Source organism: Rhinopithecus roxellana, chromosome 7 (assembly GCF_007565055.1).
Source record: "Rhinopithecus roxellana isolate Shanxi Qingling chromosome 7, ASM756505v1, whole genome shotgun sequence".
NCBI lineage: Eukaryota > Metazoa > Chordata > Mammalia > Primates > Cercopithecidae > Rhinopithecus > Rhinopithecus roxellana.
The window spans coordinates 43,903,238-43,975,326 of record NC_044555.1 but is presented as its reverse complement, the minus strand read 5'-3'; the positions used below and the strand labels follow the sequence as shown (position 1 = coordinate 43,975,326).

The following is a 72,089-nucleotide window of genomic DNA, read 5'->3' as shown; positions in this document are numbered from 1 at the left end:
TATCACAGCCTATATATATGTATGAAGCAAACATTGATGGAATTGAAGGGAGAACCAGACAAGTGTACAATAATACTGAAATCTTGAAACTTTATTTTTAATAATGGATAGTGTAAACCAAAAAATGAAATTCTAAGCCTATCAACCAACAGAAAGGACCCTTTTCTCAGCCAAGGTGATCCCCAAAAAGCCTGAAAAGCTAGTTCAGGCCATGATGGGAAGGGAGGATCAGACGCATCTTATTATACCCTCCTCCTTTTAGAGTTTAGACACAACTAACGAGAATTAACATTAAAACTGAGATCTTAAGACTGATAAAATAGACGCTTTGTTGCAATAAAACACCAAATTCCAACCTAACTCTGCTATAACATCACATGACAAATAGCAGGCCCTGAGGGACATCAAAGTATTTTGCCCTAAAATGTATTTCCTTGACATATTTTGAAATGGCCCTGAAAAGTTACCTCTTACATAGAAAATTTATATTCTGTAGAGAATCTCCATCTCTTACTAGGTCTTTTCATGAGAGTCTGACACACTTAAAGGTCTCATAAGAGACATTCACAACTATTCACGCTGAAGCCTGCTATCTCTAGGGTTCATCTACATGATAAGAACCTTGGCTTCCACAACACCCCCTTACCTTAACCCAATTTGATCTCAACTCTTCAGACAAAGCTTAATTCTTACAACCAATTGCCAATCAGAAAATCTTTTAATATACCTATCATCTGGGAGCCACCATTTTGAGGTGTCCTGCTTTCTGGGCTGATCAATGAATAAGTTACATATATTGCCTGTAATTTCCGTCTCCCTAAAATGTATAAAATCCAGCTGTAAAATCAAGCACAAGTTTTCAGAACCTCCTGAGGCTGTGTCAAGAGCCAACAGAAAAACTCCTTCATAAGAACGAAAAATATACTCTAAATTTGTTGAGACCTGTCTCAGATACTTTTTGGCTTACAAATTAGTGACCAACAGACAGGACTCCATGTGAAGGTGGCCTTAACCTGTCACACATTCCCTGATTGATGGTTTGTATAGCTTATATATACATACGAATCACACATTGCTTAGGCTTTGGCTGTTTTGATTATTCAAACCAATATGAAAATTTGCTGACATCTGGAAGCTTACCCCTCCCAGAGGATCACCAATCTCCCCAAATTTGGGTAGTAACTAATGTTTATTTTACTGTACAAGTCTTTTTCTGGAGTTTACTCACTTCCAAAAGGAAGACTTGTTTTTCCAGCTTTTAAGATGGTAGAGAGCAGTTTTCAGCCTGGGCCCCATTCCTAAGTAAGTACCTGAGCTGGAGTTTTGTATTAAAAATTCTCCTTAATAACTAAAAGTTATGATTTACAATAAGCTGATCTTAATTTCTCCTTATCATTAGAGTGCTCATTTATAGTATAAACAGTATAATCATTTGTTTTGCTTAACTGTTTCGTGTTTATTAATTTGTTTCTGATTTCAATATTTGTATTTTCTTGTCATTGCTGTTTTCTTTTTCACATTGGGTTTGACCAGCTCTATCCTATTTGGTTAAATTCAAAGGAGAATTCCAAATTATGAATAACAAGATCTGTGAATTGGTTAAACTTCAGCAGCTGCAAAATGAAAAATAAAAATTTAAAAAGGCCAGCAAAAAGTTAAGTATTTTTGACTTCTTCAGGTGTTTCATCTACATAAAAAGTCACCTTTTGCTAGCCAAGACTGAACTGCCTCTAGTTTTTCTTCTAGAAAGAGCAATGGTAACTGTCTCCTGCTGTAGTTCACTAGCTAAGACTTTACCCTTTTTACAATGACAGCCTGTGTATGGCTCCCAAATCAAATTCTGTCTGGTTTGGTATTTGTACTACCTTTAAAATATCATCTATTTGTCCCAGCTGAAATATAATAGTAAAAGGAACCCTGGGAGAGGGCGGAGCATGGAGTCAGAATAGAAGGCTCCACCAATTGTCTGACCCACAAGGACACCAGTTTAACAAATATCTACACACACACACACACACACACACACACTCCTTCATAAGAACCAAAAATCAGTTGAGCACATATAGTACCTGGTTTTAACATCATATCACTGAAAGAGGCGCTGAGGAGCTAGGAAAAAGAATCTTGAGTCACAGATGCCATGCCTCCTCCATACCTGGCAGCAGTGGCATGGTGTGTAAACATTTCTATAGGCTGGAGAGAGAATCCAGAATTTGTGAGGCATTGAACTCAGTAATTCTCTATTATAACAGAAAACAAAACTGAACCAAACTCAGCTGACACCCAGTCATGGAGGGAGCATTTAAACCAGCTCTAGGCAGAGGTGAATTGCCCATCCCAGTGGTCAGAATTTGAGTTCCTGCAAGCTTTGCCATTATGGGGTACAGTTCTCTGGGGCCCCAAATAAACTTAAAAGGCAGTTTAGGCCACAAGGGCTGTGAACACTAGATGAGTACTAGTGCTGAATTGGGCACAGAGCCAGGAGACTTGGGATACACATGACTTACTATAACACCAGCTGGGGCAATAAAGGAGTGCTGGTATCACCCCTCCCTAACCCTAGGCTGTAGAACTGGGGTTACATGGCTACAAAAGAGACCCTTTCCCTCTGCTTGAGGAGATAGAAGAGTGGGAAGAACTTTGTCTTGCATCTTGGACACCTGCTCAGCCACAGTAGAAACGGGTACCAATCAGAGTCATAGGGCCACCTTTCCAAGCCCCAGCTCCTGGACAATATTTCTCGGCATACCCCGGGTAAGAAGGATACTTGCTGCTTTGAAGGGAAGGACCCAGTCTCGGCAGGATTCACCACTTGCTGACTGAAGAGCTCTTGAGCCCTGAATAATCAGAAGCAATACCCAGGTATTACAGTGAGACCCTTGGTGAGCCTTGGGACTTACTCGTTTTTGGTGATAATCAGCACATTTCCAGCTGTGGTGGCTATGGAACAAGACTCCTTCCACATGAGAAAAGCAGAAGGAAAGGGAAAGGGAACTTTGTCTTGCACCTTTGGCACCACCTAAGGTACAAGAGCACCTTAGAGGCCCCAGAGCATGTAGCCCATAATGGCAAAGTTTGCAGGAACTCAAGTTGTGACTAAAAGGGGGTAGAGGACCAAGCAGCCTCTTGGAGTCTCTAATTCTTGGAATTGGCTCTTGGATGGCATTTCTAGATCTGCCTTGTGCCAGAGGGGAACCTGCTGCCCTGAAAGGTAACAAGTAGCATTCATGCAAACTAACTGAAGAGGATTTTAGCCTTAAGGAAATATTAGTGGTAGTCTGTCAGTACACCCCATGGACCTGTGGTCATGGTGGCCATGGGAAGAGGCATCTCTGCCTTTGGAAAGTGGAGGGAAGAGTGGAAATAACTGCATCTGTATCTGATAGGTTCAAAATTCAAAAATTACTTCAAATCCCACCAAGCACAAGCTGTTTTAGTTGCTAAATCCCTGGTGCCTAAACTATATAAGCACCTTTCTCTCTAGGTCCAGGGACTATCACAGAAGAGGTGGGTAAGTGAGATTATAATGACTGATTTTGGGAGATAGAATTAATTTAGATCCTCCAAATCAAGGATGGGCAAACAAATTCCTAACAAGCTGGAAAAATAAGGAGCTTTACCCCCTGGGTCATTACCATCCATTCAAAGGACCTTGCCCCTGGCCCCTTTCCATCCAGCTCAACTAGAAAAATTTTCTGCTACCATTCTGGGGTCTGGAGGATGGGGGCCTTCTTCTCAGAGCTCCACTAGGCAGTGCCCCACTGGGGACTCTGTGTTGGGGCTTGCACCCATTTCCCTTCTGCATTGCCCTACCAGAGGTTCTCTATGAGGGCTCTGCCCCAAAGCACCTCTGCTGGGACATCCAGGCATTTCCGTACATCTTGTGAAATCAAGGCGGAGGTTCCCAAACCTCAATTCTTGACTTATGTGCACCCACAGGCTCAATACTACATGATAGTTGATAAGACTTGGGGCTTGCACCCTGTGAAGCCATGGCCTGAGCTGCACCTTGGCCTCTTTTAGCCATAGCTAGAACAGCTGGGACACAGGGCACCAAGTCCCTAGGCTATAAAGAGCAGGGGTCCCTGGACCCATCCCAAGAAGCCATTTTTTCCTCCTACACCTCCAGGCCTGTGATGGAAGGGGCTGCCACAAAGGTCTCTGACATGCTCTGGAGACATTTCCCCTATTGTTTTGGTGATTAACATTTGGTTCCTTGTTATGTATGCAAATTTTTGCAGCCAGCATGAATTTCTCGTCAGAAAAATGAGATTTTCTTTTCTATCACATTGTCAGGCTGCAAATTTTCTGAACTTTTATGTTCCATTTCCCTTTTAAAACTGAATGCTTTTAACAGCACCCAAGTCACATCTTGAATGCTTTGCTGCTTAGAAATTTTTTTCTGCCAGATACCCTAAATCATCTCCCTCGAGTTTGAAGTTCCACAAACCTCTAGAGCAGGGGCAAAATGCTGGCAGTCTCTTTGCTAAAACAGAGCAAGAGTCACCTTTACTCCTGCAGGGGCCATTGAAAATAATATGCTAAGAATAGATAAGGCTCAAGGACAGTATCTCTAGCTAGTTGCACTTTCAATGAACTCCAGTAGTCAAGGACAGTATCTCTAGTTGAACTTTTAATGAACTCTAGTAGGTGCCAAGAAGGCAGACAAAATAAGAAAGAACTTAGAGACAAGGAACTAAGCAGAAGGTTATATCTGGGTGTAGAAAGTTTGTTTTGCATTGTGTTATTTTTGCTGACGTGGGATTTATGGAGTATAAATAAAGTGAGGCGGAGGCTCTAGGCACGGCCACCATGTTCTCTGTTTGTCTTTGTCTCTTGTGTCTGTTCATTCTCCACCACCCCCGGCACAGTCCCCAATAAGTGGTGCAGCGAGCAGGGTGCACAGGGTGAGTAGTGGGGAACAAGAAGGAGAACCCCCTAGGAGCGGGTAAAACCCGGGAATTGTTAAGGGGAACCTTCTTAAGCTTTCATTATGGGGAATTCCAGTTCCTTGGCCTCAGAATATTTAAGATTATTACAAGGGCTTTTACTTTCAATTGGGGTTGATGCAAAAGAGAGAACTTTGCGGAAATTGTTTGCTCATGTGGAACAACATTGCTCTTGGTTTCAATATCAAACTGAAGTACAATTAAGTAAGTGAGAGTGGCAACAGGTTGTTAAGACCCTTCGTCAAGTGCATCACTGCGGCGATGTAATGTCAGCACCTTTGTGGGCCCCTTGTGCCTCTATTACTCAGGCTTTGGAGCTCTTAGAGACAGACTCTGAAAAGGGGGAAGGCGGGGATGAGGAGTCTTTGAAGTCTCCCATAGCCATTTCCCCTCCTTTAGATAATTCTGTAACTGAAGGAGAAGGTCCTTTGTGTGATAATGTGTCTCATGAAAAGGAATCAGAAATTCAAAAGGAGCTTCAGCCGGTTGTTCAATTGTTACAACAAATTTTACAATTGCAGTTATCTCCCCCTCAACCTTCTCCTCCACCCACTCCTGTTTTTACTTTTCCTGTGGTTCATCCACCCCCATCAGTACCTAAGGCGGAGGAGGAGGATAGTTTTCCACCACCACCACTGCCGGTGGAAATGCTGCCTCGTTCAGGCATGGTTTTTGCTGTTCCGGCTTCTACTGCTAAAGCTGTAATTAAGGTATTGGATTCTCAAGAGGATGAGGATCCTCTACAATTGTTCCCCATTATTAGGCAACCTTTTGGTCCTAATGACCAATTTCCTCAAGGGGGTATAAATGTGCAGTATAATGTTCTTCAATTTAAATTTCTTAAAGAAATGAAGGCAGCTGTTGCTAATTATGGCCCTCAATATCCTTTTGTCATGGAGCTTCTAGATTCTTTCTCCTCTGAGAATTTGTTTTTGCCTCTTGATTGGGAGACTTTGGCGAAGGCTGTTTTGGACCGCTCTCAGTGGCTTCAGCTACGCAGTTGGTGGCTGGAAGATGCCAAAGAGCAGGCCTGCCGCAATGCCGCTAGAAATCCTCCAGGACAAACAGAGGAGCAATTAACAGGCACTGGTCAGTTTGCTACCATAGCGGCTCAATCTGGACTTGAGGACGTGGCATTATCACAAGTTAAAGCACTTTTTTTAAAGGCTTGGTGTAAAGTAGAACCATCAGGAAAAATTGCCTTGTCTTTTGTTAAGATTTTGCAGGGCGCAAACAAACCTTATCCTGACTTTGTGGCTCAGCTCCAAGATGCTGTAATAAAGACTGTGGGTAGTGGGGCTGCAGGCCAAATCCTCGTAACCACACTAGCTTTTGAGAATGCTAATCAGGAATGTCAGAGGTTGTTGCATCCTCTAAAGGCTGCTGGAAACTTACAAATAGAAGATTTTATTAGAGCCTGTGCAGGAGTGGGAGGGGCTGCCTACAACGCTCAGTTGTTTGCTGGAGCTTTATCTAAGGCATTCATGGGAAAAAAGGGAGTTTGCTTCCAATGTGGAAAGACCGGTCATTTTAAAAAGGAGTGCCGTAAGTTATCTAATAGGAGTGACTCCTCCAAAGTAGAATTTAAAAAGTTTCCTACTGAGCCCTGTCGTCGTTGCGGCAAAGGGCGACACTGGACTAATGAATGTCACTCTAAAGTGGACAAAAATGGTAATTCTCTCACCTCCGGATCAGGAAACTTGCAGAGGGGCCCTTCAGCTTGGGGCCCCAACAACAATACAAGCCCTCTTCATTTGCAATTTCCAGTCAGCTCAGGGGTCCAGCATCAGCAGGCCAGTCAGCCAATGTTAACCCCCAATTTTCATTAGCTCAGCTTTTCTCTGCTACTTCCGGTAGCGCTGCTGCTGATGTGGTGATTTTACAGGCTGTTGAACTCACCCCAGAAATGGGAGTTGTTAAATTGGCTACAGGTGTTTCTGGGCCATTACCTCCACATACTGTTAGATTGCTTATAGGACGCAGTAGTAGCATTTTACAGGGTTTACAAGTTCATTTGGGTGTTATAGATTCTGATTATAAAGGGGAAATTCAAATTATGGCTCAGGCTCATAAACCTATATCCCTGAAAGAGGGGCAGCGAATTGCACAACTCCTTGTACTACCCTATTTTCAGTTTCCTTCACTAAGGCAAGAAAGAACCGGAGGTTTTGGAAGCACGGCTAAACATATTTTTGGGGAAACTTTAGTAACTCAACAAAAACCCTTGTTTCCCCTCGAAGTAGAGGGACAAATTTTTCAGGGCTTGGTCGACACTGGAACTGACGTTTCCATTACTGCCTCTGATCAATGGCCTTTGCAATGGCCTAAACAGTCTGTTGCTGTTTCTCTTACAGGATTAGGTTCCGCCTCTGAGGTGTATCAAAGTTCTCAATCCTTAAATTGCCGAGGGCCAGATGGTCAAGTGGCCCAAGTTCAGTTTTATATTGTTCCTATTGCCTTAAATTTATGGGGGCGAGATTTATTGCAACAATTTGGAGCTTTGTTTCTATTCCTCATGTCTCTAATTCTTCCAAGAATATGATGTTCCGCATGGGCTACAATCCCCTTGAAAAATCTTTAAACATGTAGCCACTGTTCAGCAGCCTCAAGCCCTTCCCTTGACATGGAAAACTAATATTCCTGTATGGGTTGAACAGTGGCCTTTAACACGTGAGAAGCTTGAGGCCTTGGAAAACTTAGTTCAGGAACAATTATCCCTAGGTCATATAGAACCTAGTACTTCTCCATGGAATTCCCCTGTCTTTGTGATTAAGAAAAAAAATGGTAAATGGAGACTATTGACAGATCTTCTTGCTATTAATGCATGTATTCAACCCATGGGATCCTTACAACCTGGCCTTCCTAACCCTTCTATGATTCCTCAAGATTGGTTACTTATGGTTATTGATTTAAAAGATTGTTTTTTTTCTATTCCTTTGGATCAAAAGGATTGTGAGCGTTTTGCCTTCTCTGTCCCTGTTTTTAATAATTCTCAGCCACTTTCTTGATATCAGTGGAAGGTTTTACCTCAAGGTATGTTAAACAGCCCTACCTTGTGTCAAGAATTTGTCCATCGAGCTCTGAATCCTGTTCGAAAATGTCATCCTTCTGTTCTTTTATATCATTATATGGATGACATTCTTCTTGCTGCACCCACCACAAAAGAGCAGCAAGGTGCTTTTACATCCTTACAAACGCAGCTCTCTTTATACTCACTTAATATTGCCCCAGAAAAAATTCAAATAGATTTTTCTATTCAATATTTAGGTTATACCTTGGGAGCGCGAAATATTCGACCCCAAAAGATTCAAATTCGACGCGATCATTTAAAAACATTAAATGACTTTCAAAAGCTTTTAGGAGATATTAATTGGATGTGTCCTGTTTTAGGAATACCAACATATCAGTTACAACATCTTTTTTCTATTCTAGAAGGAGACAGTCACTTGGACAGCTCACGTCATTTAACTCCTTTGGATTTACAGGAACTCCAGCTTGTAGAAGAACAACTTCAAAAGGCCCATCTACATTATATCCTTCCCGACGTTCCCCTTTCCTTTTGTTTATTTCATACTTTACATTCTCCTACAGGTATGATTCATCAAACAAATCGGCCGTTAGAATGGATTTTTTTATCCAACAAAACATCTAAACGCTTGACTACTTATATCGATCGTTTAGCTGAATTGATCATCAAAGGACGGCATCGCTGTCAACAACTCTGGGGAGGAGATCCTTCCTTCATTATCTCTCCATTCACTCATAGTCAGATTACTTATCTTCTTGCCACTTCTGATTCTTGGCAAGTTGCTTGTGCCTCATTTGTCGGACAATTTTCTACCCAATATCCTAAGTCTCCGATCTTTTCATTTTTTAGACAGCATTCTGTGTTGCCTTTCTCACCAATATCTTTATTTCCTGTTCAAGGCCCTACCTTTTTTACTGATGCTAGTAGCAATGGTAAAGCTGGATATTGGAGTGTTCATCAATCTCGAGTTACAGTTTATCCTTATCCCTCGGTGCGACAGGGAGAACTGTTTGCTATTCTCATGGTCTTACTTGATTTCCCTTCCACCAGTTGTAACATTGTTAGTGATTCTCAATACGCCGTGTATGTTACTTCTTATATTTCTCAAGCCACTCTACCTCTTTGTGCTACTTCTTCTCTTCAAAAACTCTTTTCTTTGTTGTCTTCTACTTTGAGCCAACGTCAAGCTCCTTTATTCATCACTCATCTTCGTTCTCATTCTCAACTTCCTGGACCGTTAGTTCATGGTAATGCTCAGATTGATTCGCTTTTAATCGCCCACCTACAGGCTGCAGAACAAGAACATGCTCTACATCACACTAATAGTTCTGGCCTTCAACGACGATTTCATTTAACTCGTAAACAAGCTCGTTCTCTTATTCGAGCTTGTCCTTCTTGTGCTCCTTTGAGCATTCCATCTTTCCATCCTGGGGTTAATCCGTGAGGTACTCAAGTTAATCAGATTTGGCAAATGGACGTCACACACGTCCCTTCTTTTGGACGATTAAAGTATGTTCATCATACCATTGATACTTTCTCTCATTTTCAGTGGGCAACTCCTTTGCCATTTGAAAAAGCTGATTCTGTTATTACTCATCTCTTAGCTTGTTTCGCCATCATGGGCATTCCTCTAATACTTAAAACTGATAATGCCCCTGCCTATGTTTCTCGTAAGTTACAAGTTTTCTTACAGCAATACAATATTCAACATCTCACCAGTATCCCGGGCAACAGTCAAGGTCAAGCCATCATTGAGTGTGCAAATTTAACCTTAAAAACTCGACTGCTAAAACAAAAAGGGGGAAATGAGTCCCCCAGAAATCAGATTTTAAAGGTTTTGTTTACCTTAAATTTTTTGAATCAATGGAGACAATTGCAGGACTCCGCTGCCGTAACTCATCTTTCCTCACCTCCCTCGGTGATAGTCCCCGCCGACAATTTAAAGGTTTGGTATCCTAATGAAGAAGGTAAGTATGCTCAGGGGCAAGTTCTAAAACAGGGATGGGGCTATGCTCTTGTCCTTACAGGGAGCGGACCTGAGTGGTTTCCTACAAGGTGATTGAAACCCTGTTGAAAAGAAAACTGGACTCAGCATGCATCTCTTCTTTTGTTGGATGTGCCTCAGCGGGGGACTTATTTCCCTTAGCGAGGCTTTGTATGAATATTGGACTTATATTCCCTTTCCACCCGTGTATCAGGGAGTCGCCTGGGGGGAGGTGGAAGTTAAGGTTTTCACCAATGACACTACTTGGATGCCATCCCCCTATATGGACAAGGACAACATAGAACGGGAAACGGGAATAATAAACAGCACATACCAATTTGGAGTGGAAGGACTTCCGATTTGCATGGGAAATAGTCCTCATTGTCTCCGGAAATCGCATGAAGCTTGGGCTGTTCGCTATAATCATAGCCATGTGGCTGCCAATACTGTTATTATTGTAACTAGAAGTTTTCATTATAATCATACTGTATATATTAATGAGACTATTCCTAGTTCCTTACCTTTTTGTCCTATTCCAGAGGTTTCCCCTAATATTGAGGTATTGGAGTGGCAACATTGTCGGGGAGCTAAGCCCCGGATTTTATTAGAATATAATGGGCTGCAAGTAATTGATTGGAGTGTGCACGGTGATTTTCAAACAAAATTTAGTCACATACCTTTGAAATGGCACCAGGTAAATAAAAGTATTGCTGCTTACAGTAATTAAACTTTGGTATGGCGTGAAGGAGGCTTGTCACCACCTATGCCTCATCTTAGATACTCTTTACAAGTACAAAGTCATCTTTGGAAGTTATTAGCTGCAGGTGATGCCATTAGTACTTTTGTGGAGAATATGTCCCTTAATCTTTCTAACCCGAATAACCCCTTTCATATTCTATTACATCGGAATATCTCCCGATATATTATTGCTTGTGTCCGAAAGCCTTACCTATTGTTAGTGGGGAATTTAACATGGGATAATGATACAGGAATTGTTAATTGCACAGATACGTGTACATTTTTGTCTTGCCTCAATCATTCCTGGTGGCACAACTTTACTGGGGATATTTATATCCTCAGGGCTCGTAAGGAAATTTGGCTACCTGTCAACCTTACGCGACCGTGGGGGGCATCACCTCTTGAAACTTATATTTGGACTTCCCTCCAGCGGACCCGTCGTGCCCTTGGACTTATAGTCGCCTCGGTAATGGGCCTTGTCACCATCGCCTCCACTGCAGCCGTGGCAGGACTCGCTCTACATCAAAGCATACAAAATGCTGAATTTGTGCAGCAATGGCATTAGCAATCTCATCGGTTGTGGCTTCAACAATGGAACATTGACTCTCAACTCGCTGAAAGATTGGACAACGTGGAGCAAGCCTTAATGTGGCTTGGAGATCAGCTCACTGTCCTCAGTACTCGAATAACATTGCAATGTGATTGGAACTCCACTCAATTTTGCATAACACCTGTGCCTTTTAATGTTTCTCAGAATTGGACTGAAATCCGAAGATTATTAATAGGCCATAAAAATATTAGTTTGGACATCCAAGAACTCACACAAAACATTTCTGAAGCATTTCGACAACAATTCCATGTATTGTCTGGGGCCGCTAACTTGCAGGAGCTGGGTCAAAGTTTTGCTGCCCTTAACCCATGGACCCAGATGAAAACATGGATTTCTACCATCTCTGGAAGTATCTTGCTTTGGGCGCTTGGATTGGGTTTACTTTTCATGGTGATCCGATGCTCCCTCCGTCGCATCCAAAAACAAAGGAAAACACAGGAACAAGTATGGGCTACCTTTCTAGGATTGAGGCAAAACAAAAAGGGGGAAATGCAGGGGCCATTGAAAATAATATGCTAAGAATAGATGAGGCTCAAGGACAGTATCTCTAGCTAGTTGCACTTTCAATGAACTCCAGTAGTCAAGGACAGTATCTCTAGTTGAACTTTTAATGAACTCTAGTAGGCGCCAAGAAGGCAGACAAAATAAGAAAGAACTTAGAGACAAGGAACTAAGCAGAAGGTTATATCTGGGTGCAGAAAGTTTGTTTTGCATTGTGTTATTTTTGCTGACGTGGGATTTATGGAGTATAAATAAAGTGAGGCGGAGGCTCTAGGCACGGCCACCATGTTCTCTGTTTGTCTTTGTCTCTTGTGTCTGTTCATTCCTCACCACCCCCGGCACGGTCCCCAATAACTCCAGTTCTCAACAAGTTCCTCATCTCCATCTGAGACCACCTAAGCCTGGATTTCATTGTTCATATCATTATCAGCATTTTGGCTAAAGCCATTCAACAAGTGTCTAGGAAGTTCTAGACTTTCTCACATCTTTCTGTCTTCTTCTGAGCTCTTCAAACTGTTCCAATCTCTGCCTATTACCCAGTTCCAAAGTCACTTCCACATTTTGGGGTATCTTTCCAGCAGCACCCCACTCTGCCAGTAATAATTTACTGTATTAATCTATTTTCACACTGCTGATAAAGACATACCTGATACTGGTGTAAAGAAAAAGAGGTTTAATGGACTTGCAGTTCCATGTGGCTGGGGAGGTGGCACAATCATGGCAGAAAGTGAAAGGCACCTCTTACATAGTGGCAGGCAAGAGAGAGAATGAGAATCAAGTTAAAAGGAAAATCCCTTATAAAACCATCAGATCTTGTGAGACTTATTTATTACCATGAGAACAGCATATGGGAAAATGTCCCTATGATTCAATCATCTCCCACTGGGCCCTTCCCACAGCATGTGGGAATTATGGGAGCTATAATTCAAAATGAGATTTGGGTGGTTACACAGCCAAATATATCAGATAGTGATTTTGCTAATGTATCTGGGAGAAGTACACTGAAAACCTTCTAGAAAGGATTCATCACTCTAGATGCCATTTGGAAAGGATTTACCATTAAGAAAATTTGTGATTCATGGGATGAGGTCAAAATATCAACATTAACAGGAGTTTGGAAGAAAGTGATTCCAGTCCTCATGAATGACTTTGAGGGTTTCAAGATTTTAAAGGAGAAAGTCACCGCAGATGTGGTGAAAGTCACAAGAGAACTCGAATTAGAAGTGGAACCTGAAGATGTGTCTGAATTGCTGAAATTGAGAGATAAATACTTGAATGAGAAGTGGCTTCTGATGGGTGAACAAAAAATGTGGTTTCTGAGATGGAATCTACTCCTGGTGAAGACACTGAAAATTGTGGCAATGACAACAAAGAATTTAGAATGTTACATAAATTTAGTTGATAAAGCAGCAGCAGGGTTGAAGAGAATTGTAATTTTGAAAGAAGTTCTGAAGGTAAAATGCTATCAAATATCATGACATACTATGGAGAAATCTTTCATGAAAGGAAATGTCAACTGATGGAGCAAACTTCACCATTGTCTTATTTTAAGATATTGTGACAGGCACACCAACCTTTGGAAATCACCACCTTGATCAGTCATCAGCCATCAACATCAAGGTAACACCCTTCACCACCAAATTAACTTGCTGAAGGCTCAGGTGATTGTTAGCATTTTTTTAGCAATAAAGTATTTTTAATTGAGGTATGTACATTGTTTTTTAGATATATGTTATTGCACATTTAATAGATTATAGTGTATTGTAAACATAGTTCATATTCACTGGGAAACCAAAAAATAAATTGTATGACTTGCTTTACTGCAGTGGTCTGAAACTGAACCCAAAATATCTTCCAGGTATGGGTGTATTTGAAATCATATATGTGATAAGGAATTAGTATTCAGAACATAAAAAGAATTCCTACAATTCATCATCAACAAGGAAAAAATTTCTAAAATAGAAAGAGGCAAAGGACTTGAATAGACACTTCTCCAAAGATGATACACAAATTAGCAAGAAGCACATGAAAACATTCTCAGTGTTACCAATAAGTCTGAAAAATTGAACAAAAACTACAGTGAAAAACAACTTTATAACCATTACAATGGCCATTAAAAGCAGAAAATGACATGTATTGTCAAGGATATAAAGAAATTGGAAGCCTTGTAATTTACTGATGGAAATGTGAAATGGTGCAGCCTCAGTAGAAAGCAGTACAGCAGTTCCTCAAAAAGTTAAAAAGATTTATTACATGATTCAGCAATTCCACTGCTGGATATATGCCTCAAAATTTCAAAGCAGAGCTCAGATGGTTGTACACCCATGATTGTAGCAGCATTATTCACAATAGGTAAAAGGTGGGGAGAAAACCCAAATGTCCATCCATTGATTAATAGATAAGCAAATTATGGTTTATATAATTAACTATTACTCAGCCTAAAATAATTAAATATTATTACATATTTTATAATTATTGTATAAGAATAATAAATAGTAGTTGGTTTCTGATACCATTCTCCAATAAAAGGAACAAGGGCTCCTTGGGCAGATGTCTGATTCTAGGACTGGGATAGAGAATATACAACATGAGCCTGAAGCATCTTGTACTGCCAGAAAGTAAAAACGTGGGTAACACATACACACACACAGATACACACACACACACACACACACACACACACACACACACACACACACATAAGGATATACCTAAGGATGCAAGGAAAAAACTAAAAGAGCTCCTACCAATGGCCAAAGCTGAAATACTTTGTGTAAAAAAGAAATAACTCAAATCACAAAATACATACCATGTGTCCATCCTGATATTTTAAAAAAATGCTTAGATAAATAAACAGTGAAAAAGAGACAATTTTCTGTAAATTATAATTTCAACTAATTTATGTGGACACCCTTCTAGGAGATGTAGCACAAATCCTTACCCCTTAAGTATAGACTACATTTGGTAACAGGCTCCTAAAGAGTAACATTATGGAAAGTGGAGGTGGGGATGAATGTAACTTTACAGTGGAGAGAATTGGCAAACACGACCACAATTAGGTGATCAAAGTTAACGTAATCAGTTATGTCATATTGACAGGATTTTCCCTCAATATGACATGATGCGGAAGACATGTCATCTCTGTAATCTTCCAAAAACACGTAAACCTGCTCTATGAGACAAACATTAGACAAATCTGAATTGAGGGACATTCTACAAAGGGCCTGACTACTTCTCTTTAAAATCATCAAGGTCGTCAAAAACAAGTAAACCAATACAGAGACACTAAACCTAAACTGGGTGACTTCTTGCTAAAATATAAAATTTAAATGGGATCCAGTGTCTCATAACAATACTCAAAATGTCCAGGATATAATGAATATAACTCATCATATGAAATGTCAGAAAACCACATCTTGAATGAGCAAAGACAATCAACAGATGCCAACACCAAGATGACTCAGCTGTTGGAATTATCTGACAAGAATTTTAAAGCAGACATCATTAGATGCTTCAACAAGCGATTATGAACACTCTTGAAACATATGAATAATATAACATCTCAGCAAAGACATAGAAGTTGTAAAAATAAACAAAATGAAAATTACAAAATTGAAAAAGATAAAATAACTAACACAAAAATTTCACTGGATTGGTTCCACAGGAAAATATATATGGCGGGACAGAATCCGTGAACTTGAAAACAGATAAATAGATTGTCCTAATTGAACAACAAAGGAAAACAGACTGAAAGAACTAAAAGAATCATAACAGCTGTGACAATAACTAAAGATCTAACATTTATGTCATCAGAGTTCCAAAAAGAAAGTTGAATAGCAAATATAATTCAATGAAAAAAAGGCTGAAAATTTTCAAAATTTGTCAGAAAGCATAAACCTACAAAGCTAATGGGATTCGGCCGGGCGCGGTGGCTCAAGCTTGTAATCCTAGCACTTTGGGAGGCCGAGGCAGGCGGTTCACGAGGTCAGGAGATCGAGACCATCTTGGCTAACACGGTGAAACCCCGTCTCTACTAAAAATACAAAAAATTAGCCGGGCGTGGTGGCGGGTGCCTGTAGTCCCAGCTACTCGGAGGCTGAGGCGGGAGAATGGCATGAACCCGGGAGGTGGAGCTTGCAGTGAGCCGAGATTGCGCCACTGCACTCCAGCCTGGGCGACATAGCCAGACTCCGTCTCAAAAAAAAAAAAAAAAAAAAAAAAAAAAAAAAAAAAAAGCTAATGGGATTCTATGTCCTATTTTTTCATCTCCTGCTGAGTCTATAATTATTTCAAATAAAAAATTAAAAAACATAAAGTGACAATCATCTCACATTCCTTTCTGTTTGTGATCACTTCAGAGGTATAAACCTATAAAAGAGTAGCTATAATTTATTAAATTCCTACTATGTATCACATCATATTATAATTTTATCCTCATAACAATCCTAAGAATTGATTATGGTAATTACAGTCATAATCACTTAATGTTTTAGGGATTACTAAGTACCAGGCATTGTGCTTGACAGTCATTATTACAACAAATCATCAAAACAATCATATAACATATATATATAGGCACTACTAATTATCTCCCTTGTACAGATGAGGAAACTGCTGAAAAATGGGATTTATTAGTTTGTTCCAGGTCACATAATATACAAGTTTCACAGAGAGACAATCATCCAGAAAAAAAAAATTAACATTTTAAAAAGGCGAGTAATTTAAATTAAATCTATGATTATGTGAGAAAAAATAGGCCACATTAGCAAAGTCTATGCTATAGAATATCTTAGACAAAATGAGATTTAATCAATTCCTGTAAGGTTTTCACATTTTAAAGCTGTATTGGGATGTTTTCTTAAAAAGCTTCAGCTAGGCTGTTAAAAGTTCTAAGTCTATGAGATAATAAACCTGACAAAGGAGTATAAGTTAATATCCATTCCTGTGCTAGTTTTGAGTAGTGTTTTTTTTCTTCTTTTGAGATGGAGTTTCACTCTTGTTGCCCAGGCAGGAGTGCAATGGCACAATCTCGGCTCACTGCAGCTTCCACCTCCTGGTTTCAAGCGATTCTCCTGCCTCAGCCTCCCGAGTAGCTAGGATTACAGGCATGCACCACCACACCTGGCTAATTTTTGTATTTTTAGTAGAGATGGAGTTTCTTCATGTTGGTCAAGCTGGTCTCGAACTCCCGACCTCAGATGATCCACTCGCCTCGGCCTCCCAAAATGCTGGGATTATAGGCATGAGCCACCACGCCTGGCCTTGCACAGTTTTAATAAGCATAGAGGGAGTTTTAAATATTAAGCAAACTAGTAGCATCATTCAGTTTCACAGAAGGCAGCATAGTATGGCGAAAAGAGCACAAGCAGTAAGATCAGAGCTGAGTTCTCCTTTACTAGTTGGATGATATTGGCAAGTTACAATGCCTACATCTCAGATTTCTCATCTGAAGAATGGAGATAAGCACCCCGTCCAAACTCACTCCACTGAGAACGTAATGCTGAAATGTTCTACAAACACCATGTTATAGTAAGAGTATGCAACTTTAATGCTTGAACATGAAACGTAAATGCTTTGGATTGGATGACATGAGTCTTGGCAAGGAAAAGCTTTTCCATTCCTCTAAGCTATAAAATAAAAATTGCATCATCATAGTGGAGAAGAGAACTCATTACAAATCATTCAGTCTTCCCTTATTCATAAGATTGCTGACAAATTCTAGGTGATATTTTGGACAACAAAGATTATTATCTAAATATTATTTCTACTTAGTGCCAGTACATTCTTCAGTGAAGTATGGACATACATGCACAGATGCGAGCATGCATACGCATACAGAATATCACTTTTTATTACCTCTTTTCACCTTGAAAACTGATGGAGAAATATTAAGTGACAAAGCATCACTGATATTGATTCCACCTGTTGGGAAACTCTCTACAAACTTCTCTCGCTCTGGATCATATTGTCCTGTGTGTCTGTGTGTGCATGCGTGTGTTTGTGCGTGAGTGTATGTGTGTGTGAGAGAGAGACAGCCGGCCAGGTGTGGTAGCTTACACCTGTAATCCAAGCACTTTGGAGGCCGAGGCAGGCAGATCACCTGAGTTCAAGCGTTCAAGACCAGCCTGGCCAACATGGTGAAACCCCATCTCTGCTAAAAATACAAAAATTAGCGGGGCATGGTGGTGCATGCCTGTAATTCCAGCTACTCAGTAGGTTGAGGCTGGAGAATCACTTAAATCCGGGAGGCGAAGGTTGCAGTGAGCTGAGATTGCACCATTTGCACTCCAGCCTGGGCAACAAGAGTGAAACTCCATCAAAAAAAAAAAAAAAAAAAAAAAAAAGAAAAAGAAAAAGAAAAAAAAAAGAGCCTACTAGTAAGTTAAGAGTGGAATATCAAATTTAATAGAAATGTACAGTTCCCTTTACCATTTTCGTCAAGTTGCTTTGTAAAATTTTTATTTCAGTACTAATCAAATAAAACTGGTAGGATAGCTTTTTTCTCATGACCAAGTGATACATTCAAATTGGGGTACAGAACCTTTTGTATAAGGTTTAAATTAACAGGTTCTCTATTTTACAGAGACTGTGAACTACTATTAGATAATTAACACATTATCTACTTTTTATTCCAAATAAACCTACACTAGTAGTGACATGAAATTGCTCAGTAGGTGTCAGAACCAGTAATATTCACTTTATATGCTTCACGTCTTGTGTACACGTACAGACATGTATTTATACATATCTGACTTCCAAATGGTGTGTGCCTGTGGTCCTAGCTACTCAGGAGGCTGAGGTGCAAGGATTGCTTGGGCTTGGAAGGTCAAGGCTGTAGTGAGCCATGATCACACCACTGCACTCCAGTGTCCCCCTCCCAAAAAAGAATTTACTCTACCTTTACTGTATACCAATTTTGAGTATTTTATAGATACAAACTTAGTTATAAAAATAACAAAATACATACATCTGTATAGCATTTATGTGCCAAGCATATTTCTAAGCACATAAACTAGTTAATTCTTCATAATAATTTTATGAGGTAGATGCACAATTATTACATTTTGACAGATATGAAAACAGAGATACATAAAGTAACTTGCACAAAGTCACCCAACTAGCAGGTTGCAGAATTGGGATTTGAATCCAGGCAACCTGGCTTCAAAGACTAATCATTCTGAACTCTAAGTTATCACATATCCCAAAATGGAATTTTATTGTATATTTGTATTTCAGTGTATTCCCTAGGAATACCAAAATTCTACCAAGGCCCAACAGCCACCTCTATGACTTCTCCAGGACCATATAGTGATTCATTTTTTAAAGACAAATATGAAGAGAACTAAGGTAAAACTTGATTTTTTTTGGCACACATAGGTTCTTAACCCTAGTACAGAACTGTATGGTATGTGGACTGAAGCCGGTGGCCTACCCTCAAAGCCTAAATTGTCTTTACACTAGTCTAAAACCAATTGAATGAACCTCCCTCCCACAACAAGCTGTGGGATGGATGAGAGCCTCAAATTGTAACCCTAAGAAGAGGCCAAAGAGAAAGAAAAATAAAGAATAGTTCCTGACCTTAGGAAGCTAGCCTGGCACTCACAGCTAGGCCAGGCTATTCTCCTATTGGACATAAACTATTTCGTAGAATACAAACCATAGGGTAACTCTGGAACTGTCATAAAATGAGACAAAGCAAGACCACTTAATTTTGTCTAAGCAGAGACAAAAACAAGGTCAATGTGCCACCCGCAACATACCAACACCTCCCCAACCCTGCCCAGGCTATCCTTGTTCTAGTCTCCCCTCCCTATGGATAAGATTTATTGAGCTACCAACTATAAAATTGCCCACATTTTCTGTCAGCATCTGATCTAGAGTAAACCTTGTTTTCCTTGGACCCACCACCAAATCTTACAACCCAGTGTTTTTTCTAACACCCACTTACTGATACATTCCATGGTTCCCGGAAGTATGTTCTCTCTCACTGCAGTGAAGAACAAACCCAACTTCTTCACCTATAGGTATATCCTTGCCTTTGACTAGAGGCCACTGACATGACAGTTAGAGCAAAAGGGTCTGGCTTGCCCTCAGAGCAAACCCAGAAGCATCTTTCCTATTCTATCTAATGAAGGTAAAAGAAAGGTATAGGAGAAACTGCAAAATATCTGAGCCTCCTCTGTGAAATACCAGGAGTGATACACCCATGTCCCTGACTTTTTAATGCACAACAGTAGGCACAATTAAAAGTGGCCCAATCTCTGTTTGTGACAGGGCACTGGGGAGAGTCAATAATTTCACAGAGGTCAAGATTAATGGTGTTGAAAAGTGTTAAAATAAGTCTATACTTACCAGGCATACATTGAAAGTATCTCCTGATTTAAGTTTCCTTATAATAGTAAGTTGTCTGTTTCCCCATATCCTGTCAACTATTGCAACTGCAGAGAAAAGCAGGGAACATCTACCCCATCTCTGGGAGGAAGATTTAACATTAGAGGAGAGTCCTGTCCAGACAGGAAAAGGAAAGAAAAAGCTCATAATTTCCTCCTCAGTTGATTGTAGAGGGGTATGAAACAGAAATACGAAAAGTTGGCACTGCTATAAACTTACCTCTACGGGCCAAGATCTGAAGGAGGAGGCATGTTTAATAGAGGAAGAATAAGTCACAGACAGAACTTCTGTCCACTTTTGGTTTATACTTGTGCAAGATCACATCCATCCAACCACCTGGGATGGAAGAGTGGATAGGCAGCAATAATGAGACAGAGTTAGCATTTTCTAGTTACTCTCAGTTCCCACGTGGCATGGAGGGGACCAAGAAGTTCTCTCTTGTACTAGAGGTATGAATGTGATCTTTTCAGAGTCTGCCAAAGGGAGAAGCATAGCCTCTGTTTCCACATGCAACAAAGGCAAAGTCAGCTCTGGGACAAGGGTCTGATCAACCACATCCCATTATCCTGAATCAGGGCACTCCACTCCCACCCCAGCCACAATTAATAATGTAATCCCATATATACCTAGATGACATTGTGGAAGGGTAGGTAAGAAATATGAAATACAATCTAACACACACAGGAGCCTGTTATTTCTAAATGGTGCTTAAATTATTAAATAGCACTGAGATAACTGGATTGATTAGAATTGAGAATTTTGTTTCCCTGCAATCTTGTGTAGTGAAGGTAGACTCGAGATTATGAACAGCATAATTATAAACACCAAGAAAGATATACTTTCTTTGCACATTTTAGTATAGTCTTAGTAAATCTGCATGAGTGTATAAACATATACAAACATAATTGTAGAAAATAAATCAAAACATTAACAGTGCTTATTTTGGGGTAGGTGGGTGGTATATGGATTTTGTATTTAATTAATGAATTTTTTCAGTATTGCCCAAATGTCCCCCAATGAACATGTTACTTTTGCAACAATAAATAAATCAATTTTTAAACATGAGACACTCTGAAACTTTTATTCATTTTATTTTGCAGTGAAAGAACATGAAATATCTTTTCAAAATGGTAAAGTGATCACTTTCAATGAATGATTTAGTAGGAAAAGAGAATTATACACTGTAATTATGGCTTACACAATTACACGGAACAATATGTGCAAACTTTTGAAAATACTATGACTAACACTTCACTGATAAACAATAACCTCAATATAACTAAGTTTCATTATTTATCACAGTTACATAAAATACAAGAGCCTATGAACAAGCTGTTATTAACAATAAATGTAGTTTTGCCTGAAATTCTTATCTATATGCAGGCCTCTTAAGCATTCAAGTTTTAAATTCTACTGCATTGTTATTGCAAAATGAAGCAGGCACAACAAAATTAAATCCACTAGCTAAAGGACTAAGTAAACAAAAATAGAAAAAGAAAAACAACAGCAAAAACCCTTGGGTTGCTTCCCAAGATTTTTTTTTCCAAACAAATATTGATCTCACTTAGCATTTCTGATAGTTTCATAGCCACAGATGAATAGCTACATGACAAAAAGACTTCAGAAGGATGAAGCTACACAACACTATACTAGTGTTTTAAATTATTTACCACAGTGTACGTTTCTTGAAAACATTCTACTACTAAAATGCAAATTAATTATTTTTTTAACTTTTCTTATATTTTTGAAACATATGTTTTAACTGACACTACAAGAAAAGTACAGAATACAAGACTTCTTATACCTTGAGTAACTGTATCTAGGGCAGTTAATTTCAGGGCCATATGTACTCTGCTCTAACGATCAATGTCTTCTACTAATGTCTCAAGGTTTTTGCAACAAGCTTTAACTTCCTCAATTGCAGCCATCCAATTATCATAAATAATTTTGTCATAAATTGCATCATTAACTTCTCTAACTACCCCCTCCTGCTGAGATTCAAGTGCATCACCTGAGAAAAATAATACTGATCTTGGAATTATGTAAGTACGTAAATTGTGACCAAGTAAAAAATCATCATTTCCATCCCTTCCATTTGAGGTGATTCCATGAGGAGAGAAAAAATTGAAAAATGAATCCTTGGGAAAATCTTCAGTTACAGTTCGGATTGTTCCCCAGATTCGATGTTTCTGTTTCTTCTTGATGGTTTTCAAAGTGACATTCTTTCCTTCATTCCAATCTATCTCACAGCCTGTGGAATACTCAATCGCAGTTCCCCTATAGGGATGGGGATCATAATATGCTAGCTTTGACTTCAGCACATAGGTCTTTGTCAACAACTCATTTTTGAAATATTCATTGGGTTTGAAGTGAAATTCTAGTGTGAAACTGAGGGGCTCGCCAGGATCTGAAAGCTTAACTTTAATATCTGTCAGGAGCTTCAGAATAGGCTCATCATATTTCTTAATCAAAGGAGTGAGTGTATCAACATTTTTTAAAACAGTCAGCCAAAAATCAGGAATTCCCTTAGGATCCTCCTCTTCTTTATTCTCTTCTCCGGTAGCCTCAATGTCATCCTCCTCCTCTTCCTCCTCCTCCTCCTCCTCCTCAACAGCATAATCATAATAATAGTCCTCATAACCATCGTCCTCATCCACATACTCATGTACCATACCCTCCTCATTACCATACATCTCTTCATCACACATTTCCTCATCATCATAGTCCTCAGAGTCTGATTTATATTCACATTCCTCTTCTGTAGGTTCATAGATTGCATTGATGATCTGACGTCTTTTTTCCAGTAAGGGTTGGTACATTTCAGCAAACTTTCTTTCAATGTCATGAAATTCCCTCAGGAATTTGGATTCTAAATTGGCCGCTCTAGTTTGAAGCTTTTTCAGGGCTAACACACGGTACTTAACTTTCACAGGTAGACTTTCAACAAAGTCTGTATCTAAAACATAACCGATAAGTCCTTTTGGACGGTCTGGGTCTGAGTCCTTATCAGTATCTCCACCTTTTTTCCCATCTTCCCCGGACCCAGCAGCAGTATCTTCACCATTTTCCCCTTCTTCCCCGAGCCCAGCTGCGGCTTCTTCACCGCACTTCCCATCATCTCCAAGCCCAGCAGCGGCATCTTCACCGCGCTCCGGATGTTCCCCGGGCCCTTCCACCATTATCTGATTACCAGCCTCTTGTTGACTGGATTCTGACAGCTCCTTGTGGTTCGCTGACTCGGCCATTTTTTCAAAGGACCGTACACGCCTAAGGTGGCTACCACAGAGATCGGGAGACCAAACCTCTGCAGGAAAAGACTCACCGAAATATCAGAAGCGGCGGTGGTCGGACCTAGCAGTGGCGTCCGGACTGAGGGAACGACGATCAAGGCTGCCTCGGGGATAAAAGGTGGTGCTGAGGTTTTGAGAATCGGATTGAAGCAGTGGCGGCCTGGGCTGGGTGCAGAGGGCGGCGACGGCTGCGCTGACCGATCCTGCAGGAGAGAGCCAGAGACTGCAGAGAGCCGCAGTGGGCAGACCTCCTCCGCAAGCAGCTACTGCTGCAAGAAAAAAACGGTGCCGCAGTATGATTACGCAGCTGTCACTTGCCTAAAATTTCTTGGTGCAAATAGATTGCTGCGTCACCTCCTTCCCTCCCACAACTCTGCTCTAATCTCATTTGCTGCACTGTAGTGACTGACAAACCCAGAGCCAGTAAATTATTAGATCTATCAAGTTTTCAACTCTGCTCACCTTCCCAGACTCTCTAATATGGCTGATTCATCCACCTCCTCCTCGTCCTCTAGCCCGTCTCCCGTGGAGTTTTCTGGAATCCCATAGCGTTTATTAGTTCATTTCATCTAACTTTTAACCGATATTATACATTTATGCTTTCCAGAGAGCTCAGAGAAAATGTAACTAAAATGTCGAACAATGAGAGAGGACAAGGCACCCACCCATCCTAAATCAATCTCTTTGATTTTAGATCGGGGATCTGGGGAGGGGAGAGATGGATGGTGGAAGAGCTGATAAACAAACGCTTCAAAGATTAAAAACACCAGGAATTAGCATTGATGGTCTTTAGGTGGTGTGTCAGTTATTTAAATATTCTATATTATGTTTGTCTGTATTTTTCACAACCTATACGATTTTAGATTGAAAAATTCTCGAAACATTTCCTGTGAGGGGAGGAGGAGGAAGTCCGATGGCAGTGGGGGCGAATGAGGGCCTGTTATGAAAAACCAGTATGGTGTATACAACTATGTGACAAGTAAACATACCAGACAATTCACCACAATTAACCAGCTGCTTGGCTTATAAATAACCCCAGTTCCAATAGTGACTTTCTGCTTCTCCTTAATGCTGGCTTTAATAACCTTTAGAAATATGCATATATATAAAAGCCAAAATGGAAAGTTATATTTATTCTTAGAAATCATAACATTTGCTTGATGTTTTTGAGTTAATTGGAAATAATCTAAATCTCAGCATTAAAGAAATGGTTAAACTATTTGATAAGGCATTCATAGGGTGGAATGCTTTGCAGTAATTAAAATTTCCTCTCTATAGTAATCATTGGTGAGGTTTATTTTGTTCATATTTCTAATTTGGATCATTTATTAATTGAACAATTTTTAAAAATTTTAAGTGACTATTATTTTTCAGATTTAAAGAAAAATTTGTTACTATCACAGATATTAAAACTGTTTACATACTGTTGTATTTATTTCTAGATTCTGTCAGTTTGTAGATAAATTTTTCCTTTTACTTATTTTATTCCTGTGTACTACATATCATTACAGTATTTACAAAATTAAATTTTGAGACTCATATCTCAGTGTGGTGATTCCACAGTTATGAGTCCCATCCACTCTAAGTTTCCCTTTTCTATTTCTGTAGTTGCAATATTCCTTGTAGTTTTCAGATAATAAATACTATTTATGCTCATTTTAGAAAATTTGGAAAATGAGATAATTTTTAGAGTACCACAGAAATCACTAGAAGCCTCACAACCCATAGAGCACCAATGTGGACATTTTGGTACTTTTCTTTCTAATTTGCTTATATATATATATATGTTTGTGTTTAGGCTGGAGGTTTTGAAAAATAAAATTGGAATAAATGGTTTTACAAACTTTTCCCTCTTGTTAGTATATTGCAATATTTTTAAGCACTCTCCAAAATGTGATACATTATTTAAAATAAAATGTATTGTTATTTAAATATATTATACAGTTAAACTATTAGAAAGGACAAAGAGAAAGTATTTTTATCTACTTTTAAGAATGAAGAGTCCTCAGAGTCATACAGGCATTCACAGAAACCACAAGGGAAATGCTCTGTTTTGTTACATAAAACAAAAAAGATGTGACTGCAAAGGCATAGACAACAAAAGAGAACATAGATAAATTGGACTTTTTCAAAATTAGAAGTTTTTGTGCATCAAAAAATATTATCAACAGCTTTAAGAGACAATTTTTTGGAGAAAATATTTGCAAATCATATATATGATAATAAGAGATTAATATCTAAAATATATAAAGGACTTCTACAAATCAATAACCAAGAAAAGGAAAACACACCAATTCAAAAATGACCAAAGGATTTGAATAAAGATTTCTACAAAGAAGAGAAACAAGTGGCCAGTAATGACGTCAAAATATGCTCAACATCACTAATTAGGGAAATGCAATTCAAAACCACAGTTACATACTACATTCATTAGGATAGCTATCATTAGAAAACACACACACACAGAGAAAATAAGTGTTGATGAAGACATGGAAAATTGAAACTCTTGTGCATTGCTGAGAATTGTAAAATGGTACAGCCATAATGGAAAACAGTATGACAGTTCCTCAAAACATTAAACGTAGAATTACCATATAATTCAGCAATTCCACTTCTGGGTATATACCCAAAAAGTTGAAGGCAGGGTCTCAAACAAGTATTTGTGTATCCCTGTTCATAGCAGCATTATTCACAATAAACAAAAGTTAGAAACAGCCCAAAAGCCCATTGATGGATGAATGGATAAATAAAATGTAATATATATGTGTAAATATATAACATTTTTCATTATATATAATATGTATAACATATATGCATAATATATATAATGTGTATTATGTAAATATATTATATCTATAATGAAAGGAATTTTTAAGCTTTAAAAGGAATGCAATTTTGACACATACAACAAGGTTGAACCTTGAAAACATTAAGTGAAAATGCCAGATAAAAAAGAACAAATATTGTATGATTCTACTTAAATTAGGTATCTAGAGCAGTCACATTCACAGAGACAGAAAGTAGAAATATGGTTTTCAGAGACTTCGGGTAGGGAGGAAAGGAAGTTATTGTTTAATGTGTATGGAGTTTCAGTTCAAGAAAAAGAAAATATTCTGGAGATATATGGTGATGATAGTTCACATCAGTGTAATTGTACTTAATGCTCCTGAACTGCAGACTTAAAAACAGGTAAAATGGTAACTATTATGTTATGTATGTTTTATCATAATATAAAGTGTAGAGAAAAATATTTTTAAAAACCGTATTCAACATAGTACTGGAAGTCCTACCCAGAGCAATTCTGCAAGAGAAAGAAATAAAGGACATACATATTGGAAAAAAAAGTTGCTAATTTATATCTTTGTTCACAGAAGACCTTATCTTACATTTAGAAGAACCTAAAGACTCCACAAAAAACTGTTAGAACTAACAAACAAATTAAGCAAAGTTGCATGAAGCAAAATCAACATACATAAATTAGTAGCATTTCTGTACGCCAGCAGCAGGCAATTTAAAAAAATCAAGACAACAATACCATTTACAATAGCTACAAGAAAATAATACAACATCTAGGAATAAATTTAACCAAAGAAGTGAAAGATCTGTGCAATAAAAATTATAAAAACACTAATGAAAGAGATGAAGAGAACCCCAAAATGGAAAGATATTCCATGCTTATGGATTAGAAGAATCAATATTGTTAAAATGTTTATAGGACCCAAAGAAATCTACATATTCAATGCAATCTCTATCAAAATACCAATGACATTCTTCACAAAAACAGAAAAAAGTATCCTAAAACTTTTATGAAACTACAAAAGATCCCAAATAGCCAAAATGATCCTGAGCAAAAAGAACAAAGCTGGAGGCATCACATTACCTGATGACAAAATGTACTGCAAAGCTGCATGGTACTGTCATAAATATAGACACAACAAACCAATGGAACAGAATAGAGAACCCAGAAATAAATCCACACTTTTACAGCCAACTCATTTGCAACAAAGGCACCAAAAACATACATTAGGGAAAGGACAGACTCTTCAATAAATGATGCTGGGAAAGCTGGATATTTGTATGAGAAAGAATAAAACTGGACCCCTATCTCTCACCATATACAGAAATCAAATAAAAAGGAACTAAAGACTTAAATGTAAGACCTGAAACTATGAAACTACTAGACAAAACTGAGAAGAGGCTTTAGGACATTGGTCTGAGCAAAGATTTTCTTTTCTTTTTTTTTTTTTTTTGAGACGGAGTCTTGCTCTGTAGCCCAGGCTGGAGCGCAGTGGCGGGATCTCAGCTCACTGCAAGCTCCGCCTCCCGGGTTTACGCCATTCTCCTGCCTCAGCCTCCCGAATAGCTGGGACTACAGGCGCCCACCACCTCGTCCGGCTAGTTTTTTGTATTTTTTTAGTAGAGACGCGGCTTCACCGTGTTAGCCAGGATGGTCTCGATCTCCTGACCTCGTGATCCGCCCGTCTCGGCCTCCCAAAGTGCTGGGATTACAGGCTTGAGCCACCGCGCCCAGCCCAAAGATTTTCTTTTTAAGCCCTGGAAAGCACAGGCAACAAAAGCAAAAGTAGACATATGGGAACACATTAAGCTAAAAAGCTTCTTCACAGCAAAGAAAACAAACAATAGGGTAAAGAGAAAACTTACAGAATGGGAAAAATATTTTCAAAATATCCATCTGACAAGGGAGTGTAATAACCAGAATATATAAGAAACTCAAACAACTCAATAGAAAAAAACACAAATAATTTGATTAAAAAATAGCAAAAAAAATGAATACACATTTCTCAAAAGAAGATACATGAATGAATGGCCAGAGTATATGAAAAAAATGCTCAATATTTCTAGTCATCAGGGAAATGCAAATCAAAACCACAATGAGATATAATCTCATCCCAGTTAAAATAACTATTATCAAAAAATACATAAATAACAAACGCTGGCAAGGATGCAAAGAAAAGGAAACTCATATACCCTGTTGAAGGGAATGTAAATTAGTACAGCCACTATGGAAAACAGTATGAACATTTCTCAAAAAGCTTAAAATAGAACTACCATATGGTCCAGCAATCCTACTGCTGGGTACATGTCCAAAAGAAAGAATATCTGTATATTGAAAAGATCTCTGCATTCTCATGTTTATTGTAGCACTATTAATGAGACCCAAGATATGGAATCAACCCATGTCCATCAGTAAAAGATAAAGAAAATATGACACATGCACACAAAGGAATATAATTCAGCTATAAAAAGAATGAAATTCTGTCATTTGCAACAACAGGGGAGGAACTGCAGAACATTACGTTAAGTGAAATAAGCCAGGCACAGTAAGATGAGTATCACATGTTCTCAGTAATATGTGGGAACTAAAAAACTCATCTCATGCATGTAGCGAATAGAATAGTGATTATCAGGCTGGGAAGGGTAGAGTGGAGGGAAATGTTAATTAATGGGTACCAAAATACAGTTAGATAGAAGGAATTAGTTCTAGTGTTCAACCACACAATAGGGTGACTACTACTAGTAATTTATTGTATATTTCAATATTGCTATAAAAGAAGATTTTGAATGTTCCCAACACAAAGAAATGATAAATACTTATTATTTATCAGGTGATGGATGTCCTAATTATCCTGATTTTACCAATACACATTTTGGGCATGTATCAAAATATTACATGTATCCCATAGATATTTACAATTACTATGAATCAACAAAAAATTTTTTTAAGAAGAAACCCTGGCCAGATGCAGTGGCTCACACCCATGATTCCAACACTATGGTGGGCCAATGTGAGAGGGGCACTTGAGCCCAGGAGTTTGAAGTCAGCCTGGGAAACATAGTGAGACCTCCATCTATACAAAAAAGTAAAAAATAAAAAATAGCCAGGCATGTTGGTACACACCTGTGGTCCCAGCTACAGTGGAGGCTTAGGTAGGAAGATTGTTTGAGCCCAGGATGCCAAGACTGCAGTGAGCCATGATTGTGCCACTGCACTCCAGCCTGAATGACAGTGAGACCTGTCTCAAAAAAATAAAAAGGTCCCATCAGTATTTGCTTGGCAAAAAATAGATGTTCAGTAAATTTTTAGCAAATGAGTAAATAAATTTAAAAAACCCAAACCAACAAGCAAAAAACATAAATAACATCTTAAGTAAAATGAGACCTAAGAAAAATGGGTGAAATATAGATACCCAAAACACATATATAGATACAAATCTAATAAATGATTAATATATAAAGAAAATTGTCAATGGCTAAAATTAAAATGTCTAACAATTCAAAATTTTGTCAAAGATGTAGAGCAATTTGGACTCTTAGATATTGCTAATGGGAGTGTAAACTGGTATAAAAACTTTAAAAATTGCTGGCAGTATCTACTAAATCTAAACACATGCCTCCCCTAGGATGCAGCAATGACCTGCTTATGTAAATACACAAAAAGGCTTGTACAATAATGTTCATGTCAGTTTTATTTGCTTTTAAAATAATTCTACTTGGGCTTATTTTGTGTATCATGTAATGCACCCATTTCAAGTGCATGAATGAATGATTTTTAAAATTATATTTACCAATTGCGGGCAGAGCAAGATGGCTAAATAGAACTCCCAGCAATCATTTCTCCCATGGGGACATTAAACTGAATAACTTTCCATGCATAAAATACCTTCATAAGAAGTAAAAAATCAAATGAGATATCAGAGTTTCTGGTTTTAGCATAACAAAAAGAAAAGATGCATTGAAGAGGGAAAGAAGAACAGTCTTGCGTTACTTACACCCCCATCCCAATCCCAGGCAGTGCAGCCCAGAGAGAGAAGCTGTACACCCTAGGGAGGGAGAGAAAAGTGAGTGTGGGATTTTGCTTTGGAACGCAGTGCTGCCTTATCTCATAGTGTCACAGTGGAACACAACACCAGACAGATTTCCACAGGTTCTCCTGGAGAGAGCATTTAAACCAGTTCTGGGCCAGAGGTGAATCTACTGCCCTGGTGGGAGGAGTTAAAGTCCTGGCCCACTTTATGACTGGCTAACTACAGTAGCCTTGGGCCACAAATAAATTTCAGTGGCAACCAGGTGACTAGTGACTGAGATCCTTGGGCAAGCCTAAGTGTGGTTCTGCACTGGTCTTGGAGGCTGTAGACTTGGGATGTGACCCAGCATGACACAAGCGGTGGCAACCAAGGGAGTGCCTGCATCACCTCTCTCCCAACTCCAGACAAGGACAAACATAGACTTAAAATGAAGGGATAGAGATAGAGGGCGGAGCAAGATGGCCGAATAGGAACAGCTCCAGTCTCCAACTCCCAGCGCGAGCGACACAGAAGACCGGTGATTTCTGCATTTTCAACTGAGGTACTGGGGTCATCTCACTAGGGAGTGCCGGACAATCGATGCTGGTCAGCTGCTGCAGCCTGACCAGCGAGAGCTGAAGCAGGGCGAGGCATCGCCTCACCTGGAAGCGCAAGGGGGAAGGGGATCCGTTTTCCTAGCCAGGGGAACTGAGACACACAACACCTGGAAAATCGGGTAACTCCCACCCCAATACTGCGCTGTAAGCATACAGGCACACCAGGAGAATATATCCCAATCCTGGCCGGGAGGGTCCCACGCCCACGAAGCCTCCCTCACTGCTAACACAGCAGTCTGCTGCGATCGATCCACAAGGCAGCAGCGAGGCTGGGGGAGGGGCGCCCGCCATTGCTGAGGCTTAAGTAGGTAAACAAAGCCGCTGGGAAGCTCGAATTGGGTGGAGCTCACAGCAGCTCAAGGAAGCCTGCCTGTCTCTGTAGTCTCCACCTCTGGGGACAGCGCACAGCTGAAGACCAACAGGGGAAGTAGCGGGAGCCGGTGCAGACGCCAACGACTCTGTCTGACAGCTTTGGGGAGAGCCGTGGATCTCCCAACGCGGAGGTTGAGATCTGAGAACGGACAGACTGCCTGCTCAGGTGTGTCTCTGACCCCTGAGTAGCCTAGCTGGGAGAAATCCCCCACTAGGGGCAGTCTGACACCCCACACCTCACAGGGTGGAGTACACCCCTGAGAGGAAACTTCCAAAGGAAGAATCAGACAGGTACACTCGCTGTTCAGCAATATTCTATCTTCGGCAACCTCTGCTGCTGATACCCAGGCAAACAGGGTCTGGAGTGGACCTCAAGCAATCTCCAACAGACCAACAGACAGTCCTTCTGACTGTCAGAAGGAAAACTATCAAACAGGAAGGACACCTATACCAAAACCCCATCAGTACGTCACCACCATCAAAGACCAGAGACAGATAAAACCACAAAGATGGGGAAGAAGCAGGGAAGAAAAGCTGGAAATTCAAAAAATAAGAGCGCATCTCCCCCTGCGAAGGAGCGCAGCCCATCGCCAGCAACGGATCAAAGCTGGTCAGAGAATGACTTGGACGAGAGGAGAGAAGAAGGCTTCAGTCCATCAAACTTATCAGAGCTAAAGGAGGAATTACGTACCCAGCGCAAAGAAACTAAAAATCTTGAAAAAAGAGTGGAAGAATTGACAGCTAGACTAATTAATGCAGAGAAGATCATAAACGAAATGACAGAGATGAAAACCATGACACGAGAAATACGTGACAAATGCACAAGCTTCAGTAACCGACTCGATCAACTGGAAGAAAGGGTATCAGCGATTGAAGATCAAATGAATGAAATGAAGCGAGAAGAGAAACCAAAAGAAAAAAGAAGAAAAAGAAATGAGCAAAGCCTGCAAGAAGTATGGGATTACGTAAAAAGACCAAATCTACGTCTGATTGGGGTGCCTGAAAGTGAGGGGGAAAATGGAACCGAGTTGGAAAACACTCTTCAGGATATCATCCAGGAGAACTTCCCCAACCTAGTAGGGCAGGACAACATTCAAATTCAGGAAATACAGAGAACGCCACAAAGATACTCCTCCAGAAGAGCAACTCCAAGACACATCATTGCCAGATTCACCAAAGTTGAAATGAAGGAAAAAATCTTAAGGGCAGCCAGAGAGAAAGGTCGGGTTACCCACAAAGGGAAGCCCATCAGACTAACAGCAGATCTCTCGGCAGAAACTCTACAAGCCAGAAGAGAGTGGGGGCCAATATTCAACGTTCTTAAAGAAAAGAATTTTAAACCCAGAATATCATATCCAGCCAAACTAGGTTTCATAAGTGAAGGAGAAATAAAATCCTTTACAGATAAGCAAATGCTTAGAGATTTTGTCACCACCAGGCCTGCCTTACAAGAGACCCTGAAGGAAGCCCTAAACATGGAAAGGAACAACCGGTACCAGCCATCACAAAAACATGCCAAAATGTAAAGACCATCGAGGCTAGGAAGAAACTGCATCGACTAACGAGCAAAATAACCAGTTAATATCATAATGGCAGGATCAAGTTCACACATAACAATATTAACCTTAAATGTTAATGGACTAAATGCTCCAATTAAAAGACACAGTCTGGCAAACTGGATAAAGAGTCAAGACCCATCAGTCTGCTGTATTCAGGAGACCCATCTCACATGCAGAGACATACATAGGCTCAAAATAAAGGGATGGAGGAAGATCTACCAAGCAAATGGAGAACAAAAAAAAGCAGGGGTTGCAATCCTTGTCTCTGATAAAACAGACTTTAAACCATCAAAGATCAAAAGAGACAAAGAAGGCCATTACATAATGGTAAAGGGATCAATTCAACAGGAAGAGCTAACTCTCCTAAATATATATGCACCCAATACAGGAGCACCCAGATTCATAAAGCAAGTCCTTAGGGACTTACAAAGAGACTTAGACTCCCATACAATAATAATGGGAGACTTCAACACTCCGCTGTCAACATTAGACAGATCAACGAGACAGAAAGTTAACAAGGATATCCAGGAATTGAACTCATCTCTGCACCAAGCGGACCTAATAGACATCTATAGAACTCTCCACCCCAAATCAACAGAATATACATTCTTCTCAGCACCACATCGCACTTATTCCAAAATTGACCACATAATTGGAAGTAAAGCACTCCTCAGCAAATGTACAAGAACAGAAATTATAACCAACTGTCTCTCAGAACACAGTGCAATCAAACTAGAACTCAGGACTAAGAAACTCAATCAAAACCGCTCACCTACATGGAAACTGAACAACCTGCTCCTGAATGACTACTGGGTACATAACGAAATGAAAGCGGAAATAAAGATGTTCTTTGAAACCAATGAGAACAAAGATACAACATACCAGAATCTCTGGGACACATTTAAAGCAGTGTGTAGAGGGAAATTTATAGCACTAAATGCCCACAAGAGAAAGCAGGAAAGATCTAAAATTGACACTCTAACATCACAATTAAAAGAACTAGAGAGGCAAGAGCAAACACATTCAAAAGCTAGCAGAAGGCAAGAAATGACTAAGATCAGAGCCGAACTGAAGGAGATAGAGACACAAAAAACCCTCCAAAAAATCAATGAATCCAGGAGTTGGTTTTTTGAAAAGATCAAAAAAATTGACAGACCGCTAGCAAGGCTAATAAAGAAGAAAAGAGAGAGGAATCAAATAGATGCAATAAAAAATGATAAAGGGGATATCACCACTGACCCCACAGAAATACAAACTACCATCAGAGAATACTATAAACGCCTCTACGCAAATCAACTAGAAAATCTAGAAGAAATGGATAAATTCCTGGACACTTACACTCTCCCAAGACTAAACCGGGAAGAAGTTGAATCCCTGAATAGACCAATAGCATGCTCTGAAATTGAGGCAACAATTAATAGCCTACCCACCAAAAAAAGTCCAGGACCAGATGGATTCACAGCTGAATTCTACCAGAGGTACAAGGAGGAGCTGGTACCATTCCTTCTGAAACTATTCCAATCAATAGAAAAAGAGGGAATCCTCCCTAACTCATTTTATGAGGCCAACATCATCCTGATACCAAAGCCTGGCAGAGACACATCAAAAAAAGAGAATTTTAGACCAATATCCCTGATGAACATTGATGCAAAAATTCTCAATAAAATACTGGCAAACCGGATTCAGCAGCACATCCAAAAGCTTATCCACCATGATCAAGTGGGCTTCATCCCTGGGATGCAAGGCTGGTTCAACATTCGCAAATCAATAAACGTAATCCAGCATATAAACAGAACCAAAGACAAGAACCACATGATTGTCTCAATAGATGCAGAAAAGGCTTTTGACAAAATTCAACAGCCCTTCATGCTGAAAACGCTCAATAAATTCGGTATTGATGGAACGTACCTCAAAATAATAAGAGCTATTTATGACAAACCCACAGCTAATATCATACTGAATGGGCAAAAACTGGAAAAATTCCCTTTGAAAACTGGCACAAGACAGGGATGCCCTCTCTCACCACTCCTATTCAACATAGTGTTGGAAGTTCTGGCTAGGGCAATCAGGCAAGAGAAAGAAATCAAGGGTATCCAGTTAGGAAAAGAAGAAGTCAAATTGTCCCTGTTTGCAGATGACATGATTGTATATTTAGAAAACCCCATCGTCTCAGCCCAAAATCTCCTTAAGCTGATAAGCAACTTCAGCAAATTCTCAGGATACAAAATTAATGTGCAAAAATCACAAGCATTCTTATACACCAGTAACAGAGAAGCAGAGAGCCAAATCAGGAATGAACTTCCATTCACAATTGCTTCAAAGAGAATAAAATATCTAGGAATCCAGCTTACAAGGGATGTAAAGGACCTCTTCAAGGAGAACTACAAACCACTGCTCAGTGAAATAAAAGAGGACACAAACAAATGGAAGAACATACCATGCTCATGGATAGGAAGAATCAATATCGTGAAAATGGCCATACTCCCCAAGGTTATTTATAGATTCAATGCCATCCCCATCAAGCTACCAATGAGTTTCTTCACAGAATTGGAAAAAACTGCTTTAAAGTTCATATGGAACCAAAAAAGGGCCCGCATTGCCAAGACAATCCTAAGTCAAAAGGACAAAGCTGGAGGCGTCACGCTACCTGACTTCAAACTATACTACAAGGCTACAGTCACCAAAACAGCATGGTACTGGTACCAAAACAGAGATATAGATCAATGGAACAGAACAGAGTCCTCAGAAATAATACCACACATCTACAGCCATCTGATCTTTGACAAACCTGAGAGAAACAAGAAATGGGGAAAGGATTCCCTATTTAATAAATGGTGCTGGGAAAATTGGCTAGCCATAAGTAGAAAGCTGAAACTGGATCCTTTCCTTACCCCTTATACAAAGATTAATTCAAGATGGATTAGAGACTTAAATGTTAGACCTAATACCATAAAAACCCTAGAAGAAAATCTAGGTAGTACCATTCAGGACATAGGCATGGGCAAGGACTTCATGTCTAAAACACCAAAAGCAATGGCAGCAAAAGCAAAAATTGACAAATGGGATCTAATTAAACTAAAGAGCTTCTGCACAGCAAAAGAAACTACCATCAGAGTGAACAGGCAACCTACAGAATGGGAGAAAATTTTTGCAACCTACTCATCTGACAAAGGGCTAATATCCAGAATCTACAAAGAACTCAAACAAATATACGAGAAAAAAACAAACAACCCCATCAAAAAGTGGGGAAAGGATATGAACAGACATTTCTCAAAAGAAGATATTCATACAGCCAACAGACACATGAAAAAATGCTCATCATCACTGGCCATCAGAGAAATGCAAATCAAAACCACAATGAGATACCATCTCACACCAGTTAGAATGGCAATCATTAAGAAGTCAGGAAACAACAGGTGTTGGAGAGGATGTGGAGAAATAGGAACACTTTTACACTGTTGGTGGGATTGTAAACTAGTTCAACCATTATGGAAAACAGTATGGCAATTCCTCAAGGATCTAGAACTAGATGTACCATATGACCCAGCCATCCCACTACTGGGTATATACCCAAAGGATTATAAATTATTCTACTACAAAGACACATGTACACGTATGTTTATTGCGGCACTATTCACAATAGCAAAGACTTGGAATCAACCCAAATGTCCATCTGTGACAGACTGGATTAAGAAAATGTGGCACATATACACCATGGAATACTATGCAGCCATAAAAAAGGATGAGTTTGCGTCCTTTGTAGGGACATGAATGCAGCTGGAAACCATCATTCTTAGCAAACTATCACAAGAACAGAAAACCAAACACCGCATGTTCTCACTCATAGGTGGGAACTGAACAATGAGATCACTTGGACTCGGGAAGGGGAACATCACGCACTGGGGCCTATCATGGGGAGGGGGGAGGGGGGAGGAGGGAGGGTTTGCATTGGGGAGTTATACAAGATATAAATGATGAATTGATGGGTGCTGACGAGTTGATGGGTGCAGCACACCAACATGGCATAAGTATACATATGTAACAAACCTGCACGTTATGCACATGTACCCTAGAACTTAAAGTATAATAAAAAAAAAAAAAAAAAGAAAGAAGGGGGAACCCGAAAAAAAAACAAAAAAAAAACAAAAAAAAAAACAACAAAAAAAAATGAAGGGATAGAAAAAGATACTTTATGCAAATATAAACCATAAAAGAGCAAGAATAGCTCTACTTATATCAGATAAAACAGATTTTAAGTCAAAAACTGTAAAAAGAGAAAAAGAAATTCATTATATTATATAATGATAAAGAGGTCAATTCAGCAAGAGGATATAACAATTGTAAACATACATGTGACCAATACTGTAGCACCCAAACATATAAGCAAATATTAATATATCTAAAGGGAGAGATATATTGCAATACGATAACAGCAGGACACTTCAAAACCTCAGTTTCAATAATGGACCTACCATCCAGACAGATAATCAACAAACATTGGACTTAATCTGCACTATAGACCAAATGAATGTAATAGATATTTACAGAATATTACATTCAATAGCTGCAGAATTCACATTCTTTTTAACAGCACATGAAACAACTTCCAGGATGTACCATATGTTAGGCCACAAAAATTGTCCCATCAAATTTTTAAAAAGTCCAAATCATATCAAGTGTATTTTTCTGATTACAAGGAAATAAAACTAGAACTCAATAACAAGTGGAGCTTTGGAAACTATACAAATACATGGAAATTAAAAACATGCTCCTGAATGACCAATGGGTCAATAAAGAAATTAAGAAGAAAAATTTAAATCTTATTGATACAAATGACAATGGAAATGCAACACACAAAAACCTATGGAATACAATAAAAGCAATACTAAGAGATAGCCTAATAATGCATCTTAAAGAACTAGAAAAGCAAGAACAAACCAAACTCAAAATTTGTAGAAGAAAAAATAATAAAAATCAGAGCAGAAATGACTAAAACTGAGACTAAATTATTTTACCAAGTTGTACAATTAAAACCATGAATCAGTTTTAGAACACTTTCATCATCTCAATATTATCTTTCATAAATAATTACTGTTACACTTCTTACTCATGCTATAGGTACCACTAATTCACTTTTTGTCTTATAGCTTTGCATTTGTGGGTATTTCTTATAAATAAAATTATACAACATGTTATCTTTTTTTTTCACTGACTAATCTGGGACTCTTTTTCATCTTTACTTTTTTTAAAATTATACTTTAATTTCTATGGTACATGTGCAGAATGTGCAGATTTGTTATATAGGTATACATGTGCCATGTTGGCTTGCTGCACCCATCAACTTGTCATTTACATTAGGTATTTCTCCAAATGCTATCTCTCCCACAGCCCCCCAGCCCCCCACAGGCCCCGAGGTGTGATATTCTCTGCCCTGTGTCCATGTGTTCTCAGTGTTCAACTCCTACCTATGAGTGAGAACATCCAGTGTTTGGTTTTCTGTCCTTGTGATAGTTTGCTGAGAATGATGATTTCCACCTTCATCCATGTCCCTGCAAAAGACATGAACCCACCATTTTTTATGGCTGCATAGTATTCCGTGGTGTATATGTGCCACAATTTCTTAATCCAGTCTATCATTGATGGAAATTTTTGTTGGATCCAAGACATTACTATTGGGAATAGTGCCGCAATAAACATACATGTGCATGTGTCTTTATAGTAGTGTGATTTATAAACCTTTGGGTGTATACCCAGTAATGAGATCACTGGGTCAAATGGCATTTCCAGTTACAGATCCTTGAGGAATTGTCACACTGTCTGCTAATTTACACTCCCACGAACAGTGTAAAAGTGTTCCTATTTCTCCACATCCTCTCTAGCATCTATTGTTTCCTGACATTTTAATGATTACCATTATAAGTGGTGTGAGATGGTATCTTGCTGTGGTTTTGATTTGCATTTCTCTAACAGCCAGTGATGATGAGCATTTTTTCATATGTCTGTTGGCTGCATAAATGTCTTCTTTTGAGAAGTGTCTGTTCATATCCTTTGCCCAATTTTTGGTAGGGTTGTTTGTTTTTTCTTGTAAATTTGTTTAAGCTCTTTGTAGATTCTGGATATTAGCCCTTTGTCAGATGGGTAGATTGCAATCATTTTCTCCCATTCTATAGGTTGCCTGTTCACTCTGATGATATTTTCTTTTGCTGTGCAGAAGCTCTTTGATTTAATTAGATCCCATGTGTTGATTTTGGCTTATGTTGCCATTGCTTTTGGTGTTTTAGTCATGAAGTCTTTGCCCATGCCTATGTCCTGAAAGATATTTCCTGGGTTTTCTTCTAGCATTTTTATGGTTTTAGGTCTTAACATTTAAGTATTTAATCCATCTTGAATTAATTTTTGTATAAGGAATAAGGAAGGGATCCAGTTTCAGCTTTCAACATATGGCTAGCCAGTTTTCCCAGCACCATTTATTAAATAGGGAATTCATTCCCCACTGCTTGTTTTTGTCAGGTTTGTCAAAGATCAGATGGTTGTAGATGTGTGATGTTGTTTCTGAGGCTTCTGTTCTGTTTGATTGGTCTATGTATTTGTTTTGGTACCAGTACCATGCAGTTTTGGTTACTGTAGCCTTGTAGTACAGTTTGAAGTCAGGTAGCGTGATGCCTCCAGCTTTGTTCTTTTTGCTTAGGAATGTCTTGGCTATGTGGGTTATTTTTTTGGTTCCATATGAACTTTAAATGGACTGTATGCTCCAATGAAAAGACATAGACTGGCAAATTGGATAAAGAGTCAAGACGCATTTGTGTTCTGTATTCAGGAAACCCATTTTACATGCAGAGACACACATAGGCTCAAAATAAATGGATGGAGGAAGATCTACCAAGAAAATGGAAAGCAAAAAAAAAAAAAAAAAAAAAAAAAAAAAAAAAAAAAAAAGCAAGGGTGGCAATCCTAGTCTCTCATAAAACAGACTTTAAACCAACAAACATCAAAAGAGACAAAGAAGGCCATTACATAATGGCAAAGGGATCAATTCAACAAGAAGAGCTAACTATCCTAAATATATATGCACCCAATACAGGAGCACCTAGATTCATAAAGCAAGTCCTTAGAGACCTACAAAGAGACTTAGACTCCCACACAATAATGGGAGAATTTAACACTCCACTGTCAATATTAGATACATCAATGAGACAGAAGGTTAACAAGGATATCCAGGACTTGAACTCAGCTCTGGACCAAGCAGACCTAATTGCCATCTACAGAACTCTCCACCCCAAATCAGCAAAATATACATTCTCAGCACCAAATCGCTCTTATCCCAAAATTGACCACATCATTGGAAGTAAAACACTTCTCAGCAAATGTAAAAGAACAGAAATCACAACAAACTGTCTCTCAGACCACAGTGCAATCAAATTAGAACTCAGGATTAAGAAACTCACTCAAAACTGCACAACTACATGGAAACTGAGCAAGCTGCTCCTGAATGACTACTAGGCAATTAACAAAATGAAGGTAAGAGAAAGAAATACAAGGTATTCTATTAGGAATAGAGGAAGTAAAATTGTCTCTGTTTGCAGATGACTTGATTGTATATTTAGAAAACCGCATCGTCTCAGCCCCAAATCTCCTTAAGCTGATAAGCAACTTCAGCAAAATCTCAGGATACAAAATCAATGGGCAAAAATCACAAGCATTCCTATACACTAATAACAGACAAATGGAGAGCCAAATCATGAGTGAACTTCCATTTCCAATTACTACGAAGAGAATAAAATACCTAGGAATTCAACTTACAAGGAATGTGAAGGACCTCCTCAAGGAGAACTACAAACCACTGCTCAATGAAATAAAAGAGGACACAAACAAATGGATGAATGTTTCATGCTCATGGATAGGAAGAATGAATATCCAAAAATGGCCATATTGCCCAAGGTAATTTATAGATTCAATGCTATCCCCATCAAGCTACCACTGACTTTCTCCACAGAATTGAAAAAAATAAATACAACATTTTCTCTCATGTGTGTGACTTTGTTCATTGAAAATAAAGATTTTGAGATTTATCTTTGCTGTAGCATGTATCCATAGTAATTTCTTTTATGCTGGATAGCATTGAATTATATGGATATACCGCATTATGTTTATTTTTTCACCAGTTGATGTACATGCAGGCTATTTCTAACTTTGACTACTATGAATTACGTTGGAATAAACATTTGTGTGCAAGTCTTTTTTAATGTTAATCATTCTATTATGTATGAAATGCTATCACATTGTGGTTTAATTTGTATTTCACTTATAACCATCTCTTCACATTTTTATTAGCAATTCATATATATTTGGTATAATGTCTTCAAATCTTTTGCCTATTTTTAATTGGTTTGCCTTTATTATTGAGGTGTAAGAGTTCTATGCATATACTGGATATAAGTCCTTTTCAGTTACACATTTTGCAATATTTTTCACCATAAGGTGCAATGTCTTTTTATGCCTAATGAGAAACTGTTTTTCAGTGCTGAAGTTTTGAATTTTGATGGGATCCATTTTATCATTTTTTATTCAATGGACTGTGTTTTTATGTCATAACTAAGAAATAGCTGCCTAACCAAGACATTAAATATTTTCTCCTATAGATAAATGTGTCAGAGTTTTAAATCCTACATTTAGGAGCCTGGGCAACATAGCAAGGCCTCATCTCTACCAAAAGTAATAAAAAAAAATGCAGGTGTGGTGGTGTGTGCCTGTAGTCCCAGCTACTTGGAAGGCTGAGGCCGGAGGATTACTTCCACCCAGGAAATTGAGCCTTCAGTGAGCTATGATTGTGCCTCTGCACTCCAACCTGGGCAACACAGCAAGACCCTTCTCAAAAAAAATACTTATATTAGGTCTATAATGTATTTTGTGTTAATTTTTTGTGTATTGTGAGAGTTATGAGTCTTGGCTTAGCTTTCTGCATGTGGATATCCCTTTGCTGCAAACAGCTTGTTAAAAAGGTTACCCATTCCTCAATGAATTGTGTTGGTACCCTTATCACAACATCACTTGACTGTTGTAAAAATGGGCCAAGGATGGCCCCTCTGTATTGGCCCCCTTGTTGTTTACTCCTTCACAGCAGGTTGTTAGCTTAAAGCCTGTCTGCACCAAATTCAAATTATTACACATCCAAAATGTTCTAAATGTAGCCGGAATAAGTATATTATTGTCTCTTTTACCTCCTGCCTTTCACTCCACAAAAGTACACCCCACTTCTGTTAGCCTTAGATAACACAAACACTGTAATCGTAAAAGATCCCAAATCACTGCTGCCTTTTGGAGCTTTCTGACCCAGTGACTTCTCACTTTGCAGCTGAACAACGCTGCTTAAAGGCATAAGCTACCTCTCTGAATCACCTGTCTCCTGGAAATTTTTTCACCCACTTCACCTTCTTAATTGAGACCTCATGATGCTTCTCATGGATGCTGTGGTGAGGGATTTACTCTTTCATACAACCCTCTTTAAGCACCATTTAATAAAGTTGTACAATGATGCTGTGTTGTTGTTTTGTGTTTTCCTTGGTCAGCCCCAACATCTTCAAACTTACCACAGCTATAAATAAAAGAATCTATTTCTAGAATTTGAACTCAGTTTCATTAATCTATAATGTCTAACCTTATGAAAGTACCATACCATCTTGACTACCATAGCTTGATAGTTTCTTTAAAAAAATTGGAAAGTGAAAGCCCTCCATCATTTTGCTTCTTCTTTTTTCAAAATAGTTTTGGCTACTCTGAGTCTCTTGAATTTCTATACAAATTTTATAATAAGATTGTCAATTTCTGCAAAGAAAACACCTCTTTGAATTTTAAAAGAGAATACATTGAATCACTAGATCAATTTGGGGAGAATTGGCATTTTAACAGTATCAAGTCTTCCAATGCATAAACAAATTCTTTTCATTTATTTTTCTTTAATTTCTCAAAGGCTTATTTCACTTACTACAATGTCCTACAGTTCCATTCTTGTTGCTGCAAATGACAGAATTTCATTCTTTTCTATGACTGAATAATATTCCATTGTGTATATGTATCACATCTTTTTCCATTCACTTACAGATGAACATTTAGGTTGCTTCCATGTCTTGGCTAATACTGCAATGAACATGAGTGTGCAGATACCTCTTTAAGATCCTGCTTTCTATTTTTTGTTTGTTTGTTTGTTTTGCAAAGGGATGTGTTTAATAGAATCTTCAGACAGATTTCCCACCTTTCTACACCACCTCTTCCTTTCCCTTCAGGCTTATTCAAGCTTTCATTCCACATATAAGTAACAGATTAAATATCTTAAAAGATACAGCACAATTGATATTGAAGAATAAATAGTCTACTCTTTTTTAAAAGTATTAAGCATTGGAATTCCTCTGACCCATGCAATAAAGCAAGTTTTATATACCTTCTTGTGACTTATTTGTAACGTTTTCTTATATAAATCTAAATATTTTACAGTCAAGTTTTTTTCCTCCAAACGTAAATTTGAGTGAAACAGACATCCAACCTGTGAACTTGTTTCTTCACTAAAGTATAAATGCTATCCAATATTAAGAGTAAATGTCAAGACAGCTGAATAGGGACAGCTCCAGTCTGCAGTTCCCAGCATGATCAATGCAGAAGATGGGTGATTTCTGCATTTTCAGCTGAGATACCTGGTTTATCTCATTGGAATGGGTTGGACAGTGGGTGAAGCCCATGTAAGGTGAGCTGATGTAGGTTGGGGCATTGCCTCACCCAGGAAGTGCAAGGGGTCAGGGGATTTCCCTTTCCTAGCCAAGGGAAGTCGTGCCTTCACTGAAGATGGTACCTGGAAAAATGAGACACTCCCACCCAAATACTGCACTTTCCAATGGTCTTAGCAAATGGCACATCAGGAGATGACATCCCACGCCTGGCTTGGTGGGTCCCATGACCATGGAGCCTTGCTCACTGCTAGTGCAACAAGGTGAGATCAACCTGTGAGGCAGCAGCCTGGCAGGGGGAGAGGTGTCCACCAGAGCTGAGACTTGAGTAGGTAAACAAAGTGACCAGGAAGTTTGAATTGGGTGGAGCCCATCTCAGCTCAGCCATGCCAGCTGCCTCTGTAGACCCCACCTCTGGGGGCAGGGCATAGCTGAACAAAAGGCAGCAGAAACTTCTGCAGACATAAATATTGCTGTCTGACATCTCTGAAGAGAGCAGTGGTTCTCTCAGCATGGTGTTTGAGCTCGGAGGATGGACAGACTGCCTCCTCAAGTGGGTCCCTGACCCCTGTGTAGCCTAACTGGGAGACACCTCCTAGAAGGGGCCAACTGAAACCTCATACAGATGGGTGCCCCTCTGGGACAAACTTCCAGAGGAAGGATCAGACAGCAATATTTGCTGTTCTGCAATATTTGCTATTCTGCGGCCTCCACTGGTGAAACCCAGGCAAACAGGGTCTGGAGTGGACCTCCAGCGAACTCCAACAGACCTGCAGCTGAGGGACCTAACTCTTAGAATGAAACTAACAAAGAGAAAGGAATAGCATCAACATCAACAAAAAGGACATTCACACCAATACCCTATCTGTAGGTCACCAACATTAAAGACCAAAGTTAGGTAAAACCACAAAGATGGTGAGAAACCAGAGCAGAAAAGCTGAAAAATCTAAAAGCCAGATCACCTCTTCTCTTCCAAAGGATTGCAGCTCCTCACCAGCAATGGAACAAAACTGGACAGAGAATGAATTTGATGAGCTGACAGAAGTAGTCTTCAGAAGGTCGGTAATAACGAACTTCTCTGAGCTAAAGGAGGATGTTCAAACCCATCGAAAGGAAGCTAAAAACCTTGAAAAATGATTACATGAATGACTAACTAGAATAAAAAGTGCAGAGAAGACATTAAATGACCTGATGGAGCTGAAAACCATGGCATGAGAACTATGCGACACATGCACAAGCTTCAGTAGCTGTTTCAATCAAATGGAAGAAAGGGTATCAGTGAATGAAGATCAAATTAAGGAAATAAAGTGAGAAGTTTAGAGAAAAAAGAGAAAAAGAAACAAATAAAGCCTCCAAGAAATACAGGACTATGTGAAAAGACCAAATCTACATTTGATTGGTGTACCTGAAAGTGGCAGGGAGAAAGGAACCAAGTTGGAAAACACTATTCAGGATATTATCCAGGAGAAGTTCCCCAACCTAGCAAGGCAAGTCAACATTCAAATTCAGGAAATAGAGAGAACACCACAAAGATACTCTTCAAGAAGAGCAACCCCAAGACACATAATTGTATTTTGTCACCACCAGGCCTGCCTTACAAGAGCTCCTGAAGAAAGCCCTAAATATGGAAAGGAACAACCAGTACTGGCCACTGCAAAAACATGCCAAATTGTAAAGACCATCAATGCTAGGAAGAAACTGCATCAACTAATGGGCAAAATAACCAGCTAACATCATAATGACAGGATCAAATTCACACATAACAATATTTACCTTAAATGTAAATGGTATAAATGCTCCAATTAAAAGATGCAGACTGGCAAATTGCATAAAGAGTCAAGACCCCTGTAGGGACATGGATGCAGCTGGAAACCATCATTCTCAGCAACTATCACAAGAACAGAAAACCAAACACCGCATGTTCTCACACAAGGGTGGGAATTGAACAATGAGATCACCTGGACATGGGAAGGGGAACATCACACACCGGGTCCTATTGTGGGGAGGGGTGAGGGGGTAGGGATATCATTAGGAGATATACCTAATGTAAATGACGAGTTAATGGGTGCAGCACACCAACATGGCACATGTATACATATGTAACAAACCTGCACGTTGTGCACATGCACCCTAGAACTTAAAGTATAATAATAATAGAAAAATAAAACACTGAGTAGTTTGGCTAGAGCATAATAATTGGATTTTCTGGCTTTCAAAAATTTGGATTGTAATGAGAAAACCTTTGTGCTATTTTTACAATTTTCAGTACAAATAAATGTGTGTATTGAGAAACAATAAAAAAAGGAAAAAAAAAGAGTCAAGACCCATCACTGTACTATATTCAGGAGACCCATCTCACATGCAGAGACACACATAGGCTCAAAATAAATGGATGGAGGAAGATCTACCAAGAAAATGGAAAGAAAAAAAAAAAAAAAAAAAAAAAAAAAAAAAAAAAAAAGCAGGGGTGGCAATCCTAGTCTCTCATAAAACAGACTTTAAACCAACAAACATCAAAAGAGAAAAAGAAGGCCATTACATAATGGTAAAGGGATCTATTCAACAAAAAGAGCTAACTATCCTAAATATACAAATATATATGCACCCAATACAGGAGCATCCAGATTCAGAAAGCAAGTCCTTAGAGACCTACAAAGAGACTTAGACTCCCGCACAATAATAATGGGAGACTTTAACCTCTGTCAATATTAGACAGATCAACGAGACAGAAAGTTAACAAGGATATCCAGGACTTGAACTCAGCTCTGGACCAAGTAGACCTAATAGCTATCTACAGAACTCTCCACCCCAAATCAAGAGAATATACATTCTTCTCAGCACCAAATCACACTTATTCCAAAATTGACCAGATAGTTGGAAGTAAAGCACTCCTCAGCAAATGGAAAAGAAGAGAAATCACATCAAACTGTCTCTCAGACCACAGTGCAAACAAATTAGAACTCAGGATTAAGGAACTCATTCAAAACCGCTCAACTACACGGAAACCAAGCAACCTGCTCCTGAATGACTACTGGGTAAATAACAAAATGAAGGCAGAAATAAAGATGTTCTTGGAAACCAATGAGAACAAAGACACAATGTACCAGAATCTCTGGGACACATTTAAAGCAGTGTGTAGAGGGAAATTTATAACACTAAATGCCCACAAGAGAAAGCAGAAAAGATCCAAAATGACAACCTAACATCCCAATTAAAAGAACTAGAGAATCAAGCACAAACAAATTCAAAAGCTATCAGAAGACATGAAATAACTAAGATCAGGGCAGAACTGAAGTACACAGAAACACGAAAAAGCCTTCAAAAAATCAATGAATCCAGGAGCTGATTTTTTGAAAAGATCAAGAAAATTGATAGACCACTAGCAATACTAATAAGAAGAAATGAGAGAAGAATCAGATAGACGTAATAAAAAGTGATAAAGGCGATATCACCACTGATCCCACAGAAATACAAACTACCATCAGAGAATACTACAAACAACTCTACAAAAATAAACTAGAAAATCTAGAAGAAATGGATAAATTCCTGGACACATACACCCTCCCAAGATGAAACCAAGAAGAAGTTGAATATCTAAATAGACCAGTAACAGGCTCTTAAATTGAGGCAATAATTAACAGCCTACCAACAGAAAAAGTCCAGGACCAGATGGATTCACAGATGAATTCTATCAGAGGTACAAAGAGGAGCTGGTACCATTCCTTCTGAAACTATTCCAATCAATAGAAAAAAGGGAATCCTCCCTAACTCATTTTATGAGGCCAGATCATCCTGATGCCAAAGCCTGGCAGAGACACAACAAAAAAAGAGAAGTTTAGAAGAATATCCCTGATGAACATCGACGTGAAAATCCTCAGTAAAATACTGGCAAACTAAATCCAGCAGCACATCAAAAAGCTTATCCACCACAATCAAGTGGGCTTCATCCCTGGGATGCAAGGCTGGTTCAACATACACAAATCAATAAACATAATCCATCACATAAACAGAACCAATGAAAAAAACCACATGATTATCTCAATAGATGCAGAAAAGGCCTTTGACAAAATTCAACAGCACTTCATGCTAAAAACTCTCAATAAACTAGGTATTGATGGAATGTATCTCAAAATAATAAGAGCTATTTATGACAAACCCACAGCCAATATCATATTGAATGGGCAAAAACTGGAAGCATTCCCTTTGAAAACTGGCACAAGATAGGGATGCCTTCTCTCACCACTCCTATTCAACAGTGTTGGAAGTTTTGACCAGGGTAATCAGTCAAGAGAAAGAAATAAAGGGTATTCAATTAGGAGGAAGTCAAATTGTCACTGTTTTCAGATTACATGATTATATATTTAGAAAACCCCATCATCTCAGCCCAAAATGTCCTTAAGCTGATAAGCAACTTCAGCAAAGTCTCAGGATATAAAATCAATGTGAAAAATCACAAGCATTCTTATACACCAATAATAGACAAACAGAGAGCCAAATCATGAGTGAACTCCCATTCACAATTGCTTCAAAGAGAATAAAATACCTAGGAATCCAACTTACAAGGGATGTGAAGGACCTCTTCAAGGAGAACTACAAACCACTGCTCAACGAAATAAAAGAGGACACAAATAAATGGAAGAACATTCCATGCTCATGGATATGAAGAATCAATATTGTGAAAATGGCCATACTTCCCAAGGTAATTTATAAATTCAATGCCATTCCCAACAAGCTGCCAATGACTTTCTTCACAGAATTGGAAAAAACCACTTTAAAGTTCATATGTAACCAAAGAAGAGCCCGCATTGCTACGACAATCCTTGCCTTTAATCGTACATTTCAAAATGAAGGAAATATAGAAATTACCACTTAGTCATTCCTGTATTTCCACTTAATCATTTCTTTATTTCTCAATATAGAAATATATAGAGTATATACAATATATTTCTATATGTTTCTCAATATATAGAAATGATTAAGAAAACCACTGACCATGGACTGGTTGTGGCCAGTTTACAGAAGCTGCGTACTTGAGTGCTTTTGTGTCCTGAAATGACTCTTAGATGTTTAAGGCCTAATTGTAATACACTTAAATGTTAAGTGTCCACCCCATAGTGAATGTAGGTTATGTGTTATATGCATGCTTGTTAAATACACATACATTAGGACCACCTTCCTGAATATTAGCAGATACTCCTTTACCTGTTAAATATGTGTGTTTAGCCAACCCATTCAGCATAAAGCGCCTCCCTAAACCCTTCCTCCTTCAAAGTGTCTGTCTCTGGTCTTTGCCAGAGGCTGTGCTTTCCAGCCTGCTGGATGGCCACCTTGCAGATTGCAAACCTTTATAAGTCTCTGTTTCTAAATTTATAGATCTTATGATTTTTTCTTTCTTTCTTTCTATTTTTTTTTTAGATGAAGACTCTCTCTCTTGCCCAGGCTGGAGTGCAGTGGTGCAATCTCAGCTCACTGCAACCTCTGCCTCATAAGTTCAAACGATTTTCCTGCCTCAGCCTCCCAAGTAGCTGGAACTGCATGTGTGTGCCACCACACTCAGCTAATTTTTTGTATTTTTAGTAGAGACAGGGTTTCACCATGTTAGCCAGGTTGGTGTCGATCTCCTGACCTCATGATCCTCCCACCTCGGCCTCCTAAATTGCTGGGATTGTGGGCGTGAGCCACGGTGCTCAGCCTGATCTTGTGAACTTTTAATTTAACACCTCCAAGTGTACAATCACTGAAGCAGCTGGGGGAAAATGTTGAGTAAACTTGATTCTAAAATTGTGGAAATAAAAAATAAAAACAGCATGAATTAGTTTTTAGTCTAGAATCAAACTGCAAAAACATCTGTTTTTATTTTTGAAGACTTAAACCTGCTTTATTCTCTCATAAATTATAATATAAAAGGTTCCTGTTTTAATGACAAACTTCAAACAGTACTGAAAACAGTTTGTGTCAATGGACAAAAAGAGTCAGTACCTCTGGGCAGGGCCTCAAAGAGCACCACCCAGGTTGAGGGATGGTTTTCCTATTGCTGGGCCACAAGTGCCTTCCTATTGACTTCACCTTCTCTAGACACTTGTTGAGGTGGCTGTGGGCCATCTCCATCTCCTCAATCTTGTCCAGTCTGTTTATAAACTCTCATTGTACTTTCCCCTTTCCTACTCTGAGTTCATCTTCAACTTTCACTAATTTGCTTATTGGCATCTCTCTGTATTTTGATGAACTGCAAGTCTGAGCCTTTCTGCAGCTCCACCAGGTCACCTGCTGTACCATCATCCCTGGAGGACTCCTGCTATTCTTTCTCTTACTGCAACTTCAGTTTCCTAAACTGTGATCGTAGCTCTTTCTTTTCTCCAGCAGGTTTTTGTAGTTTTATGTGGCCCCTTTCTTGCTGATCCCAAGACGTGAGCAGCTTCCTGAGACACAACAGTGATGGCTTCAACCACTGATTCATGATTGACATTGCCACTGCAAGTGCCATTGGGGATTATAACTAAGCCATGTTTACAATAAGTTCATCCCTTTGTCAAAGGGCTTAAGTTTATCCATTGTATGCTGCAGTGCACTACACATATGTTTCTGTCTTTCTATCTTCTTTGATCATTCTTCATTATCTCTATAAAATTCCACCATCTGTTCCTCCTGTTCTTCAATAACAAGCTTGAGGGTATCTATCTGGTGGGCTAAATTGTTCTTGTTGTATAACTATGCACTGGAAACCACGGCTTTCTTATATTTCTCTTTCACTTTAGAGAAAGACAAGTCACTCAGTTAGGTGTCTGGACCTATTAAGCTGCTGGTGTCCCCACTTCCTTATCTGGATCAGTTTCCACTTAGGGTGTTTGTTGCAGAGCAGAATTTCAAGATAAAGGCCTTGTATAATTTTTAGCATACTCTTTGTCAGATTTTTCATCCAACTCTTTTCATTGTTCCAGTTTGCTCATGTGTATATCTCTTGCTTTTGCCCAGGCAACTCATTTTACTGTCATCCTTGCCTCTGCCTTTTTGGCATGTTACTCAAAGCTTCATCTTCTGCAGAAAATCAGGCTTTCATGGATGTTTTCCTTCCAGAACCAGAAGTTTCTATCTTGTTTCTTTTCTTTTTTTGAAGTCTTCTGGTAGAATATTAAATTTATACTTAAACTAGGTTCTGGGCATTACGAAATAGGTATCCATATTTTCCCAATTAATTAATTTCTCAAAATAACTAGTCCTAATACAAAGTTGGAGGTTCATTTTTTCCCCTAGGGTATGCATTTATGATTTGTAACTAGATACTGAGCATTAAAGGAAAATATAATTTGTTCTCCAAGTATATATTATTGCTATGTTTACAATTTTTTAACAAAACCACAAATAGTTCATCAATATAGAAATGATTAAGGCACCATGGTTATTAAAAATTATAAAGTAAGGCTTTATCATGTGTACATTCTGGATTAGAAAATTATTGAGATGAGACATCTTTCCATTACCTTACTTTATTAATGAGGACTCTGGGATCTATCTCCCATCTTGTTTTTCAATAACCTTTTAACTCTGAAAGTAATTTCACTCTATGACACCGGACATAGGCTGTGATTGAGATGGGGCCATGGAAGTGTCAGCTTGTAACAAGGCTCACCTGCAGGGGAAAGGGCAAAGGATCAAGGAATAAGGGCAAGGGGCCAGGGGCAAGGCTGGGGGCCAAGCATGCAGTGAGTAAATTCAGTCCCTCCAGGTAGGCCGGGCTAGAAGTGGCAGCTGCTGGCAACAGCTGGTGGTCAGTCAATCATGTTGGTGTCCCCTCAGATCCCTAGTTGAATCAACAGGAACTGCCCCCAGAGGACCTGCAGCCAAAGTGTCAGGTGGAGGAGGTGAAGGAGGGGCAAGAGGTATCCTCTTTACAATGGCTTTGTATATATATTCAGAAGTGGGGTTCCTGGACCATGTGGTAGTTTTGGTTTTACTTTTTTGATACATTTCCATTCTGTTTCCCATGGTGTCTTCACCAATTGTATTCCCACCAACATTGTACAAGAGTTTGCTTTTCTTCACATCTTTGCCAACATTTTTTATTTTTTATTTTTGGATAAAGGCCATCCTAAGAGATGTGAGGTAACATCTCATTGTGATTTTGACTTTCATTTCTCTGAAGATTAGGGTTGTTGAATATCTTTTAATATATCTCTTGGCTATTGGTATATCTTATTTGGAGCAATGTATCTTCATTTCCTTTGCCCACTTTTTAATAGAATATTTTTGTGTGTGTGTGTGCTTGACTTGGAAGTTTCTTTTTCATTTTGGATATTAACTCCTTATCAGATAATATATAGTTTACAAATAGCTTTTCTCATTATGTAGGTTGCCTTTTCATTTTGTTGGTTGCTTGCTTTGCAGAAGTTTTTTAGATTGATATATTCCTACTTGTCTATTTTTGCTTTTGTTGTGTGTGCTTTTGATGCATTATTCAAGACATCATTGCCAAGACCAATGCCCAGAAGTTTTTTCTCTATCTTGTTTCTAGGAGTTTTACAGTTCCAAGCCTTACATTTAAGCCTTTTATTAATTTTGAATTTATTTTTGTGTGTGGTGTGAGATAATGGTTCAAGTTCATTCTTTTTCATATGGATATCCAGTTGTTTCAACATCATTTATTGAAGAGACTATCATTTCTCCATTGCATATTCTTGACAACAGTTGATCATATTTTTGTGGGTTTATTTCTGGGTTCTCTAGTTTGTTCCATTCATCTGTGTTTTTATTTTTACATCAGCATTATATTGTTTGGATTATTGTACCTTTATAACATATATTAAAATCCAGAGGTATGATGCTTCCAGCTTTATTCTTGCTCAAAATTGCTTCAGTTATATTCAGCCAAAATATTTTGTGGTCTTTTGTGGTTCCATATAAATTTTAATTATTTTCTATTTATGAAAAGAACATTATTAGAATTTTTGATAGGATTGCATTAAATTTGTAGATTACTTTGACTAGTGCTGTCATCTTAATATGAAGTCTTACAATGCATGAATATGCAATATCTTTTCATTTGTTTAAGTCTTTTTACATTTCTTTTCACAATGTTTTATAGTTTCCGTTGTACATTTATTTTGCCTTCCTGGTTAAGTTAACTTCTAACCAGCAGTGATATGCAAAGGGTAACTCATGGGACTTGGGTAAGACCCTTAAACTTGTTGGCATTAGGTAAAATTCAGCACATTCCCACCTGTGATGGTGATGGGAAGAGGGCCCCTTTGTTCGAGAAAAGTAGAGGAAAAAGTGAAAGAATCTTTGTCTTGCAACTTATGTACCAACTTGGCCACAGGGGATAGAGCACCAAACAGCATCTTGGGGTCCACAATGCCAGTCCTTGGATCTTGGATGGCATTTTTGAACCTGCCCTGGATCAGAGGGGAACCCAGTGCTTTGAAGGGTGAGTTCTAGGCCAGGCAGCATTCACCATACACTGACTGAAGTGCCCTTAGGACTTAAGGGAACATTAGCAATAGTCTGGCAGTAATCCCTGTGGGCCTGTAGTGGTGGCCACAGAGTGAGGCTCCACAACTCTAGAAAAAGAAAGGAAGAGTAAGAAGGACTGCACTTTGTGGACTGAGTTCCAGCTCAGCCACAGTAAGCCAGAGAGCCTTCTAAACATTTTGACTATGGTCACTGGCTCCTAAATGACACTGCTGGGCCAACTCAGGGACTAGGCTAAAGAGGACACCTTGAAGGAAAAGACACAAGTCTGGCTGGCTTTAGAACCTGCTGATTGCAGAGCCAGAGGGCTTTGAGTGAACATGGGGAATAGCGAAGGAATATTTAAAGCAGGCCTTGAGTGAGACCCAGTGGTGTGCTGGCATCAGGTCTGACTCAGCTTAATCCTAGTAGCTGTGGCCACAGGACAGAGAGACAGAGATTCCATTTGTTTGGGGAAATTAAGGGAAGATAACATAAGTCTTTGTTTGGTAATCCAGAGAATTCTCCTAGATCTTGTCTAAGACCGTCAAGATGGTACCACTGGTCATCAAGACCCACAGTGTTACTGAACTTAGGGTGCACCCCAATGCAGATACAGCTTAGATTGTAACATCCAAGTTTTTTTTTTTTTCAGATATCTGGAAAGCCTTCAACAAAAGGACAGGCACAAAAAAGCTCAGAGTGTGAACACTAAAATAAACACCTAACTCTTCAATGACCTGTGCAGACAAACGTCTACAAGTATCAAAACCATTGAGAAAAACATGGCAGCACCAAATGAAATAAATACAGTACCAGGGACCAATTCTAGAGAAACAGAGATATGTGACCTTTTAGACAGAGAATTTGAAATAGTTGTGTTGAGGAAGCTCAAAGAAATTTAAGATAACACAGAGAAGAAATTCAGAATTCTATCAGATAAATTTAACAAAGTGATCAAAATAATTACAAAGAATTAGGCAGAAATTCTGGGAGTGAAAATGCAATTGCTACACTGAAGAATGCATTAGAGTCCTTTAATAGCTCAATGGATGAAGGAGAAGAAAGAGCTAATGAGCTTGAAGAAGGCTATCGGAAAATACACAGCCAGAGGAGACAAAAGAAAAAGGAATTTTAAAAATGAAGCATGCCTATAGAATCTAGAAAATAGCCGCAGGATAGCAAATCTAAGAGTTACTGGCCTTAAAAAGGAGATAGAGAAAGAGATAGGGATAGAAAGCGTATTCCAAGTAATAATATTAGAGAACTTTAAAGGCTAGGGAAAGGTATCAATATCCAAGTTCAGGAAGGTTATAGAACACCAAGCAGATTTAAGCCAAAGAAGACTACCTCAAGGCATTTAATAATCAAACTCCCAAAAGTCAAGGATAAAGAAAGGATACCAAAAGCAGCAAAAGAAAACAAGCCAATAACACACAATGGAGCTCCAATATATTTGATAGCAGAATTTTCAATGGAAACTTTACTGGCTAGGAGAAAATGGCATGGTATATTTAAAGTGCCAAAAACAAAGCAAAACAAAATGAAACAAAACAAACAAAAAAAAAAAAAACACCCTCTTACCCTAGAAGAGTATAGTTAGCAAAAATATCCTTCAAACATGAAAGAGAAATAAGGACTTCTCCAGACAAACAAAAGCTGAGGAATTTTATCAACACCAGACCCATTCCATAAAAAATGCTAAAAGGATTACTTCAATTAGAATAAAAGGACATGAATAAACAGTAAGAAATAATCTGATTGTACAAAACTCACAGATAATAGCAAGGGCACAGAAACACAAATAATATTATAACACCATAACTGTGGTGTCTAAACAACTCTTAAGTAGAAAGACTAAATGATAAACGAATGAAAATAATAAATAAAACTTTTCACAACATGGACAGTACAATAACATATAAAAAATAAAAAAGCTGGGAGGTGAAATAAAAAGGTAAAATGTTTATGTTTTTGTTTTGCTTGTTTGTTGGTTTGTTTATACCAACATGTTATTATCAGCTTAAAATAATGGAAAACAAAATAATATTTGCAAGCCTCATGGTAGCATCACATATAAAATAAAATTAAAACAAAAAATTAAGTCATATTACTAGAAGAAATTACTTTTAATAAAGAAAGAAAGGAAGAAAAGAAGGAAGACAAGACCAAAAAATAACCAGAAAACAAATAGCAAAATAGTAGGAGTAAGTCTTTACTTACCAGTAATAACATTGACTATAAATGGACTAAATTTTTAAATCAAAAGACAAAGGGTGGCTGATTGGATATAAAAGCAAGACCCAATGATCTATTGTCAACAAAAACACCCTATACCTATAAAGACACACATAGACTGAAAATAAAGGGATAGAAAATGATTTTCTATGTCAATGGAAAACAAAAAAGAGGAGGAGGAGTTACATGAGAGAAAAAAAATTTAAGACAGAAACTGTAAGAAGAGACAAAGTAGTCACCACATAATGATAAATGCATCAATTTGGCAAGAGGACATAACAATTTTAAATATATATGCAGCCAACACTCGAGCAACCAGATATATGAAGCAAATATTAGAGATAAAGAGAAGATAGACTCTAATACAATAATAGCCGAAGAGTTTAACAACCCAATTTCAGCATCAAACAGATATTTCAGATGAAAATCATCAAAGAAACATCAAACAATATGCACTTTAGACCAAAGTTATCTGATAGATATTTGAGGAAAGTTTCATTCAATGGCTGCAGAATACACATTTTTTTCCACAGCACGTGGATTAGTCTGAAAGATAGATCATATATTAGGTTACAAAATGAGACTTAGAACATAGAAAAATTTGAAATAATATCAAGCATCTTCTCTGACCACAATGAAAACTAGAAATCAATAACGAGAAATTTTGGAAACTGTACAAACATGTGGAAATGAAACAATATCCTTCTGAATGACCCGTGGGTCAACGAAAAAATTAAGAATAAAATTGAAAATTTTCTTGACACAAGTGGTAATGGAAACACAACATACCAAAACCTATGAAATACAGCCAAAGCAGTACGAAGAGGAAAATGTATATCAATACATGCCTACATCAAAAAGAAGAGAAACTTCAAATAAAAAACCTGATGATGCATCTTAAAGAACTAGAGAAGCAAGCACAAACCAAACCCATCATTAGTAGAAGAAAAGAAATAATAAATATTAGAGCAGAAATAAATATATTTGAAATTAAAAATACAAAAAATCAATGGAACAAAATGTTGGTTTTCTAAAAATTTAAATAAAAATGACAAAACTTAAAAAAAAAAAAAAAGTTAAAATTTCAGGATCCTCTGAATTTATTACACCCAGGGGAAAGTTAAGCCCTGGAGACTGAGATACAGAACATGTTTACAACTTCTGTTTCTTAGATTATAGATTAACTCTTTTCCATAAATGTTGTTCCATTAATGACTAGAAAAGACCAGAAACCAGGCCCCTCCCCTTCCAATCACTGGTTTTTGTTATAGATTAACTGCTTCCTTCATTGTCCCATACCTAAAACAGACCAAATGATGTAGAAGATCCCGTGACTGTTACCTCTTCAGTGTGAAATGTTAAATATACCTTTCCTGAGAAAAAAGACCACCTCAACTAATCCAATCATTGTAACTATGCGCTAAGCCTCATGTAGAAAGATACTGGAATTCTGTTATGCTTCTCTATCTTTTCTCTAAATAAACAACCCTAAACTTCTACACTTCAAAAAAAAAAAAAAAAAAAAAAAAAAAAAAAAAAAAAAAAAAAGAAGAGATAAGATTCAAATGAATAAAATCAGAGATAAAAATAGAGACATTATATCTGATACTGTAGAAATTCAGAGGATCTTTAATGACTATGATGTGCAAATATATACCAACAAGTTGAAAAATCTAGAAGAAATGTACAAATTCCTACACACATGCAACTTATCAAGATTGAACAATAGAGAAATCTAAAACCTGAACAGACAAAAAACATTCAACTAGATTTAGCATGTTGTGTAAAGCCCACCTGCAAAGAAGAGCTTGGGACCTGATGACTTAACTGCTGAATTCTACCAAACATTTAAAGAGCTAATACCAATCTTACTCAAACTATTCTGAGAAATAGAGAAGGGAGGAATACTTTCAAACTCATTCTCTAAGGCAAGTATTACCCTGATATCAAGGCCAGAAAATAACACATCCAAGAAACAAAACTACAGGCCAGCCAACATTTCTAATAAATATTGATGCAAAAATCCTCAATAAAATATTAGCAAACCAAATTCAACAACACTTTAAAAAGTGCATTCATCATTACCAAAAGGGATTTATTCCAGGAATGCAAGGATTTTTCCACATATGTGAATCAATAAATGTGATACATTATATAAACAGACTGAAGGACAAAAATCCTGTGATTATTTCAATAGATGTTGAGAAAGCATTTAATAAAATTCAATATCCCTTCTTGATAAAAACTCTGAAAAACTGGGCATAGAAGGAACATACCTCGACATAATAAAAGCCACATGTGCAAATCCATAGTTAGTATCATACTGAATGCAGAAAAACTGAAATCCAAATTGAAAAGGAAGAAGTCAAATTATCTTTGTTTGCAGATGATGCAACCTTATATTCAAAGAAATCTAAATACTCCACCAAGAAACTCTTAGAATGAATGAACACGTTCAGTAAAGTTGCAAGATGCAAAATAATACAAAAATCAGTAGCACTTGTATATACCAACAGTAAAAAATATGAAAAAGAAATCAAGAAAGCAATCCCATTAGCAATAGTTACAAAAAAATAAAGTATACAGGAATCAACTTACCCAAAGAAGTGAGAGATCTCTGGAACAAAATCTATAAAGCCCAGATGAAAGAAATTGAAGAGGACACAAAAAGTGGAAAGATATTTTATGCTCATGGATTGGAAGAATCAATATTTTAAAATGTTCATACAACCCAAAGCATTAAATCTATAGACTTAATGCAATACCTGTCAAAATACTTATGACATTTTTCACATAAATAGAAAAAGCAATCCTAAATTTCATATCAAACTACAAACATCCAGAATAGCCAAAACTATACTAAGCAAAAAGTATGAAACTTGAGGAACTGCATTATCTTACTTCAGATTATACTAAAGCAGTTTAGTAATCATAATGGCATGGTACTTGATATGGTTTGGCTGTGTCCCCATGAAAATCGCATCTTGAATGGTAACTCCCACAATTCCTACATGTTTGGGAGGGACCAGGTGGGAGGTCATTGAATCATGGGATGTGGTTCTTTCCCCTGCTATTCTCATGATAGTGAATAAGTCTCATGAGATGTGATGGTTTTATAAAGGAAAGTTTCCCTGCACAAGTTCTCTCCTCTTGTTTCCTGCCATGTGAGACATGCCTTTCACCTTGTGCCACGATTGCGAGGCCTACCCAGCCATGTGGAACTATAAGTCCATTAAACTTCTTTCTTCTGTAAATTGCCCAGTCTTAGGTATGTCTGTGTCAGCAGTGTGAAAATGGACTAATACAGTAAATTCATACCAGGAGTGAAGCACTGCTGAAAAGATACCTGAAAATGTGAAAGCAACTTTGGTACTGGGTAACAGAGAGGCTGGAACAGTTTGGAGGGCTCAGAAGAAGAAAAGAAAATGTGGAAAAGTTTGGAACTCCCTAGAGACTTGTCAATGGCTTTGACCAAAATGCTGATAATGATATGGACAATGAAATCCAGGCTAAGGTGTTCTCAGATGGAGATGAGAAACTTGTGGGAACTGAAGCAAAGGTGACTGTTATTATGTTTTAACAAAGAGACTGGCAGCATTTTCCTTCTGTCCTAGAGATTTGTGAAACTTTGAACTTGAGAGAGATGATTTAGGGTATCTGGCAGACTAAATTTCTAAGCAGCAAAGCAATGAAGAGGTGACTTGGGTACGATTAAAGGCATTTAGTTTTCAAAGGGAAACAGAGCATAAAAGTTTGGAAAATTTGCAGCCTGACAATGTGATAGAAAAGAAAATCCCATTTTCTGAGGCCAAATTCAAGCCAACTGCAGAAATTTGCATAAATAATGAGAAGCCAAATGCTAATCACCAAGACAATGGGGAAAATGTCTCCAGCTCATATCAGAGACCTTTGCAGCATCCCCTCCCATTACAGACCTGGAGGCCTACAAGAAAAAAAACGGGTTTGTCGGCCAGACCAAGAGTTACTCTGCTGTTTGAACCCTAGGGCCTTTGTGTCCTGCACCCCAGCTGCTCCAGTCATGACTAAAAGGGGCCAACCTACATCTCAGGCCATGGATTCGGAAGGTGCAAGTCCCAAGCCTTCAGCTTTCACATAGTGTTGAGACCCATGGGTGCACAGAAGTCAACAATTGAAGTTTGGGAACCTCTGCCTAGATTTCAGAGGATTATGGAAATGCCTGTATGTTCAGGTAGAAGTTTGCTGTAGGGGTGGAGTGCTCATGGAGAACCTCTGCTAGGGCAGTGCAGAAGGGAAATGTGGTATGGGCACTCCCACACACAGTCCCCACCGGGGCATTGCTGAGTGGATCTGTGATAAGAGGGCCACCATTCTCCATACCCCAGAATGGTAGATCCACCAACAGCTTGCACTGTGTGCCCTGAAAAGCCACAGACACTCAACGTCAGCCTGTGAAAGCCACTGGGAGGGAGGCTGTACCCTGCAAAGCCACAGAGGCAGGACTGCCTAAGACCATGGGAACCTACCTCTTGCTTCTGGATGTGAGAGATGGAGTCAAAGGAGATCACTTTGGAGCTTTAAGATTTGACTGCCCCACTGGATTTTGGACTTGCATGGGGCCATTAGCCCCTTTGTTTTGGCCAGTTTCTCATTGGAATTTCCATTTGGAGTAGGTGTATTTATCCAATGCCTCTACCTTCATTGTATCTAGGAAGTAACTAATTTTCTTTTGATTTTATTGGCACATAGGCAGAAGGGACTTGCCTTGTCTCAGATGAGACTTTGGGCTGTGGGCTTTTAAGTTAATGCTAAAATGAGTTAAGACTTTGGGGGACTGTTGGGAAGGCATGATTGGTTTTGAATTGTGAGGACATGAGGTTTGGGAAGGGTCATGGGCAGAGTGATATGATTTGGCTGTATCCCCAAACAAATCTCATCACAAATTGTAGCTTCCACAATTTCCAAATGTTTGTGAGAGATCCCAATTGAATCATGGGGGTGAGTCTTTCCCAAGCTATTCTTGTGATAGTGAATAAGTCTCATGAGATGTCATGGTTTTATAAAGGGAAGTTTCCCTGTACAAATTCTCTTATCTGCTGCCATGTGAGACATGACTTCCACTTTCCATCATGATTGTGAGGCCTACCTAGTCACGTGGAACTATAAGTCCATTAAACCTCTTTATTTTTGTGAATTGCCCAGTCTCAGGTATGTCTTTATCAGCATGAAAATGGACTAATACAGTACTGGCATAAAAAGAAACACACAAACCAGTGCACCAAAATAGAGAATCCAGAAGTCAATCCATACATCTACAGTGAACACATTTTTGACAAAGCTTCCATGAACACACATTGAGGAAAGAACAGTTTCCTCAATAAGTGGTGCTGGGAAAACTAGATATTTATATGTGGAATAATAAAACTAGACTCCTGTGTTTCGCTATATACAAAAATCAAATATAAAACCTTCAACTTTGAAACAACTACAAGAAAACTTTGGAGAAACTCTCCAGGACATTGATCTGGGTGACAATTTATTGAGTAATATTCTACAAGCACAGGCAACCAAAGCAAAAATAGACAAATGGAATTACATCAAGTTAAATGGACATCAAGTTAAATTATATCAAGTTAAATGGACACAACAAAGGAAAAAATCAACAAAGTGAATGGGCAATCCACAGAATGGGAGAAAATATTTGCAAACTACCCATCTGACAAGAGATTAATAAGCAGAATATAGAAAGAGCTCAACAACTCTATAGGAAAATCATCTGATTAAAAATGGGCAAAATATTTGCATAGTCATTTCTTGAAGAAAGACAAACAAATGAAAAACAGGCATATAAGAAGGTGTTCAACATCATTGATCATCAGAGAAATGTAAATCAAAACTACAATGAAATCTCATCTCACCCCAGTTAAAATGGCTTTTATCCAAAAGACAGGGAATAACAAACGCTAGTGAGGATGTGGAGAAAAGGAAACCTGTATACACTACCTTATTTACCTGTTGCTAGGAATGTAAGTTAGTACAACCACTGTGAAAAACAGTTTGGAGATTCCTCAAATACTAAAAATAAAACTAGCATATAATCTAGAACTCCCACTCCTAAGTATATATCCCGAAATAAGAAAATCAACATTTCAAAGAGATATCTGCACTCTCATGTTTGTTGCAGCATTATTCACAATAGCCAAGGTTTGAAAACAACTTAAGTGTCTGTCAACAGGTGAATGAATAAAGAAAATATCACACTTATACAAAATGGAGCACTATTCAGTCATAAAAAGAATGATATCCCATCATTTGCAACAACATGGACAGTACTGGGATGCATTATGCTAAGTAAAATTAACCAGGAACAGAAAGACAAATACATGTTTTCACCTATCTGTAGGAGCTAACAATCAAATAAATTTAACTCATGGAGATAGAAAATAAAGGTATGGTTACCAGAGGCTGGGAAGGGTAGTGGGAGGGCAGGGATAGGTGGTAATAGTTAATGGCCACAAAATAAAATAGTAAGAAAGAATAAATAAGACATAGGACATAGTATTTGATAGCACAACAGGGTGATTTTAGTCAGCAATAATTTAATTGTCCTTTTTAAAATAACTAAAATAGTATAATTGGTTTGTTTGTAACACAGGATAAATGTTTGAGGTTTTGGATGCTTAACTTTACATGATGTGATTATTACACATTGTATTCCTGTACCAAAATATCTCATGTACCTCATAAATATACACATCAACCACAGCTTTGGCTGATGAGAGTGGTATTTGCTTCTCTCTCATGCTCCATTCCTCACAGGGTTCTCTTACCCAACTCAACTGTGACAGCCAATTGGGATAGTCAGTGACTCATGGCCAACTGCATTTAGTCTGTAACACAGACCCGGGCCAATGGAGACACTGCCTGGCTTAATACCAAGCCTCTCTGGCAACTCTCTTCCTGCTCAGGTCCCAAGGGGGGAAACCCAGTTCCTTTGCCAGTGTCTGGAGCTCACACTATATTTATTTCTCAGTTCTGATTGTTGGATCTATCCCCTTCACTACTCAAGCCCTAATTCTCAATCCCAAGCCCAAGTCTCAAATGCCAAAGACTAGTGCCACCACTAGATTCCTGGACCACGAACAGCTTGTTAAGAGCTGGGGTCAAGAATGACATCTTTCAGTAGTTGGCCTTGGTCTGAAGAAGTGTGTGGAACACTACATGGAGCAGTTTTTTCTCACAATCTCCTGGCCACTCTCTAAGCTGGTTTAGAAATTATAAGGGTCAATGTACTCTCCTGTGGCCTGAATTGTATAATTCCCAAGTGGGAAAGTGAACTACAGAAAATAACTCAGTTACCCTCTCCATATCTTAAATTTACTCATAGTTTTCAGCCAGTCCTAGCCACAGGAGCTGCCCATTTTCCTTCCTCATCCAAAATTTGGGCTTTCCTTTTACTTATATGTTGAACTCCCACATTCCCTTTTGGATAATATATTCAAAGTGTAATTGTCTACACCTTCTTTTGGTTCTTATAAGTGGATGAGATATGCTGGAAATGCTTCCAGTCAGTAATATTGGAAGAAAAAATGGAATTTTAAATTTCAGTTGCAAAAATTTCTAATTCTAGAATATTTTTGATTAATTTAAAGTAGTATCTATATATTTATTTTAATATTTTATATTTAGTAAGACATATTCATCTTATTTTCTTTTAATTATTTAAACATAATTTTCTTCAGTTTTTAAACATATTTATATGGCTGATTTTAAATATTTGACTACTATGTTCAATATCTGGATTTCATTAGGAATATTTGCTGTTGATTGAATATTTTACTGTATATGTGACATACTTTTCTTTTATATGCATGTCTCTTAATTTTTTGTTGAAAACTGGACATTGAGATCATATATTTTAACAACTGTGGTATTGGATCCATTCTACCAGAGGATTTGTTGTTGTTGTTTTATTTTTATTCTTGTTGTTTTCTTGATGCTACTTATTTGTTTAGTGATTTTCCTGAACTAATTCTGTGGATTCTGTTTTTCTGCAGTGCATAGCCACTGAGTTCCCCGTTAGCTATTTTTAAATAACTAGTTTAAACAATGGATTTATAGGTATCATCCCTATTTTAGTGTAATTTAGTGGTCAATTAGTCTAATATTAGTTATTGACTAATAATTAGTCAATAAGAATTTCCTCAGGATGATATATTTCCCACTCTTTACCAAAGTTATCTTTATTTGAAGGGATGTCTTCAAATTTCAGGCAGTTTACATGTTATTCTGAGCTTTCACTTCCTATTTATGCAGGACTTCAAGGTCAATTAAGGTAAATTACTTGAGCCCTCTCCTTTTACAGGTTTTTTGTAGGCATACACTCATCTCTGTGCATGTGTGCAGGTTTTCAAATCTTCAAGATTATGTCGGAGCTTTTTGAAGTTCTCTATGGTAGTTTACTTCTTTAGGTCTTTTGTGAAAACTTTCCTCCAAACTATTCTATGCCTTGTAAATAAAAACCTATCTGAGACAGTCCTCAATTAATTTAGAGGTCTATTTTGCCAAGGTTAAGCATCATAACCTGTGACACATCCTCAGGAGATCCTAAGAACACGTGCCCAAGGTAGTTGAATTGTAGCTTTGTTTTATACATTTTAGGGAGACGGAAGTTACAGTCAAAAGCATAAACTAATACATGTAAGGTTTACATTGGTTTGGCCTGGAAGGTAAGACATCTCCAAGAGGGAACTTTCAGACTGTAGGTGGATTTAAAGGTTTCCTATTTGACAATTGGTTGAAAGGGCGAATCCCTGCCTGAAGAGTTGAAATCAGGTTGAATTAAGGTAAGAGGGAGTTGTGGAAGCTGAGGTTCTTGTCATATAGATGAAGCCTCCAGGAAGCCACCTTCAGAAAGAACAGTTATATTTCATAGAGCTTAAAAGGTGCCAGATTATCTGGAAAGACTTAGTAAGGGAAGGAGATTCTGTACAGAATGCAAAATTTCCTGCAAAAGAGATAGTTTTGCAGAGCCATTTAAAATATGTCAAAGGAATATATTTTGGGGTAAAATACTTTGATTTCCTTTAGGGCTTGCTATCGTCATGTGATGCTATACTAGAGTCAGTTTGAAATTTGTCATCTTACTATTACAAAGAGTCTGCTCTATCTCTATTTTAATGTTAATGCTGATGAGTTGTGCTTGAACTCCAAAGAGAGGAAAGTATAATGATGCATGTCCAACACCCTCCTTCCTTTTATGGTTTGAACTATATTTTCAGGTTTCTTTGGGTCCCCTTGGCCAAGAAGAGGGTCCACTCAGTCAGTTAGGGGGCTTAGAATTTTACTTTTGGTTTACAGCCTCAACTGAAATGACAGCTCTATGGATCAGTGATGTTACCAGCTGATTGCTATTGTTTTTGATAGTGCCTTGTATATAAGACATCTTTTCTGGTAAGAGTAAGTGTGAGTCAGACCAAATAGTGACAATGCCCTGGGAAAAGATATTTTCCAAAGAGCTCCTATTCAGATATAATATTGACTATGCTTTGAGTATGAGTTTTTAATAGAGCCCCAAAGGACAACAGTCTTCTCTGTTGGCCAGAAGGCTTTCTACTTTTCATTGCTACCATGCCACAGAGATGGAGTGGGGGTGGGGAGGTGGGATGAGTATAGTTCTAAGTAAAAGTGCTACAAATTGGGAAATCAAGTTTAGTCTAAAGCTGACCCCTTACATATTTTAAGTTTGGCTTAACGGTTTCTCTGTACATAATGAACTGTAAAAAGTAGAAGTGTAAACAGACTGTAGCCTACACTTGTGCCAATCATTGAGTTTTAGCCAATCATACATAGCCAACTGTTTGAACCATGTTCAAATAAGGCAAATGCCCAGCTGCAACTGTTGCAGGACTTTTTCTTAGTTCAGCTAAAGATGGAGTCCTTGTGCATCTCCGGCCATGAAAATTTAGGCTTGCAGACAGTTTGAAGGGGAGTAAAGCAGGGTTTTATTGGGTGAAAAGGTAGAAACAGAGACACTTGTTAGGTCAGAGTCCTGCACACAGCTTCGTGCTCGGCCTTTTGAATCCTAGTTTTCACACAGGAAGAGGAGGGGCCAGGCTTTTCCTTGCTGCAAAGGGTGCAAACTACCTGAGGCTCCACCTCAGCGTTCAGGCAGGTTGGAGTCTTTCCAGGGATCCCTCTCCCACCTGGCTGTCTTATTCCTCCCTCTAAAAAAGTACATCTAACACTCCTTAGATTAAGGATAGGGATGAAGACCCATCTAAACTGCTTCCTGCTGCCAGGAGGAACTTTTTCCAGGAAATGACAGTCAGAGCTTCCTCAGAGGCCTATTTAAGAGTTTCCAGCAGAAGGGGCAATAGTCAGAGGTTCTGGATGCATGACCATTTGGAGTCTGATGGCCTGAAGGCAAGAACAGAGAAACCGGGTTATTAGAAAACATGTATCAAAATGAAACAAGGGGATGGGTAAGGATAGCTGAAAAATTCTAAGGCCTTTTACCAGTTTACACAGGGGGAAGGAGGCCAAAAGCCTGACTGGTTTAAAAAAAAAACAAAAAACCAAAAAAAAAGCAAAAAAAACACTTTACCCTTTTGTGGGTATGTTGGGCTTCTGAGCTTCCTTCCCCTAAGCTCAATCCTAGGCCAACTAGTTGAAGGTTTGGGAAATTAACTCTTTCCACGTTGGAGGCTGCATCTGAGGGGAATGTCCCATAGTACAGAGACAAAATTACCTATCAGTGAATAGAGAACCAAGGAGGAAAAAGGAAAAAGGGCTTTTTTAAAAGTAGTCCCAAGGGTTCAGGATGCATTCGAAATGAGTACAGACTAAAAATGAATGTCTACCCATCTAGAAAGAGGGGAGAAGGCATCCCTGGTTTCCTTATCTTCCTAGCAGATACCCAGGGTATGTGAGGGAGAGAGGGAGGAGCATCCTCTTTTACTCTTACATCCTTGCATCCCTGAGTCCCAGTGACCTTGGCAGGTGCTGCCATGGGTACCAAAGTGGCTTGCACCCATGAAGCAGGGGGGCCTAGGGGGATGGAATCATCTACTCTTACTCACATACACCTGATCTCCCCTGCTGTCAGTAGCCTTGGAGTTCCCTAGACCTCATTTATTCCATATATATCAATGTGGCCTTTATCCATGAAACAGGAAGCTGGGGCTTGGCTTAATTGGCAGGAATCAGCCACACTCACCTGTGCTGTGCTTTTTAACTTCTGTTATCATTTGCTTCTGCATCCCTTAGATCCAGTTTTTTTTCCCTGAGTTTTGACTTGAAGTTTGGAATTGAGTCTGGGACAAAAACGTATCTTTTGGTGGGGAGGTGTTGAATGAGCTCCTTATTACAAGCCAAATGCTAAGGTGCAACTGTGGAACTGCATCCTCTTCCGAAAAGGGAGAGCAAAGGAGGTCTTGTGACACACCCAGATAACTGGTGGTTATAGTTATGCATGCTAGAATTTGTGTGCACGGTGCTTGGCTTTGGTTAGCTGCCTTGGTCTGGCTTCCCCAAAAGGGAATCTCCAGGTCACCAGTACCCTATTTATTCCCCAATTATTCCATCACCTGGCAGGATTGCAGGATAATTGCTCAGAACTAGAATATTGATCCAGATTTCTACATTACTTATCCCTCTTGTTCTTTCTGAGATGCAGCCAGGGATTGCTGGTTGGTTCACAGGAGCAAGCAGGGTTAGATTAAAATGTACGTGAAAACTTAAATACAACTAGTGAGTTTAGAATTTAATGATAAATGTATAAGTTTTGGAACATAATTTCTGTCTCTCTCCAGTCCTCGTTTTTGTTAAAAAAACAAATCATCATAGGACTGAGTGGTTTATGAAATAGACTTTAGTTTTATACTTGGCCTGATTATTTGCATAAAGTGCAGCAAGAATAATTATTTCTACATAGGCCTTTTGGATTGGCTTTGATGGAATTCTGTTCTACAAGGAATCTCAGAAAAGAACTTTTAAATCTGAACCCAACCATGGGATTGTATCCTCAAACACCTGTGAGTTGGGTGATTCTCTCCTCTTAAGGTCCCAAGATAAACTTGGAGCTCCTAAACCTGCTATAAGGTGGAATTATTTACTGACCACAGGTTAGAAACCCTGTACAGGAACTGTGTAGATGAGGGTATGAGGCCAGTCTCCCATTGGGTTTTATTGGCTGCAAGTTGAGATTGACTCCTTAAAGGGAAGCACACCCTTCCAGTCAAAGCCTTGGTAAAATAATGACCTTTTCCCATTGTGTCATGTTGCAAAAAATAAAATAAAAAGTTAAATTCTTATTGCATTGATGCAAACAACTATATTGCCATAAGAATACTCACAAATAGTTTCCAAATTTTACAGAAAACAGATAGAGAAAAAAAAATGTTCCAAATTTTCTTCATAGGAGTATACCTTATGGCCATAAATACTTCAAAATAAGTTTCCTTGACTCTGAAAAACAAAACAAAGATTAGCAATATTCCAAGGAAAAGTCAAAAAGATTTGTTTCAGTTTCTTGAGTTTACTCCTTTTAGTTAACTCTTGTTTTGCTTGATATTTGTGAGCATTTCAGCTCTTCATGAGTCCTGTACATTTTCTTTTATTCCAAAGTCACAATCTCCAAAATTATCAGAAGACTTATTGTCTCAAATACAATCAGAAATTGTATTTGAGAGCACCTGTCAGAGTCTCATAGCTTCTTATAAACCATCTTTTGAAAAGGATTAAAACCAGGTAACTATTGTCTGTTAATAGTAAACTGTCCCGTTAGAAACACAATTGACAAAGATGTTTGGTTATCTCCGTGGTTTCAAATAACTTAACAAAACAACCTTAATTATGATTGGTAGCATATACTTAGATGTTAGGAATAAGGCTCAAAATTCTAAGGAAATTGAACACTAAAACAAAGGATTCTTAGCAAAGCAATTTTACTTCTGTGCAGAGGGTGCCTCCTTGGCCAGTTGCCATGAGAGCACACCTGAACAAAGGGGCACAAGAGCCTTTATTCCTGATGCAAGTCCTGCCCTTGTACCCTTTCCCCCTTGGCCGGAGTCGGGTCGTACAATCTAAACTAATCCTGGTTGGCTAAACATTTGATTTTTTTTTTTTTTTTTTTAGATAGGGTGGGCACGTAAAAGAAAGTGGTGAGGAAGGGGAAGGGGTGTCTGTATTGAGCTAGAAAGTTAGTCCTCTTTCCAAATAAGGAAAGGAATGTGAGCTGGTACTGACAACGCTTGGTCCTGAAGCATGCCTGGGCATCTAACAAAGGCAAAAAGGAAAAGGGAGAAAAAGGGGTGGGGGTTACTATGAATTAAATAATATTAAATAATAAAAGATTGATCAGATTATTTGAAGAGAAACCTCATCATCACAACTTCCCACTTTCCCTTTCGTCATAACTCTTTCTTTTCAAATCTTTCCAGCATAATTTGGCTCCGTTGTTCTACTTGGTCTTCTAGAAGGAAAAGCCTATTTGAATTAGAGGGAAGAGGATCGTAAGAGGTTTTAGTGAGAGCTGTTTCAATAAGTCTTTGTATTAATCCTTGGGCACAGGGTATGACGAAGCATCCTACGAGAATAAGCAACCCTAATCCAGTGGCTAGAGAGATGAGGATTGAGGACATAAGTCCCTTCCATCTACCAAACCAATTTCCCATTAAATTTGTGAAGGGATCTTTTAGTCCAGAATTTTTGGCTAGTTCATTTGATAAAACAGTAAGACCTTGTAATGCTTTAGTTATGGTCCGCCCGGGAGCAGTATTATTAGACATATAAGTACCGCATTGGGTGCTGATAATGATACAAACTCCACCTTCTCTTGCTAGTATCATGTCTAATGCTGTCCTGTTTTCGTAGGCCATTTGACTGGCGGGTCCTAATTGTTCAGCTATTCCTTTAATAGCATCTCTAGTATAATTAATAAATTGTTGCTGATTGTAATAAATGTAATTTATCCAATCCACATTTTTATTTACAGTTAACCACCAGAAAAACGTAGATTCAAATTGGGCAACTATTTGATTTCGGGCCTTAAATTCATTTGGCACTCCTCTTGGGACCCCAATGGCATCTATAAAAACACGAGAATTGAAGGACCCATGGGGAACCTCTCTTGTTTGACGATGTTTGGTTCCTACCCTTTCTGGTTGATGAAATGCCAGGGTGAAAGAGATGGCCAATTGAATTAGAGCACAAATTCCACTCCAGTTACTTGGCAGAGTGTCCAGTATTGGTCCACTACAACACCACCACACATCTGCTCGAGGATGGCTAAGGGCCGACTGATGGGTAAGCTTTTGGAAGGGCTTAAGCTCACTGCATCCCATTAAGGTTCCCAGGAATGCCAAGTTCTCTCCCTGTCATGAGAGACACGAAGTAAAATTGGCATTGGGAGATGGACACTTAAGGGCCCTCGGGGGCTGACCCACAGGGTGTTTAACTTCAGGGAACAGCAGAAAAAGATCTTGGCATGATTTGTTAACCCAGTCTGGAAGAGAGATACCATACAGCTCATGCCTGGTTGGCTGGAAGACCATCCAAGTGGAAAGGGGACAATCTGGGCCTCTGGTCTACTGTGCACACAAGCATAACATTACTTTTGTTTAAAGTGCAGATGGAATATTTAATCCATTCCAATCAGACATTTTTATCTTGATATGCTGATAGAGCTGTAGTTTGCCTTAAGTTTTCTACCTCCACAACTGTTACCTTGATTGGGTCATATTGGAGATGGGAGGAGGATGTTGGACTTGCTATACTTGGGGAGAGTGTTGGGTTCCACGTGTCTCCCAGACTTTGGGTCTGAACTCATTTATTATTGTTAACCAGTGTTTTAACTAACCTCAGGGAGAAGATTCCTATAGGGTCCTGTCCTTTAACATCTGGTCCTAACCCATAAAGTTCGAATACAAAGGGCTCTTGGGCCATTGTCTGGGGATTATTTATAATCAGCAACAAGAGGTTACAGTGTAATGGCTTACAATTTGGTGGGGTGGGACCATGGACTAATTGGAGTTTTTGTTTTAGTCCCCATAACCTATCTGTTTTTTTTTTTTTTTTTTTTATACTTTAACTTCTAGGGTACATGTGCATAACATGCAGGTTTGTTACATATGTATATTTGTGCCATGTTGGTGTGCTGAACCCATCAACTCGTCAGCACCCATCAATTCATCATTTATATCATGTATAACTCCCCAATGCAATCCCTCCCCCCTACCCCCTCCCCATGATAGGCCCCGGTGTGTGATGTTCCCCTTCCCGAGTCCAAGTGATCTCATTGTTCAGTTCCCACCTATGAGTGAGAACATGCAGTGTTTGGTTTTCTCTTCTTGTGATAGTTTGCTAAGAATGATGGTTTCCAGCTGCATCCATGTCCCTACAAAGGACGCAAAGTCATCCTTTTTTATGGCTGCATAGTATTCCATGGTGTATAGGTGCCACATTTTCTTAATCCAGTCTGTCACAGATGGACATTTGGGTTGATTCCAAGTCTTTGCAATTGTGAATAGTGCCGCAATAAACATACGTGTGCATGTCTCTTTGTAGTAGAATAATTTATAATCCTTTGGGTATATACCCAGTATTGGGATGGCTGGGTCATATGGTACATCTAGTTCTAGATCCTTGAGGAATCGCCGTACTGTTTTCCATAATGGTTGAACTAGTTTACAATCCCACCAACAGTGTAAAAGTGTTCCTATTTCTCCACATCCTCTCCAGCACCTGTTGTTTCCTGACTTTTTAATGATTGCCATTCTAACTGGTGTGAGATGGTATCTCATTGTGGTTTTGATTTGCATTTCTCTGATGGCCAGTGATGATGAGCATTTTTTCATGTGTCTGTTGGCTGTATGAATGTCTTCTTTTGAGAAATGTCTGTTCATATCCTTTGCCCACTTTTTGATGGGGTTGTTTGTTTTTTTCTTTTATATTTGTTTGAGTTCTTTGTAGATTCTGGATATTAGCCCTTTGTCAGATGAGTAGGTTGCAAAAATTTTCTCCCATTCTGTAGGTTGCCTGTTCACTCTGATGGTAGTTTCTTTTGCTGTGCAGAAGCTCTTTAATTTAATTAGATCCCATTTGTCAATTTTTGCTTTTGCTGCCGTTGCTTTTGGTGTTTTAGACATGAAGTCCTTGCCCATGCCTATGTCCTGAATGGTACTACCTAGATTTTCTTCTAGGGTTTTTATGGTATTAGGTCTAACATTTAAGTCTCTAATCCATCTTGAATTAATCTTCGTATAAGGAGTAAGGAAAGGATCCAGTTTCAGCTTTCTACTTATGGCTAGCCAATTTTCCCAGGACCATTTATTAAATAGGGAATCCTTTCCCCATTTCTTGTTCCTCTCAGGTTTGTCAAAGATCAGATGGCTGTAGATGTGTGGTATTATTTCTGAGGACTCTGTTCTGTTCCATTGGTCTATATCTCTGTTTTGGTACTAGTACCATGCTGTTTTGGTTACTGTAGCCTTGTAGTATAGTTTGAAGTCAGGTAGTGTGACGCCTCCAGCTTTGTCCTTTTGACTTAGGATTGTCTTGGCAATGCGGGCTCTTTTTTGGTTCCATATGAACTTTAAAGCAGTTTTTTCCAATTCTGTGAAGAAACTCATTGGTAGCTTGATGGGGATGGCATTGAATGTATAAATAACCTTGGGCAGTATGGCCATTTTCATGATATTGATTCTTCCTATCCATGAGCATGGTATGTTCTTCCATTTGTTTGTGTCCTCTTGATTTCACTGAGCAGTGGTTTGTAGTTCTCCTTGAAGAGGTCCTTGACATCCCTTGTAAGTTGGATTCCTAGGTATTTTATTCTCTTTGAAGCAATTGTGAATGGAAGTTCATTC

The 72,089-nt window shown here is 38.6% G+C and overlaps 1 protein-coding gene and 1 pseudogene across 1 annotated transcript; both read right to left on the bottom strand.

Annotated features, from left to right (window-relative positions):
- Positions 1-21,253: 21,253 nt before the first annotated feature.
- NAP1L2 (nucleosome assembly protein 1 like 2) lies at positions 21,254-23,832 on the bottom strand. Its single transcript, XM_010358440.2, has one exon. It carries the CDS (start codon positions 23,444-23,446, stop codon positions 22,058-22,060), a length of 1,389 nt encoding a protein of 462 aa, XP_010356742.1. The 5' UTR covers positions 23,447-23,832; the 3' UTR covers positions 21,254-22,057.
- A 25,756-nt stretch (positions 23,833-49,588) lies between these two features.
- LOC104678557 lies at positions 49,589-62,024 on the bottom strand (annotated as a pseudogene).
- Between the last annotated feature and the right edge of the window lie 10,065 nt (positions 62,025-72,089).

Bases quoted from the DNA above. Each gene is read 5' to 3' on its own strand.
- NAP1L2 (XM_010358440.2), bottom strand. From the start codon at position 23,446: ATGGCCGAGTCAGCGAACCACAAGGAGCTGTCAGAATCCAGTCAACAA.